Source organism: Lycium ferocissimum, chromosome 9 (genome assembly GCF_029784015.1).
Source record: "Lycium ferocissimum isolate CSIRO_LF1 chromosome 9, AGI_CSIRO_Lferr_CH_V1, whole genome shotgun sequence".
Classification (NCBI taxonomy): Eukaryota; Viridiplantae; Streptophyta; class Magnoliopsida; order Solanales; family Solanaceae; genus Lycium; species Lycium ferocissimum.
The window spans coordinates 41,167,874-41,239,962 of NC_081350.1; the positions used below are offsets into that span (position 1 = coordinate 41,167,874).

The 72,089-nt window shown below is 32.2% G+C and overlaps 6 protein-coding genes across 9 annotated transcripts in view; 2 read left to right on the top strand and 4 right to left on the bottom strand.

The window, feature by feature from the left end:
• The window catches only part of LOC132030826 (CBL-interacting serine/threonine-protein kinase 24-like), an 11,715-nt gene extending 6,029 nt beyond the window's left edge, over positions 1–5,686 (bottom strand). Inside the window, exons 1-8 of the mRNA XM_059420587.1 lie at positions 5,546–5,686; positions 4,034–4,263; positions 2,958–3,020; positions 2,802–2,873; positions 1,720–1,827; positions 1,571–1,645; positions 1,413–1,466; positions 1–55 (exon numbers count right to left, since the gene is read on the bottom strand). The exon at positions 1–55 is cut by the window's left edge and continues 71 nt beyond it. Coding sequence (XP_059276570.1) covers positions 1–55; positions 1,413–1,466; positions 1,571–1,645; positions 1,720–1,827; positions 2,802–2,873; positions 2,958–3,020; positions 4,034–4,198 — 592 coding nt within the window. The 5' untranslated portion in view covers positions 4,199–4,263; positions 5,546–5,686. The remainder of the gene's footprint in view (positions 56–1,412; positions 1,467–1,570; positions 1,646–1,719; positions 1,828–2,801; positions 2,874–2,957; positions 3,021–4,033; positions 4,264–5,545) is intronic.
• A 10,420-nt stretch (positions 5,687–16,106) lies between these two features.
• LOC132030828 (axial regulator YABBY 5-like) lies at positions 16,107–22,474 on the bottom strand. Its single transcript, XM_059420588.1, has 7 exons — positions 22,317–22,474; positions 20,608–20,739; positions 19,099–19,231; positions 18,274–18,322; positions 18,131–18,206; positions 17,914–17,991; positions 16,107–16,395 (listed from the first exon to the last, which is right to left on the bottom strand). Exons 1-7 carry the CDS (start codon positions 22,392–22,394, stop codon positions 16,333–16,335), a joined length of 609 nt encoding a protein of 202 aa, XP_059276571.1. The 5' UTR covers positions 22,395–22,474; the 3' UTR covers positions 16,107–16,332.
• A 10,245-nt stretch (positions 22,475–32,719) lies between these two features.
• On the top strand, positions 32,720–39,981 carry LOC132030829 (methyl-CpG-binding domain-containing protein 11-like). The gene is made up of 2 exons (XM_059420589.1): positions 32,720–32,969; positions 38,325–39,981. The coding sequence occupies exons 1-2, from the start codon at positions 32,892–32,894 to the stop codon at positions 39,633–39,635; spliced, it is 1,389 nt and encodes a 462-aa protein (XP_059276572.1). The 5' UTR covers positions 32,720–32,891; the 3' UTR covers positions 39,636–39,981.
• An 872-nt stretch (positions 39,982–40,853) lies between these two features.
• On the bottom strand, positions 40,854–43,364 carry LOC132030830 (thylakoid lumenal 16.5 kDa protein, chloroplastic). Its single transcript, XM_059420590.1, has 4 exons — positions 42,951–43,364; positions 41,681–41,820; positions 41,498–41,570; positions 40,854–40,977 (listed from the first exon to the last, which is right to left on the bottom strand). Exons 1-4 carry the CDS (start codon positions 43,303–43,305, stop codon positions 40,868–40,870), a joined length of 678 nt encoding a protein of 225 aa, XP_059276573.1. The 5' UTR covers positions 43,306–43,364; the 3' UTR covers positions 40,854–40,867.
• A 1,046-nt stretch (positions 43,365–44,410) lies between these two features.
• Positions 44,411–57,109, bottom strand: LOC132030831 (uncharacterized). 2 transcript variants are annotated; one of them, XM_059420592.1, is made up of 16 exons: positions 56,928–57,109; positions 53,211–53,384; positions 52,161–52,212; positions 51,947–52,054; positions 51,316–51,400; positions 50,623–50,677; positions 50,364–50,509; positions 50,117–50,288; positions 48,880–48,939; positions 48,512–48,610; positions 48,324–48,434; positions 47,575–47,646; positions 47,258–47,374; positions 46,268–46,417; positions 45,240–45,340; positions 44,411–44,889 (listed from the first exon to the last, which is right to left on the bottom strand). In XM_059420592.1, the coding sequence occupies exons 1-16, from the start codon at positions 56,988–56,990 to the stop codon at positions 44,559–44,561; spliced, it is 1,896 nt and encodes a 631-aa protein (XP_059276575.1). In that variant the 5' UTR covers positions 56,991–57,109; the 3' UTR covers positions 44,411–44,558. The 2 variants fall into 2 exon arrangements, with proteins under 2 accessions (XP_059276575.1, XP_059276574.1); XM_059420591.1 differs by having other exon boundaries at positions 50,117–50,509.
• Positions 57,110–71,970: 14,861 nt separating this feature from the next.
• Positions 71,971–72,089, top strand: part of LOC132030832 (uncharacterized) — a 7,562-nt gene continuing 7,443 nt past the window's right edge. The window contains exon 1 of one of the 3 annotated variants that reach the window (XM_059420594.1): positions 71,971–72,089. This exon is cut by the window's right edge and continues 287 nt beyond it. The gene's annotated coding sequence lies outside the window, so the exon portion shown is untranslated. The other 2 variants (XM_059420595.1, XM_059420593.1) reach the window with 2 other exon arrangements.

Sequence of the window (72,089 nt, forward strand, 5' to 3'; positions counted from 1 at the left end):
TACCACATGACCACACATCAGCAGCGGCACCATCATAGCCTCGGTTACCTAACACCTGAAGGATTAACTAAGAGTAATAAGCCAGCTACTATAAGAAACCATCTTAAGCAAATTAAGATATGTTCAGCAATTGACATTGTTCAGACAAATTCAACTTGCTGCAAACCTCTCATATTAAACAACTGAGCACAAGGTTATGATGTTACCCAAAGAAAGGTAACTGACGCTGACTGCAACGATTTGAAGGTACATTACTACAGGGCTCGTGGAAGGGAAATAAATCCTGATTCAATCTTGTTTGATGACTAATCAAAATCTAATTGATCATGCTAGGTAAAAGGGTTGGTAATGAATTAAAATGAAGACAACCAACCCTCTTCTTAGCTTCTTTCTGATTCAAGCTCCTCGCAGATAAAACAAATACAGATGGTACTTATTAATGTTGACTTCATTGAAGATGCATAAGACATGGGAACATAGCTAAGAGGACCTAATTTTCTAATCTATCAACCTGAAAACCTTTAGGAACTTCATTTTCTTATTCAGCAAAAAAAACTTCATTTTCTTACAAGATATTGGGAAATCATAGTTCGACAAGGCAAAACTGATTCCAGAGCTGAGTTGTAGCATGGTTTTGGAACTTCTAGCATTTGCAAAGAACCAAATCTTGCTAAGTCCAGAAATTCCTCAAAGCCGATTCTCATATAAACCCTCTTTTTTTATTCCTTAAATATCTTACAACTGTAGCATTTAGGAAGAATGAAGTGCGATAAGCATTTCAGGAAAGCAGCAATGTCATGGAGAAGCTGTAACCGGCATGTGGTAACAAACTCACAACCCTTCAGTAAAGACCAAAGAGAATGTGGAACTGACAAGTATTAAAACTAACAAACTACTCATTTTTTTTAATTTTTTTTTTGCACAAGAGAAGTCACCACTTGTAAACTTTAGCATAGTGTTGTCAAAGCCTCGCTTTGGCAGCTAAACGCTGGAGCTAGGTGCAATACCGTCTAAGCGCTTTGCCTCGCTTAGGCAGCAGTCAGTACAGAACCATGACGTGAAGGTGCATTCCTCATCGCCCATATGACTTTATTTAGGTGGAACCAAGCAATAAATATAGCTGGCACAAGTGATATATCAATGCATAAGAAAATGTCATGAATGAAAATGCTACTAACTAAGAAAAAACGATTCCTTGTAACAGAACTAATTACTAAACCAGGACTAGAAACATAAAAGTACATCTTTGCCTCTTAGTTCACAATTCAAGGTATAGAAGTATAGATAAGAAAAGGGTTCTTAGCAGGCCAATCAAATGGAGAATGAGGGGTTGCATGTGCAAAACAAGAAGCAAACACTCATAAGAACTGTTAAGAAATAACTGAATGATTCAAACTACATATGGGTCATACCTCAGGTGCAACATAATTTGGAGTACCACAAATGGTATGGAGGAGCTCGACTCCCTGTTAGAGATTTGAGTAAGTGCCCTTTTAGACGCTCAAATTAACAAGGAAAGAAACAAAAATAGATACCCCATCTAATGCAACTAACATTAGATGCTGCTTACTTGTTGAGGCAATGCACTAAGCCCAAAGTCAGAAACTTTTAAGTTCCCTTGGAAATCAAGAAGCAAATTTTCAGGCTGTAGAACAACATTAGTTAAGAGATTAGAATAGATAATATTCACAACAGATTTCCCAATCAGCAATTGCCAACCTTCAGATCTCGGTGGTAAACACCCTTACTGTGACAGTGATCAATTGCATCTATGAGTTGTTGAAAGTACCGCCTTGCTTCATCCTCAGGAAGCCTACCTAGATGAACCTATAAATTGAGTGACAATATTATTGAAGGGGCAGATGCATCACCAAATCTTGAAAATCACAAATTAATAGTTCATTAAGGAAGAAGGACAAAGTAAACCACAATGGTCAAAGTTCCATGAGCTTAAGTAAATTAGTAAAGATGGAAGTGCCTAATTGGAAACTGGAACAAAGATTAGATCCAGTAGGTCTCCTGTCCATCCTTTGTGGACAGAAGTTCAGAATGCATTCAGTACCAACTATTCAGGGATAATGAAAGAAAACATCAAAAGTTCAATAAGCTAAGAGAATCCTTCTGGTTAGAGTCCTTCCTGACTGAGCAAAATTTATTTGAAGCTAAATTGTAGAATTTCCAATAATTATCCCGTGCTTAAAATAAGACTGGTAAGACCTAGCTAGTGGAACATCTTGACAAGATGGAATTTTGACTTACTAGAAGGCAATTCAACACACTCTTAAACTACTTTCAGCGTGAAGAAACGGATATCCAAGATCTTCACATAAAAGCGTGGCCTGGAACTACTATTTATGGGAATACAGAAGTTCCTTTTTTCTGATATGTCATATGCCTCTATTTTCCAGATAAAGAGGAGAGATATCTCAGTTATGCCTCTATATCTCATTGTACAGATTACTCTGCCAGTCTACTGCTGGGTGAATATTCAATACGATGCACCAACGATATCAGCTGATCACTCCATTATCTACTTACAGATTCTCCATAATGGATCGTGACTCGAACTACAACTTATCCTAATAAATGAAGATTATCAATCATAGAAACTTGTCATAAGCACGTTCCATAGTTGCAATAGTGTCTCAGTCGTGCCTCTATTCTCATTTACAGATTACCCCTCCAGTCATTATCAGATAGAAAGCTATCAACTTATTATCACATGAAAGGAACAGCAAGTCTGCAAGAGTTATTGATTTAAAGAAGGAAAAACCTTATTGAAAATTCTGAAGGAATCTTACAATTTTATCAAAAAGCTCTCCTCCTGTGACAAACTCCTGAATGATATATATTTTTGTCTGGCTAGCTAAAACCTACAAGGAAAGACACAAAATCAATAAGCCAAACTCAAAGTAGTACTCCTAAAATGCATACATGTGTTCTTTTTTTCTTTTTACCTCGTGAAGCCGAACTATGCAAGGATGTCTGACAATTTTCATGATAGATATCTCTTTTTTGATCTGGAAACCGTCTCAAATAAGTCAGAATATTGACCAGCCAAAAATGCCGGAGATGAAGAAGAACAAGGACAGTAACAATAATCACATACAGACCCCAGAATGTGCTCTCTTAACACAAAATCATTTCCAAGTGCAAATAGATAATCAAAATGCAATATCATTAAAGATCATTATTTTACACAACTAAGCTGTTTCCAGCCATCGTACAAAAACTTAAAAAATCCGTCAACTTACTGAAATTTGACTGTTGACTCAACAATGGAATAACATGTTGAGGTTCACTAATTGGATTCAGCTCAGAAACCAAGAACATTCCCATAGTTCAATTTTGAGAACAGATCTCACTGCCACGACTACAATGTTTAATGTGAGCTTAATAGTCCAACCATGAAAAATGTCATGGTTACACTCTTGCTGCATACCAGATCAGAAAAGCCTACTGAAGTTCGACAAAAGAGATCTGTGAACTCAGACCTACTTTTAACAATAATCCCTTACCAATTTGAAATAACATCTCTAATTTATCCAGCTCCAAAATTTAAATGTAGATCAAAAATGCCTATTGGAGTTCGACAGAAGAGATCTGTGAACTCAGACCTAGTTTTGACTATAATCACTTACCGATTTGAATAACTTTTCTAATTTTTTTTTTTTATGACATGGGAACCCGCAGCTACCCTTCGGGTGCGCACAGGGTAAACCCAGCTCCTGTGCAATAGCTCGCAAATCACATAGAAGAGGTAACCCGCACTAGGCAAGTCCCGTGCGACGAGCTCGACCTAGAAGGCAAATCCCCCTTTGTCGTGGCGGGGGTTTCGAACCTGAGACCTCCATTATGAAAGCCCCATGCTCAACCAACTGAGCCACTCTTGCGGGTAAATAACTTTTCTAATATCAAGCTCCAACCTTTAAATGTAGGATATATGAACACCAATGTTCATCAAAACAAAAAGAATACAGGACAAATGACGCATAAACTTCAAGAGTTTTGAAATAAGGAAGTACATTAGTACCTGTTCAACCATTTTGTGCTTAAGAATGGTGCTTTTCGCCAAGACTTTAATGGCAACATTCTCTCCAGTCTCGGTGTTTCGTGCAAACTTAACTTTGGCAAAAGTCCCTTCACCAATAGTTCTACCAAGTTCATACTTCCCGAGCTTTCTCTTCACTTTCTTCATTTTTCAACAATCATTTCCCACAGATTCACCAAGTAAAGCAACCTATGACTCAGCTCAACACAAACCTGTCAATCAAATAATAATAAAAGCTAAATCAACAATCTAGATCAAGTCAAGTCAATCATGTGTATCACATGTTTAAATGCACACACATAATAAAAAAGCAATTTTTCACAGGTAAAAGAAACTTAACAACCAATACATACTCATATAATTGAACAAACTCTATATATGACCGATAAGAGAAAAATTCTGCCATTACAACTGGTAAATTATAATTTGAACTGATCTTAAACTTGAAAATGTACTATCCAAAAAAACATCGCAAAGCAACCAATAATAACTTAACTCAACACAAACCTGTCAATTGAATCATAATAAAAGCTACTCAATAATCTAAATCAAGTCAAGTCAATCATGTATTACATATTTAAATGCACACACATAATAAAAAAACAATTTTTCACAGGCTTTAAAAAAAAAAAAAAAAAAAAAAAAAAAAAAAAAAAAAAAAAAACTTAATAACCAATACATACTCATATGATTGAACAAACTCTATATATGGACCGATAAAATAAAAATTCTGCCATTACAACTAGAAAATTTAATATTTTGAACTGATCATAAACTCGAAAATTTGCTATTATACAATTTAGTGTTTACAAAAAAAAAAAAAAAATTGGCGAAAATTTATGAACTATAAACAGATAAAAAGCAAACTTTCACAAATTCAGCTTTGATTCAAAAAATTATATTTTGAACTGGTCATAAACTTGAAAATGTACTATTATAAAAACTATTGCAAATGTACAGTATTGTTTACAAATCTAGCCACAGAAATTTTCCTTTTTCTTTTTTTTTTTTCTGTGAAAAATTTATTAACTCAGAAAAAAGATTAAAAAAAAAAAACAGAATTTTACAATAGATCATAAACTTGCAAATGTGCTATTATAAAAAAAAATACTTCAAATGTACAGTATTGTTTACAAACCTAGCCATAAAAACCCTTTTTTTTTTCTTTTTTGGCGAAAATTTATTAAGTATAAAATAGATAAAAAAACAGAATTTCACAACAAATTGCTCTATATTTTGAAAAAATTATATTTTGAAAACTGATCATAATCTTGCAACTGTAATATTACAAAATTATCACAAATGTACAGTATTGTTTACAAATCTAGCCACATAAATTGTTCCTTTTTTTTTTTTTTAGCGAAAATTTTATGAAGTAGAAAAAAGAGAAGAAATAAGTTGATCAAATTAAATTTGATTTCAAATCAATACTTCTTCTTTTTTTTTTTGGAAAAAATAATAACAAAAAGAGTAATTTTCCGATGGGGTTATTACCGTAAAAATGGAAGAGTTCCGGTAGGAAAATGGCCAGAGCTAATGAGGTAATTTTATATTTTTGGAGAATGAAAGAATAATTTGGTTAATTTTTAACCATTCAAAATTTCTATTTATAGATTGGTTACCTTTTAAAGTGGTAACTCTTTATAATAGCTTTTATAACTTTATTGGTTGTTTGATTGGTGAATAATAAGGATAATAATTCCGGATAAAATGTGGGATTATTTTATCTAAAGTTTGACTATGAGTATTGGTCAAGCTTATTTTTGTCTCGAAAGTACTTATTTTTTAAATAAGTGCTTAATTTAAAAAAGAAGGTATTTGGCCAAGATTTTAGAAAAAAATAAGTGCTTTTGAAAGTAGTAGAAGTAATTTTTAGAAGCTAAAAAAAATTGCTTAAAAATATAATTAGAAGCACTTTTTAAAAGCTTGGTCAAATATTAATTATTCTTTCAAAAAATTTTTTTAAATTAATTGGTAAACATGGTTTTTTTCGAAAGTACTTTTTTTAAAAATGCTTTTGAGAAAAATCACTTTTTAAAATAAGCCGATTCTAGAAGCTTGGCCAAACAGACTATTAATTAGTCCCACATTTATTTTATCCACTATTTGTATTAAAATGATTGGATTAACTATTTCATATAGAAGGTGCAAATAAAATAATTCTATAATATATTCCTATTTGAATATTCTTATCTATCCCATCACGTGTACCACAAACGATCCGTAGCATGTATACATGTTTGGTTTCTAATATTTCTCTAAAATATTTTTTTTAAAACAGCCTTATGAACTTTAAGAACCAAGTTTAAATATCAACAAAAAAATATATATATATATTAGGTCATGCTATTCCGTGTATATAAGTTATTATATATATTGTTGAAGATATATTAGATAATATATCTTTGTAGAATTAGTCGAAATGTCCGTAAACTCAAAACCCGAGGGATCAGATTGATTAGGAAACTGAGGTAACCTGATTGGAAAATGAAGGGACTGATTGGTTATTTTTAACCGCTCAAAATTTCTATTTATTAGATGGGTTACCTCATAAAGTTTCAATCCCTTTACAACGTAACTTCACGTGTTTCATGCAGAAGTATAAAATGTTTGAGGTCATTTGGCAAGTGGGATAGAGTGGCACATTATTTATTATTAAATGAAAGATAAAGATATAAATATACTTCTTAACGTTACGATTTAGAGCAAATATATTTATTATTATAAAAGTATGTATATATATATACCTCTACCGTTATAAAATGGTGCAAATATACCCGTGTCATTACAAATGATGCAAATATACCCTTTTTGCTGATGAGATTTTTAAAAAAATTATTTAGGTTATTTTATAATTAAAAAAATGTTACGTGACTTTGAAAAAAAGTCTACCTATTTAAATATACTGTGATGATATCATGGAGGAAGGGGTTTGGGCAAGGGGTACCTCGGAAAAATATTTTTGGCTGGCTGGATTAAAAGTGAAATTACTTTAGGAGGGGCATGGAGCGTGTAAATATTTTATAATTAGGTATTTAATGTTGTTTTCCCAAAATAATCAGTATTTGGAGTTTACCTAAGCCAAAGGATATTTGATATTTCTCTTTCATACACATATTTATTATTTAATCACAGTTAAGTAATCTGTATTTTCACTTTAATTTTTAACTGTCAGGCTAAATTATTTGATATGAGATATATACTGAGTGCGGTTAGATTTAAGAGATTCGTAGCAGTGAGCAATGTCTTCACCTTCCTTCCATCACTTTTTTACACAACTAAGTAATATTATTTTGGAAGTGAGGAGAGATTGTGTTGGGAATCAATTGATCCCCAATTAATTGACTTAATAATAGTCTTATTGGACTTTATTCATAAACCTTAGAGTGTTGTAAAGTAAACTTCTTTTATGAAAAGACTATTAACTTAATTTTTAAGACTTCGTTCAATAAAGAATTTTCTTATCTATTAACAAGACGCCATTAGGTGAGACATGACAAGAAATCGTAGAAAAGATCATCGAAACTTTGTTTTCGTTATAATTGAGTATAGTCTCAAATTATGTGAATTTTTTTTTTTTCTTTTCACCATATTTTGGTTTCGTAAAACTTTTAAACCAACTTAAATTGAGTACAAAACTAAACAGTTTAATTCTCTAGAAACATTGTAATTGATCTAATCATTATTGTCCTTCAATTTGAATTATTTACAACAAATTTCATTCGATTTAAAAGGATCAAATCATATACGTTTAGAATTTGACCTCAATAAAAATGTGCATATCCAAATTATGGACAAAATGGGCATCATAATTCATATATATGTTACTCATCTTATTGTTTTATAGCCCACAGTACTTATTTGATAAAAAGATAGATCTAATAATAGATGACACGTAATCATGACTAATCTTAGACCTTTTTTTTTTCAATATAAGGTAGAGAACAAATTCAGCTAAAATAATAGTCTCGGACTAATATCACTTTAGATATTCTCTTGTCAACCTTCCTAGAAACATCTGTCCCACTTCTCTTTTTTGTCTTTGAGAAAAAAATTGCTCTTTTAGAATATATTATATTTGTTTCTATTCACTTTTCAAAAAGCTAGATAAAATTATAGTCATCTTAAGAATTGTTGTTCTTTTAATATTCTTTTTTCAGAAATAAAAGCTTCTAAAAATAGCTTTTTCGTGGTGAAAAACTTACTACTTTTACAAGATGATGATGAGCTTTTTTTCATTAAAAATAAAAAGTAGTGATACGACTAAATATTATGCTAAACAATGTAATGGCACCTAACAAGTAAAAGCTCATCGGCAAATTCTTATAATCAGTCTTTTTCTTAATCTTTTCTTATACGAAATCATCAACTAAAAAGAATGATAAAACACTATTAAAAAAAATGGAAAATTACGACGGATATTTTCGTAGAAAATTCTTAATGGTAAAATGTGAAGTTTCTCAAATACGTTGGTTACGTAAAACGTAAGTCAATTTTGTTACGTAAAACGTAAGTCAATATAGAAATATATTATATCCATGAAAATATAATTTTCATGAAAGCTAAAATTGGAGGAAATATTTATTTTCCCTCGTCTTTCCTTTTCATGGTCTTCTCTCTCTCTCTCTCTATTTATTTTCAATAAAATAACTAGAAATATACCGAAAATAGCCTTTCTACCTCCTAAGATAGAGGTAAGGTCTGTGAACATTCTACCCTATCCAGACCCCATTATGTGGGATTTCAATGGGTATGTTATTGTCGTGATAAAATAACTAGAGATATAATGTTACGTATCACGTATTTATTTTTTATTACATTTTTTCCTCTTTTTTTTATATATATTTTTGTTGTTGCTTTAGTCAGCGTCATCGTGCGTATATTTTATTATTAGTTTCCGTCAAGCAGTTGCTACTAGCTTTAACTTTTAGTTAATTTGTTATTAAGTTGGTAATATGAGTACATCACATCAAAAGTATATGCTATACATACACATAAAACTATAAAACAACTTGATGATATATTATATATAGTTGTATTGTCAACTGGTGATTAATTAATTAACTCTAGCTAAGCGACGTAGCACATGATACATTAGCACATGCTAGAAAAATGTAAGATATATATATATATATATTTTTTTAAAACAACTATGGAAACAAGGATCCACAAACTCAATATGCATTATTGACTACAGGAGTTTTTTTAAAAATAAATAAAAAGAACTATTACGTGAGGTATCTAAACTTCCAAAGGAGGAAAAAACTTGCTTAATGTGTTAATAAAAAATTTGAAGGGTTAATTACATTTTTTATCCTTAATTTCTGCCAAATTTAATTTTAGTCCTCTTGATAGTGGATAAGCTCGTTTAATCTTCAACTAATTGAAATGTCCACTTCCCCTTGCTCGTGAATATTCTCAAATTTATCATAATTATTAATCATTCCACCACTAAATTACTCATGTGTTATCATGATTAAAGTACAATTACTTTTATATAACGCAATGTAGTTTTAAGAATAATTAAAATATAGCATATCTCTCCTACCATAAAGGGACCAAAACACACATTTTAATTATTAAATGTTAAACATACCGAGTCATATATTACAAGCAACAAAATTAGAAATTATCAATAATTGAGGGACCAATAGTGTTATTCTCCTAATATATATTTTTTTTGTCCTTAAAAAGAATTATCCCAATATTGAAAGGTTTAATTAGTATACCAGCAATATCCAGATAATCCTTAATATATTTTCTTTTTAAATTGTTTCTCTACTTCTAGGAAATAGATAAATTGCTTCTTCATTTTTAATGGACCTTTTATGTGATGGAATTTTGAATGAGAATATACAATTTGGCAAATGAGATTAGCGAAGTAATTGCACGGTTTGACCTTCAAATGGACTGGTCGTTAATTTTTGGCCTTTAAATATGCTGGTGTTTAATTTTTGGCCTTTAAATATGCTGGTGTTTAATTTTTGTCCCTTCCAAGAGATAAAATATAAAAAAATTGAACTTATACCTATAGTTTATAAAACAAAGTATAATTTTATATATATTTTTAGTTATTTTTAAGACATAATTCAGAAAGACTTTGGCGAAGGCTTAATAAAAGTTTGCCCATTAAAAGGCGATCAAGATAAACTTAAACATGGATATTATGGTGCGTAACTTACGTAATTCCTTAACAACGCGGCACTTGTAGCCTTGCATAAGTTTTTTTTTAAAAACGAGGTTTTGAAGTAAAAATTAAAGACCAAAATTTAAAGCACAAAATTGGGTAAAAGTGCAAATGACCCCGTGTTCATTTTTTAAAGTTTTGCACGTCTACTTCTTCCAAATAATTTAAATATACGGTGTTTAAAGTTAGATTTATTTGATCATGCACATTTGAAATTATTTCGAAATAGGTAGGCTTATAATATTTTACCAATTGCAGTATGGCTTAAACGGTGGTTCCAAAATTGATTACTTGTGCACTTCGACTATCCATATTAGTTGAGCCAGTAAAGATGATTAAACAAAAAATAATAATTTTCCTTCTTCACCTCTCTCTCTTTTTGTTTTTCAAATATTAAATTCATGGCAACAAATTTATTTGATAAAATACAACCTTCGCTTTCGGTTTCTTTAGTGGGTGTCTGTTTGAGAAAATTAGGATATGATAGGAAAATGACAGATGCAAGGAACCAAACATTAGAGAACATTTTAGAAAGAAATATTTACAATAATATTTTATTGATCAACTATTACGGGAATCTTGGTTGATCTTATCAACTTTTGCAAGTTTGACATTTAGGCTTTAGCCAATTATGTAATCGGTGGGCCTAAATTAGGCTAACATCCAAATTTCAAAACATCTTAGATAAGGAGAGAAAGTGATATAATAAGAATTGAAAGTGTTACAATAAGTTATGTAATTAGTTTAACTAAAATACGAGACATTTTCAATAGTTGTTTCTTTTGGATAGTTGTTTAGTAAATAACTTTCTTATTTTAGTTTGTTGCAATTTATGAACCTTTTAGATCAGGGGCTACAAAAATCCTCTTTGAACGATTAACTGAATTTTTTATAAAAAAATGTTAGATCACGGTCTAAAATTTGTAAGTTATTGAAACATTAGATGAGAATCTAATGTGTTCAATATAAGGTTAAGAAATATATTAGCAAATATTAGACCCCAATCTAACGTGATCTGAAAGTATAATTCCATAACAGACTTATTTGTGTAACTTTTTAAATCCAAAGTTTAAATGGAGGCCCAAGAAAGGGGCATTTGTATAAATCAGCCCTTATATATTCCGGTAGTCCTATAGCATAAAGAAAATTTACATTTTTCAAGTCATCTTTTACCTGTTGTATATAGTCGATAGAATAACCAACTTCGTTTTAAGATACAAATTCCATTTTCTTCGAAGAAATAGTAAATATTTTTTTAATGAACTGATAGTGAAAGGACTATTTATGTTTTCGGTAATATATAGATAATAATACTCTTTCTAATTTGTGGTGTGTGTTGCACTCAAACTCAACATTTTTAATATAAGCTTTTGTTGTCAGGTTAGAATATTTTATTGCAAAATAAAATAGATGTCAACACTGAAAAGGAAAGGAACTTGATTAAGACAAAACATTGGTTGTAAGAAGAAGATCCAACCACCAATCTTTTCAATTGGATTTTGACAAATATTTGAGTATGTCATTTTCGCTTAAAATAATGATAAGAAAACGTGTTTATCCTTAGAGTCAATCGTTTGAGTTAAGCAATGTAAAATGAGTATTCCTCTGTCTCAATTTATGTAGCACAATTAAAATTTTAAAATTCAATTTCTTAATTTTAACTGTAGATTGATTACATAGAAGCTTTAAGTGTTTTGAAATAAAATTTATATATTTGAAAACTACATAAAAAATATCACAATAATTCTTGTTTATTTAAAAATCATATAAAAAAATCTCGATAAAAATAAAAATTTGGTTGACTCTCGAAATCTGAAAGGTGTCACATAAATTGGGCGGAGAGAATAATTAACCTTTTGAATTTGCGGTTAGTTGGTGGATGGCATTGCAATAATTAATTGCAACATAAAAAGTCGCATAATATAGTGTTTAATTGGCCATATAAAACGAAACGATGATGTTTAACTAATGGAGCATTTGATTGTCTGTATTATATAAGAATATACTAAATTATGAGGGAATTTATATTTTATTTTATAGGAATAAAATTACTAAAAAATAGTTGGAATTAGCTACGAGACATTTATGTTGCTAAACTACCTAATTTCGTTGCTAATCGTCTAATATCAGGGTTATTCCACCACTAATATCTCCATAGCTAAAATCCTCTGTTGCAAAGTCTGACACTAAAAGCAATTTTATTTGTAGTGAATAGGAAATAAGAATACACATACGAGCAATACATGGATCAAATATTTAAAGATAATACCCCTTTAAAGTAAGTAATTCATGCATCACATTTTTCTCATACACCACAAAATAATTTTCCAATTATTAATCACTTCATAATGATCTTTTCCTATATTATAATTCACATATAAAGAGTATGTGAACCAAAAGGACCCTAGGCATAGGTGGAGCTAGCTAGGCCGGGTCGAATCTGAACCCTCTTCTCTATAAAATTACATTGCGTATCTAAGGTTATTTTTTATGTATATACATTAAATATTGAATTTCAATTATATGTATATATATATATATATATATATACACACACATACATACATATATATACACACACACTTAATTGACCTTCTCCAGAATTTACACTTTGCATATAAGGTTAATTTCTCATACACAACACAACTCAAACCTTTGGAAAAAAAAAAAAAGGAATTTTCTATGATATGGACGTAAAAACCACACTATTTTATCGTTTAATGAACTTCCATCCCTATAGTTACACGAATTAACCAAAGAATCAAAGAAAAATAATAAGTTATTTACACTAGATTTGTATAGGTGGAAAGACGTATTAAACATGCTCAACGTTCTTTTATTTGAAATAAAACTATGACTTTTATAATAATAGGATTGAGTGTCTCTTTACCATTCAAATTAAGTGTCCTTGAAGAACAACAAATTCTTGAGAATTATATCGTGTATATAGATCAAATCAGGGACGAATTTTGAGATTTGGTTACGGTCTCACATGAATTTAATAGTTTTTGTTCAAACCATATATACATATATATTGAGAAACTTACTAAATATTTTGTAGCTATTTGATTGTGATTTGTGAAACTAGTTATTATATATTGTAATACTCCATTAATTTAAGATTTCTATAGGAACCCACAAACTTCAAATCGTGAATCTGCCTCTGAATCAAGTATTACTTTTTTTTAATAAATATATTATTACTTGAATACCCTTGGACATATTTAATAAAATTTCTGATTTCACTACTAACATACCCTGCAAAAATTTCAAGTAAAATTGTTTTGCGGTGTTATCTAGTCAATATTTATACTCAAGAGGCCGATTTTTTTTTTTCTTCAAAAAATAAGACAAGAAAGGAAGCAAGGAATAGAATAAACAAATGAATGAATGAATTTCTATTTGTGGGATAGCTTGCGCATTATAAACTACTCTATATTATCAATTACGTATGGAATCTTATCATATTACAAATTACTAATTAAAGTACCATTGGTTAAAATAATAGCCTTTGAAATTTGAACGAAGTAAATGAGCATGGTTGGGTTCTGAGGAATCTGTTAATTACTAGCTAGCAGATTCAGATTTCAACACAATTTTATAAATCACATGTACAGACTTCATAGTTTGCTAAACTTCTAATTTGGTGTAATATATTCTATTCACTATCTCTAGTCACAATAAATAAATCGTACCAAAAAATAATATGTCCATTTACTTTTGAAATGCATATTATTAGTGAACTTTTGTTAACGAACTTGTCCGCTCGAATTCATTGATAAATTTGATTTTTATTTTAAGAAAAGATAAGATGCTTCTGACTTGACACTAACTATGAACCTTTCTAATTTCTCTTATTGGGCCTTTTTATTCATTTTTTTGTGCGGATTGACCTTCAAAAGCACTGGTCTTTAATTTTTGGCCTTCAAATTGGTAGTATTTAATTTTATCCTTCGTCTAATAACCCGAGGTCCTGGATTCGAATCCCAACTCAGTTAAAAAAAAAAAAAAAAGAAAGGAATTTCGGCAGGTAGAGTTTGCATTCAAAATTCTGCCTGAGGCCTAACTCTGGCCCGAATAGTCCTAATTTTGCCACAAATTTCTGCCTTGCGATTTTCTTTTTTCTTTTTACTGAGCCTCGGTTCGAATCCCAAACCTCATGGTATTAACCGAAGGTCAAAAGTTAAAGACCACTAATTTGAGGGCCAAAAGTTAAAGACCACCAATTTGAGGGCCAAAAATTAAAGACCAGTGCCTTTGAAGGATAGTTGTGCAAATGACCCCTTTTTATTTGGCCCAAAAATAATCCAAACCATAATTTCTTCTTTAAAAGGTCAAATAAACTTTTATTTGAGTAAGTTTCAAAAGTTTTTGAGTTGTTTTAATGTTTGACAAATACAAAAAATACTTTTGAGTAAAGTACTTTGAAACCAAAGTAAGTACAAAAAACTTTGTTTTTTTTAATCCCCCCACTTTATTATGGAGATGGGGCTAAGAAGAATTTAATCATATACGATAATAGTGTAAAATTATATAATTCAGATAGTTTCATATTTATTATATTTATATTTTCCAGTGGAGGAAATGTTAATCAGACGGGGATATAAAGCTAATTTGAGTTTTGAAACTCGATTGTATTTCAATTACTTCGAGTATGTAAGACTCATGTGATCCATCAAATAAATATAAGGGTACTTATATTTAGTTGATCGTCTGCATGGTTATTGTTCGAGGTCTGTAACTTTTATAGTAAGTTGATGGACTGTTTAGCTTAATTATATCTAATGTTTTCTTGCCAAAAAAAATGTGATAGACTCTAGCATGGTTTATTCTCTGGACTAGTATCATGTTGGAAAAAGTGTTTCTTGCTGGCTAATAATTTTATTCTTTCACATAAAAAGAAATTGGAACTCCAAGTCCCAACCCTCAACTCATCTTAGAGAATATGATTCCCTCAATAAATACACCAACAGAAAAGAATCAGGCACTTTTCCAAATATGCACTACGAAGGAATGCAAGCAAAGGGGATACGTAAATTATTGGGAAAACAACACAAAATATCCATAAAAGGCAAAATATTTACCCGGTCACGCCCCTTCATATATTAATTTCGCTTCTATCCAGTGCAGCCGAAAATATTTACCCTCGCACCCCTCGCACAAAACTCTTTCTCCAGTATACCGTCTCAGTATATATATTTATATACCATGATGGTATCATAGAGGACTGAGGACTATCTCATTGAAGGACCGAAATAGTCCTCTATGATACAACCTCAGTATATGTATATAATATGATGGTATGATTGAGGTTTTTTTTTTACGAAAATGTGTTTTTTGAATAAATAAACATGATCCTTTATAATACCCTATCAATATATATATACCATATGAGTTTCATAGGCTGATGATTATTTTTGAAGAAATGAAAGAAGTCTTTTGTGATATCATCATGGTATATAAGAGATATGACGATACCATATGGTATCATAGTTTTGGAGGGATGAAAGTAAGGGGACATCTTCCGGTGATTATTTTGCCTGCAGTGGGCATTTGTGTTCTTTGTCGAAGTTTCGAATTTTAGTTGAAGAAACAAACAACTTTTTAATAGAGTGTTTTTTTTTCTTTTTCTAGTGGGACTTATGTAGCGCAAATGTGAATTAACTTACATGTTAGACGTAACTGAGTTTTTAATAGATAGCGTTTCCTCTTTAAAAAGTGCTAATAAGCTAGTTTGACCAGCTTATAAGCAAAAGATAAGAAAAATCATGAACCTGAGGGAGCTGATAGACTCTAACAATCTTGGTTTTTGCCATATGAAACTGGAGATCAATTAGCTCCTTCATATTAAAGAGCAATCAAGAAAACAGTAGTTTAAAGACTTTGAAATTTCTCATTAGGTAAAGACAACTGATTGAGGTAGACATTAATTAGGGGAACTTGGTTTCCAAATTGCAGAATATCTATAAGTAACAAATAGAACAAATAAATTATAAACTAAGGGTCTCATATTTGATGCTTACACTGAATCGAACACACTGAGCTTTTCACTTGCCTTCAATAATTCAACATACATAACTTGTAGAAATTACTCTCAGAAGGTGAAGGTCTTTATTTTTGGCAATGCAGCTCGATGCATTATATGCTTTTCTGTGTTCTGCAGATAATTGGAATGAAAGCAAATTAATCCCCTTGACAAAGTTACTGCAAGTTAATAAAAGGAAATATATATAGAATATTACTTTATTTGTTTCTTCCCAGTTTATGTGTCTTACTTAATTATTTTTTAGTCTGTTTAAAATAGAATGTCACTTTCTATATTAGTAAGTTTTTAATTCCAAACATCTCACATGTCATGTTTGACCACAAGATTCAAAAGTTTTTTGTTATATTATATATATCATTAGTTTAAAACCATAAGATTCAAAAGCTTTTTAGTACATTATATACATCTTTAGTTTAAAACCACAAGAGTCAAAAGTCTTTTTTACTTTAAGTTATCTGTTCAATCAAACTGAAACACATAAATTAAATCGGAGGGAATGAATTTTATCGTCGGCAGATATATCCATTAATGTGAATGTGCGCATGGTCACATGTCAATTATAAATTATTTTATATATCAATCAAGATTGTAAGTGCTCTTAACTTGATAATAGTACAAAAATGGATTTACGCCATTAGTGCATCGAAGGCAAACTCATTTTTAAATCAGCCATGCATATTTATGTAAATCCTTTCCCCACACCTTTGGAAGTTTTCTTCCGTTACATCTATAATCACAAAGGTTTCTTCATATTCTATGTTAATTCTATTATGCCTCTTTTGATATTTGAAGTTTCAATGACAATAAATGCTACAACCATATAAGCTAAACTGGATCATTGACGAGGTTCAACATCTGAAGTAACTTATTAATGTCAAGGAGTCAAGGTAGAACACTATTTTAGAGAAGCCAATAAGGTTGCAGACCATCTTACTAAACTAGCCATGAACAGTCAGAATAAGTCCTTCTATGTCTCCTATCAGTAAATTTCTGTGGGGGCTAAGGGTCCATTCCAACCGGACAAAAGCCAAATGCCTTCTATAAGGTTCAAATATGACAAAACAAACTTTTTTTTGAGTTAGCTTTAAAAGCCAAATGCCTTCTATAAGGCTCAAATATGACAAAACAAACTTTTTTTTGAGTTAGCTTTATAGTAATCCTTTTTTGCGAGGGTTGGAATGTCTATGTTAGCTTCCCCTTCGATCTTTTTGTGAAAGATAAAAGTTTTATTCTGATGTTGTATTCAGAGGTAAGGCCAAGCCTACCTCTTGTAATTGTCTTTTGATATATCACACCCCAGACATGGGAATGTCTTATATAAAAAAAATTGAAGTTTCATAATTCTATCTTTAGAGTGTTGGACGTCTACTTTGCTCGAACTCTTTCAACATATTGTCGGTTATGCGTCAAATTCTCCAAAGCTATGTTTTTTGGAGGATCCAACACATGTGGTAGCATTTTAGATTGTTGGAGAGAAATGGGATCCCTAAGATTACTACTCCCTCCGGTTCTTTTTAAGTAATTTTTAAGGATTTGTCACACCCTTTAAGAAAGTCAATTATTAACATTAATTATGTGAATTATTTTTCTAAAAGGCCATGTATTTCTCATCAAAGACTTCTTAGTTACCTCATGAGCAGCACCAAGTTTGGCTTGATTGTTAGCCTCCAGCGTGAGCCCAAAGTGAATGTGAGGGAAATGTGCCCACTAAACCAAACATAGCTAATTAGTTAGTAAGTTTGTAATCACAAAAGGCAGCCCAAAAAAAAAAAAAAAAAAAAAAAAAAAGGAGAGGAAACTAAAATCTAATAGAATGTAAAGTATCTAATAAGGATGTGCCACTTACATTTTTAGCAGCAGTACTAAATGCTTCCCTATGAGTAATATCTGGATTATTAGCCTTGATCCTCTGAATCTCCTCTCTGCATATATTTATATATGTATATAAAAGATATTTGGAACTAATTAAAAACACATGAGCTGACTTACTTTATGAACTGGTTATATGCTGAAGGTACTCGCTGCCTCTTCTCGGGGGCTGAAAAATACATAAAAAGTACTCTTAGAAAATAAATAAATTCAACTGAGTTCAAGTTCAATGCTGTAAATTAAATCACTTACGAAGTAATTACAAGTGAGTATCTTTGATAAGCTTTAGATACCAACTTATGGTAATTGGTACCATAGTCATTTAACTCTATTTTATCTTCCAAAAGACATTCAACTTTTCCCAGTTAGCTTCCATGATCATTTTAGTTGAAAATACAATTTCCGATACCTATTTAATCATATGGCATCTGTAGAATCTCAGGAAAAAGTATTTAAAAAATTAAAATAAGTATTTAAATTTATTTAGGATCGAACCCACCCTAAACCCGACCTAATTCTTGACACAACTCACTTAGGGTGTGTTGGGTCATGTTTAGGGTGTGTTGGGGGTTCTAAATAATTTTAAATATTTATTTCTTCTTAAAAATATTTTTCCTAAACATTTACAGCTCCACGTTAAATAGGTATCGAAAATTATATTTCCGGCTAAATTGACAATAGAAGCTAACTAGGCAAAGTTGAATAACTTTTGAAAGAAAAACAAAATTGAGTTACTATGACGGACAATTACCATAAGTTGAGTGACCATCCACTCATCCAGGCCACTAACTTCTTTTGATGCTATCATACGCTAAGTTATACTAATCGTCTAAAGTTTTCTACACTTTTGGTGTATATAACTTAAGCTCAATTATTACTAGCTAAAATACTTTAAAGTTCTAGTAAATAAAATGGGAAAAGGTAAAGAAAAGTAAACTAACTTACGTCGATTTACAATCCTCTCCTCACGAGGAGAATTGTTTGTGATAGATGGTCGGGCTGCCATCCTAGTGTTGCATTTGGATGATGAAGCAAAATCTATCTTGTATTCATGAGGAGAATTAGTGTAGTTTGCTACCTGAAAATAAAATTATGATAATCAGCCAAAACCATATATATATATATATATATATATATATATATATATATATATGCAAGAGGTTCCTCTATCCTTCTTTTTATAGCTGAAACTGCACTTCCGTCTATTAATAAACAAAACCAAAGCTGAATTGTGCAAAGATGATTCCTATACAGAAGGGGAGAAAGAAAGATGATGGCAAAAACACCTAGGTATTCCTCTCATAGAGGTTCCGCTATCTTATTTTGCATGATCTGAACTTTTTATTTATATTTTTAATCAAATATTTTACCTTCACAGAAATCTCTATGACTTATTAGTAGACTTTTTTTTTTTTAATCCTTTATTAAATTTTGTATCCAGTTAAATACCTTCCTGAACAAAAGAGACATCCATAGAACTAAAGAAAGTATCTTTTACAAAAAAGATAGAAATGATGTTTCATAAGAAAGATCAGAGGTAACATAACAACATTAAAGTGACTGAATAATTTAGTACGGAGTAAAATTAAAGACTTATAAGAGAGCATCTAAGGAACCAAACATGCTAGTTTTTTGACCTTTTGGGCAGCGTTTCCAAAATAGAGTACAAAAAAAACTAATGGAAAAGAAATTATTATCATATATAAAACCTCAAAAATGCTCCATAACAATCAAATCAATTAAAAAGCACCCCTCAAGTAGGGGTGGAGATAAAGTATTAGGTAGCGAAATCAATAATTTTTACTTAAAATTTATATTTTTATCCGAAAATCATTTTATATATGTATATATATACACATATTTAATTAATAACCCGATAATAAAAAAAAACCTTAACTTCAGTAATAATTCAGAACTCATAAGCTTTAAATTATACTCCCTCCGTTCACTTTTACTTATCACGTTTTGATTTTTCACACTATTTAAGAAATAATGATTAAGATAGGTGTTTTACTACAACACCCCTATTAAATGATGTATAGTTGTATTGGAATTGGAAAAATGATTTGAAATGAGTAATAAATGCTAAGGGTGAAATAAAAACTTTTTTATCTTATCTTGATATGTGAAAATTGATAAGTAAAAATAAAAATATATAAAGGGAATAGAGAATAAGTAAAAGTGAACGGAGGGAGTAATATAGGTAAGAAAAAAGGTTAAGAAAAGAGTACAAACACATATAGGTTTTGGTTATGGCGGCTGTTAGATTCTCAAGAGATTTGACCAAAAAATTTGGTTTGATAATTCAATCAGATCAGAGTATTAATATCTTATATTTATTTCCTTGAAAGAAGCAAAACCTAGCTAGAAACCCTAGCTATAAATTAATACTAGTAAAACAGAACGCCCACAATTTGAGCTGCAAAAAATAAAATGTTTGTTTTTGGTTTTGACCTGATGAAGGTGATGATGACTTTGATAAGAAGAGGACTGAAATGCAGCAGCCATATTAACAGTCCACATATTTGTGCAGTGTCCACATCGAACTGTCACTGTATCAAACAAGTTGCTGCATGGAACACTCACCTGCAATTATCAAAGCACCCCATTAATAATGAAAACATAACAATTAATCGATACGAGTTGTGGTGGAGTGATAAATTTTTCTTCATTTTTTACTATAAAAAAATGGATAGTTTGTGGAGGTTGAAAGTTGCTCCGAACTTTCAACCTCCACAAATTATCCTTTAATTTTTATTTTTTGGTAGTGTTTAATCAGAGGTTTCAGGTTCGAGCTCTGGGTATGTACTATATATGTAGTCGAATACAAATTTAGTCAGATCCCAATACGAATATTGGATACCAAGTATTATGATTATATATATAGCTCAGCAATTTCAGACTTAATCTTGAAGATCTAATCACGAGTGAGGGTTGAGCTTAACATATGCAGATCCAATATTTAATCAGTGCATGAAAAATGAATGTAATATTATTATATTTATATGTATCTTAATTAATTTTTTGATTTGTATCTAGATAATTTTTGCAGAAAACAATGAGTTCAATTGAACTCGCGGAACCCTCAACGGGGATGGAAAGGGGAGATCTAAATCTTGAGGTCATATTTTTTCACAATTGCTGAAATAATAGAAGTGCTAGAAGATCATCTTTTTCCACAATTGCTCAAATAAATAGAATGCTAGAAGTTCATGTTCTTCAGATTCGACTGTAAACTAGATAGTGCGGATAAGAAAAAGCATAACAAGTTTCATTGGTTCAGTTGAAATCACACAACTATGTACATCCGCCTCGAGGGATTAGGAAGAAGCCAAGCAAGGTGTAAGGGGGAAGGTGTAAATCTTGAGATCATCTTTTTCCCACAATTGCACCAAGAAGAGGAATGCTAGAAGTTCATGTTCTTTGAATTCGACTATATATAAACTAGCTAGTATAGTAAGGACGATGGGGAAAAAAACATAAGCTACTAGATCTAAGACATGAACAAACATTTTTTTGAAAAAAAAAAATAGTCAAAACATCTATGTCTACCATATTTCAAAGCTTAGTGAAATTCTGAAGAAACCATAAAGCAAAAAAATTTGGATTCCTTCAAGGGGTTGGACTTCCAAGAAGATGGTCAACAATTGAGAATTTAATCATATGAATGAACCCATGAGCAAAGAAAAGCCTTTGTTTTTTGATAGCATGCTGATCAAAATTACTTTAATTTGCAAGCTCATGCCTGTTAGTGCATTTTTTTCAGTAAAGAGAGAAAGCTACACACAAATATAATACAATTAAATCCAATTAAAGAGTGGAAAAGACAGTTCTAAAAATGCTTGTTAGATAAATCATCAGAAAGCTTATCACTTTCTTTGACTGCAAAAGATGAAGAATGGAAAAAAAAAAAAAATATGGATGGAGACTTGACTTAGCAAAGCCAAAAAAAAGCCATTGAGAAATTAAAGAGTTTTCTTTATAATACCACCAAAATAAACCAATCTCTGAATCACATATCAGCTTTATTCAGCTTGTAGAAAAAAAGCAACTTCACACTCACACACAAACACAAAAATGATATAGAAGAGGACATGCACATATATATATATATATATATATATATATATATATATAAAACACTAGAAAGATAGGATATATACCGCAAGAACAATATTGCAAAAGTTGCAAGGGATATAGCAAAGTTGCTCAGGATTAGTGGTATCAATGCAGCTTGACATGTTTATATGGAGGAATTGAAAGTGTAATAAAAGAGGAAGAAGAAAGAAGCAAATATATAGAGCTCAAAACATATAAGAGAGGAAAGTCTCTCTTATAAGAAAAAATGCCTTTATTCTCTCTCTAATCTATTGTTTTCGAAAGGCGCTATGTGCACAAAAATAATTAAAATGAGTGTATATAAAAACACATGCTCCCTTCCTATAGGTTCCTTCTTCTTGTTGTTCTTCTTTTTCTTCTTCTTCTTCTTTTTTTTTTTCTTTTTTTTTAAAAAAAAAAAAAAATTAAAGAAGAGAAGGGTTTAGATACAAGGAATTAATTAAATTAAAGGTACCAAAACCAAAGTGATTTTTCTATATATATATATGAGAGTAGGATAGAGACGATGAATAATGTTGAAGTGTGTGATTATTTTATTGAAAAATTTAAGTAATTAAAAAGGGCAACATTTTTAATTATTTAATTATACGCCCTAATGTGTGGGCTTAATTTTTTTTTTTTCACGAGCCAAACACGTGGATATTCCTTTAGATAATAGATGGTGTGGTGAGACTCGAACCGAGGACCTTCTTACTAGAACTAATACCACGTTGAAGTGCATAAAATCATCTCATCTAAAAGCTTATAGGCTGTTAGAAAGAGCACACTTTTATTTAATTAATGTCTTCAACACTTGTTATAAGTACAGGCTTGGAAAGATGAATATTGTTAAAGTGTGTGATCATCTCATTAAAAACTTTGGATCTTTATCTCGCTTCCGATATTACGTTAAAGTATATGATCATCTCATCTAAAAGTTTGCCTATTAAAGATAGCACACTTTTATTCACTTAATTATATATTCCATATTAAATATATATGAAAATAAGAATGAATTTGCTTTTATTGACAACCGCAACAACTTCTTAACTTCAAATAAATTGGATCGGTTATATAAATTATTACTATCCATGTCATATAGTTTAAGCTTTCCAATCCCAACCTATTCTTTATTATGACGATTCATCATGAAAAAGAGAGTGTTATTTTTTGTAATTTTCTTGTCCATACAAAAAATAATTAGGCTAGCTCATATCAGTATTCAGTAGTGCCCACGGCAATAAGTGGTGAATCGGGAAGAGCAAAAAGTGACTGCAAGAATACTGCTAGCTGTTACTCCTATATATATAGAGGACTAATTCATAATCTCAGATAATATCCGGTTCATAGAAAACCGGTTTGAGAAATTAATGTGGGCTCTCTTCAGACATGTCAGATAATGTCCAAACAAGGGTTAGGGTTTTGTTGGAAGATGAGTAAGAGAATGTTTTGGCTGTATTATGCTAGTAGTACACAATAGAGTAAGTCAAACAAGAAGAAAAATATATTTTTAGTGAGTTAAAGTTGAGACTAATAATTTTAACATATTTCATATTCTAAGGAGTTTATTTAAAAATGTTGTTATATATAAGAGCTCAGCGTGAGGGGTAATCTAAAAGTCCACCCTTGAAAATATAGTAATTCTAGTAATTACTACAAACACTTTATAATTAGTTTTCCTAAGACGAGGATTTATTAGAAACAACCTGTCTATATGCATAAGATAGGGGTAAGATTTGAGTATACATTACCCTTTTCAGACTCCACTTACGAAATTTCACTAAGTATGTTATTGTTGTTGTTGATGGTGCTTATATAATTAGTTTCTCCTATATAGTATGCATACAACATACAACTTAATTAAATTAAGACACTTGAGACAAAATTATTAAGACACTTGAGACAAAATTATTAAGACACTTGAGACAAAATTTCTTTCTACACTTTCTCTTTACTGGGGTTTAGTCTGTGATATAAGTGAGTGCTTCTGTGTGACGTTATATAACTGCCACCGAGCAACGATTTCAGCTGCAATCTGTTCTGGTTTTTCGCTTTTGCTGCGTATCGAGCTGCAGATTCATGTAAGTTCGTCCTTTATGATTCTACGCTATCTATTCAATACATATTTACATGTTCCTTCAGATATTATTTGGATGACCTAATACAATCATACCTCTCTGTAACAACACTTCGCTATGACAACTAATTAAGCTTTTCTCGGAACCAATTCTTTATGTTATAATTTACCTCTCTATAATAACTTTTTATCTATAGCAAACCATCTTTATAACAGTACGCTCATTGTAAAATTACTACTCCATAACATCTATCTTCTTTTTTGGTAATCAAATATTAATCATCTTTATGGAAATAGAATATATGCGATTATCAATATAATAGGTCTAGAGATTTTGACCAAATATTTTGATACTGTAATACTCTATTTATAATACAACAACAACAACAACAATATACAGGAGCGGAGCCAAGTGTAACCAAGGGGGTTCCCCCTCGGAAAAAAATTACAGTGTATATTGAAGGTTAAAATTATTTTTTATATATATATGGTACATGTTGAACGTCCCCCTTGGCTTCTTCGTATGTTTACTTCTTCATATTTTTGACCCCTCTTATTGAAAATCCTAGCTCCGCCACTGACAATATACCTAGTGAAATCCCACAAAGTGGGTCTGGGGAGGATAGAATATACGCAGACCTTACCTTTACCTTGGGAGGTAGAGAGGTTGTTTCCGGTTTTAATACACTATTTATTGACAAAGAATATGATATGAAAGCATTTCCATCGTTAAAAGATTTCTCTTCTTAATATAAAGTGCGATTAAGCTTATGATTTGACATTTTTTTTGCTTATAATACCCAAATATTAATTTATATGTCAAATGTTGTTATGTGTATAACAATCGGTTGCTATAACAATCAAAAGATCTTGGAACCAACAATGTTATTATAGGGAGATTTGATTGTAGTATATAAAATTCTTTATACTGACGATGTATATAACTTCAACCAATCGTTTAATTTTTGCACAATCGTTGGCACTTACAAAAATTTGAAAAGAATTCTTCTATATTTATTTATTATGGTGGGGTGAGGGCTAGGGGGTAGGGGTGTTGAGCCATGTTTGTTTGTTTGTTGCAATTAAAGATGAATGTGTTGATGAAGAAGATAATGGTGAGGCTATGCCCTTTCCTTATCAATTTCTCTGCAACACCACAGCGGACGAGGGGGGCGAAATTTCACAGTGATTTGTATTTGTCACATTTTTATAGTAATAAATTATTTCTTCTTCTCGTATGCATTTATTCTTTTTATAAACGTGTGTATTCATGGATTTCATCCATTATGTACTTACACAATTAAGTCATATATATCAAATGTAAATATGTAATTGCATATAACTCTAGAATCTAGATAAGTATAAATTTAAGTCATAAACACTCACTAGCTACTAAAAAACTGCTAAAAACCAACTTCAGAATACTGAACTTCAGAGAAAGTCGGGAAAACCGACCTTCGCAAAAAGATTTTTTTTTTTTTTTAAAGAATTAAACCAACCTCCGGAGATTAGCTTTTTTTAGCGTCAAAAATCAGAAAAGTGAAAGCCAATTCCTATGGTCGGGTTTCTTAGCGCCAGCCTTTCTTAAAATAATAACAACATACCTAGTGTCGTAATCCCACAAGTGGGATCTAGGGAGGGTAGAATAAGCGTGGACCTTACCCGGACCCTATATTGGGAGGTAGAGAGATTGTTTCCGATACACCCTCGGCTCAGAATGCCAGTTTTTCTTAAAATAAAATAAAAAATAAAAAAACCGACCTCAGGTCAAAACTTAATCTATTATAATAAGTTATTGTAGTATTTTCTAAATTACCATGTTAAGCTTGAAAGGGAGAATTACCAACCTGCCGTTGTAGTAAATTTTTAAGTGTCAAAAATCTGTGACATTTCAGTGCTTCAAATATCAATTCAATAATCATCGACGGATGATTTAATAATTAAAATAAATGGTAAATAATTTTTTATAGCATGTAAATATTAGTATCTGGCTTACGACTCCATATTAACTTAAATCCATATTCATGTAACATGTACGACATATAACAGTGTGCTACTTTTGCCTCTGCCATAGAGCACTCCAGTAATATATAGATTTTGATAGTGCTTTATTCCTAGAGCATCTTTCTTCCCTTTTTTTCCCTTTTTGGTGAACCTTTTTAATCATAACAAGTCTCATATTTAATGGCCACACACACACAAAGGTAAAAAATATATATATATGTAGGCATTGTAAAGGATCTGTGATGTTGTTGAAGCATACTTGTAAATGTTTTAACTACTCATTTTCCTAGCATGTATTCTTTTGTTTCATTTTATGTGTTTTAGTTTGATTGATCATCGAATTTAAGAAGGGAGAAATGATTTTTTAATCCACCACATTTTTTTTAGTTTTATGATCCTTTTACAAGATATTTTCATTTTTTTCACACAAGAGATTTGAAAAAAACACATAAGAGATCTAAAAAATTCATTTTCTTCTATTCAAATTGTAAGAAGATAAGATATATCATTTTCTCATTTAAGAAAATAATAAGAAAATGAAATTTGTAGTCTTGACTTAAAGATATGTATAATATTTCAAAAAATAACGTCTAAATCTTGTGGTCTTAAACATGTCAGCTAACTAGGAAAAACAATATTTTTTAACTAACAGATAAAAAAAGAAAGTAATACACATAAATGAAAATACACGGAGCGTATAATATAGGTCAAACTCATTTTCAACACGCTTGCTAATGACCCAATTCGTTTTTGACACACATGCATGGAGTAGAGACAAGTTGAATTCTGATCCATTTTTGTTCAATAAGATTAAATTTGATCCTTAATTTGAGATTTTGGAATTGAGTACTAAAAATGGAAGCATTCCGATAAAGAATGTTTTACCCTTTTAGTATAGACCCATGTACCCTATACGAATTTGAATTAATCGGGATGAAAAAGATTTGATGCTTAAATTAAACTAAAAATAGAAGAAGAGGCCAAATGTATAAAGATAGCTATATTTGTCGGAAAAGCCAAACTTGTGAATGTGGTGGATGTACCTTGTTAGAGTAGAGTCGTTTTCAATGTCTTAAACATAATAAATAGCCCTTCAAGTATAGACATATGACATATCACACATTTTCATGCATGTATCCCTTTGCTATATCTCTTTCACCATTAATGTGCCCATTTGGGCAAACTTGTGTATAGCTTTATAACTTCCTTCACACATGTATACAAACCCCCCAACCTCCACCCCCTCCAATTATTGACTTGATTTTGCATAATTAAATTAGAGAAATTATGCCTTTAATTTTCTTATCATTTAGATAATACTGTTTTGGTCCAACATAATTCGTCTTTTATGATTTTTGTTCTCCTCTTAAGGAAGATATTTGATAGTCTTAATAATAAGATCGATCATATTATTTAAGCTTTGACCGACTAGATAACCAATCCACAAATGGTAAGAAAGTCTACAAAAGCTTGTTTGCTTAACAACATAACATATATAGTGTGTGTAGTATATTAGAAAATAACTACTTTTTGATGAATAATTCGTCGAAAACGTTATTGATGAGCCAAATTTCGATAGGTTCCGTACATTTATCATAAACATAAATTTTTACAAATTTATGATTACAATATGAGCTTCAAAGTTGATCAATTTTTTTGTAATGAATGATAATCATTTTAATAGCTAAATAGCATCATAAGAAAAACCATTGCTACGACGGATCAAATGATCATGCGAGTCAGAGTCATGCCTACATTACTTTTACAAGCTGATATTGTTCTAACAAAAGTAATTCATAACATATCTAATATAACAATGCGGTTAGCAAATACAGGATGAACTACCAAAAGGTCAAAAAGTTATTCCTTAGCTCCTTGTTTAATTTCACTAGCTCGTAAATCTGCCACTTTGTTTTGCTCCCGATAGCTATGCGATTGAGCAGTAATGATCAAACTTTTGCAAACTGAGGATACTTTCGCAGTGCACAACAAAATAAAGATTTTTACTTGCATTAATTATTCCGTATATAAAACTTCGATTGGGTAGAATTTCCAGAAAAAATGGGAATAATAGAGGGAATATATTTGAACCCTTTTGGTCAGCTAATAACCACGATTCAGCTACTACAGGCACCAACATGCATGTTACTATGTTAGTGTAGGCCTTCTAATGCGATGACATCTAGTTTATTCTTAGTCTTAGTTGATTCTCATAAAAAAAATTTCCACTCATTCGGTATCTAAAATTTATTAGCACGCCTAATTCAGATACCTGATGCAAATGTCTGTTGCATGTTCATGGAGATTTGAAAAATCAAACATCTCAAAGATAGATAGAGAGGAACCGCGCTCCTTCGTCTGCGTCAGGAGTCCATTGATGAAACCCTATTCTAGCCTGAGCCGGTATGGAATGAACCCATAATCATAGAATTGACTCGATTATCGGATTATGAGTTCATAATTAACCCTAGCCCATTCAGATTTTGGGCGGAACAAATTTACTAATTTTTTTATTCCAGTTAGTAAGAGGGATCGTGAACAAGGGAATAGACCTTAGAAGCTTAAAAAAAAAAAAAAAGGCTATCTCGAGTAATTGCAAATTGTTCTCTACTATGAGCTTGTTCATTCCCAAATCTCAAACTTGAAACTTCTGATTAAAGATTGAGAGATCCCATATATATCCCACCACACTACACAGTGGTAGATTGTCATAGGTTTCTAATTAGCGACTTCGCGTCTAATGAACGAGTTCTTCATGTAGAAATAATGCCCACAGGCCAATTTTAGGCACTATATTTGAAAATAATCAATATTTTGTACATGGCTATTTTTCAACCACAATGACTAACAACAACAACAACAATAAAATACCCAGCGAAATTCATAAAGTGAGGTCTCAAAAACTACAATGACTGAAAAATAGCTATTTGTAAAATTTACTTTCTTTTCTTGATATAAAATCTATGGGCTTTGTCATCTAGAATCGCGCAATTTGCATGACTGCCCTTATTCAGGGGTGGTCTTTAATTCTTACCCATCAAATTGGTAGTCTTTAATTTTTGCACTTTGCTAAAACTTCCTTGGTTCCACGTTCAAAGCCCCGCTCAGTCAAAAATTAAAAAAATAAATCGCAAGGTAGAGTTTGGATTTGCAAGACAGAGTTTTGTAGGCAAAACTCTACCTTCAGGCAAAGTTTCAAACTCTACCGCATAAGGCAAATCTACCTTAAGGCAGAGTTTTGCCTTCAGGCATAAACGTATACCTTAAGGTAGAGGTTTGCCTTAAGGCCAATTTTTTTTTTTTTTTTTTTTTTTAGCTGGAATTTTGCGAATCTCTGCCTTAAGGCTTAACTTTTGTCCGAATAGGCCTAATTTTGCTACAAATCTCTGCCTTGTGATTTTTTTTTTTTTACTGAGCCGGGATTTGAACCTAGAGCTTCGGAGTATTAGCCGAAGGACAAAAGTTAAAGACTACAAATTTGAGGGACAAAAATTAAAGACCAGTACCTTTGAAGAACAATCTGTGCGAAAAAATGTCTAGAATCACAGAGTAAGTTCGTTGCAACCAACTTAACATTTTAACGGCCCAATGTATAGGCTACCCATGAAACTACTCATTAACTTTCGGGGTGGTCTTTAAATTTTGCCCATTTGAAATATAGTAGTTCGAACCCCCGTAGTTGATTTTACCCATATTTTTGATTTTTAAGTTAGAACTTATAACTGTCCAAGATAACTTTGCATAAAAGTTTGCCCATTAAAAATATGAAAACTTTGATCATAACTTTGTGAGGAACACAATGTCTTTGCTTGGTTAGTCACCATGTATCTTTCCGTATCTCTGTTGAATGTTATAATCTTTCATACCATCGGCTCCTCCGGGTCTTCTCCAAGGGTAGAACATATTGTGACCGTGATTAAAAAAAAAAAAATGGTGGGATTGATTCATATAGAAAGGTTCATCTGCTTTGAACGACATTGAGATGGACAAACTTGATGTTTTAAACCGTGACTTTGGACCAACTTGAAAACCCTTTATAATTACCAAAGTTAAAAGTATTTTTTTAGGAATTATACTTTTCAAGCACAGGATAAAATTTGTAATTCCTTAACAAAAAAATACGCGACTCAAACCTTGTCTTGATTTTTTTTTTAATTTTTGTTTGGTCGAACTCGAACCCGCGCGCGAAAGCTCAAAATCGAAGGGCAAAAAATTAAAGAGCAGGGCATAATTTAAAGACCACAAATATGAAGGGCAAAATTTAAAGACCACCCCAAAAGAAGGGCACTCCGCGCAAAAAATTAAGCAAGCTTTTTATATAAAAGTTGATTTTAGTGATTTTTAATAGAAATAACTGTGTAGCTATTTTGAAAGTTCTGAACAATTAATTATGGAGATTCTTACTCCTCCGGATAAAAAAAAAAAAAAGTCTACTTATAACCTGTTTGGTCAAACTTTTAAAATTAGCTTATTTTAAAAGTATTTTTTTAAAGTACTTTTCAAGCACTTTTGGCAAAAAATAGTTTGTGTTTGGTCAATTAATTTAAAAAGCACTTTTGAACAGCAATTAGTATTTCGCCAAGCTTTTAAAAAGTGTTTCTATTAGTATTTTTCTCAAAATTACTTTTTAAAAAAAGTGCTTTTTTTTTTTTTTCAAAATTAAACTCACTTATTTTCTCTTGCTTGGCCAAACAACTCATTTTTTTTCAAATAAGCACTTATTGAAAACATAAGTACTTTTGGGGAAAAAATAAACTTGGCCAAACAGGCTATTAGTCATTTGCACACCCATAATAAAATACTATTTCCTAGATAAAAATAGGTAATTTGACTAAATTGTCTCTAATTAAATAGGCATAAATGATCATATAACACTTAATAGGAACAAATTTGAAAAAATAATGTTAATTCTTTCTTGATTTAATAAGTGAACAGCTTTTTTGATCAAAAAAAAAAAAAGACTAAATGAACACTTTTTTTAATCCGGAGAGATTAAAAGAGAATAGAATGAAATATTGGGAATACACCCTTTATGAAACTCCTACTTAACAATTTCATGAAACATGATCCTTAAATATTATTCTTAATATTCAACTCATTTTTATTAGTTGGAAATAATTGAAATTTAGATTCACATTTCATCACACTTGATTAAGTGTTCAAATATCAAATATTTCTCAATTGCAATTGATCAAGAAATCTTGAAAAATTGTACTAGTATATTTGCTCAGCTTCGTAAAGAAAATTCATTTTGTATCTGTAAATTACTTACGAGCTTGTATAGTACTCATCTCTAGCTAAGAGAAACCTTGTTCGTTGAATTCAAAAATATAAGTTGATAAAATATTACTCTCTCTGTCTCAATTTATGTTATACACTTTTATTTTTAATTTACTAAAAAAAATCGATACATTTCTATTTGTAAAAAAAAAATTAACTTAAAATTTTCCTTTTTACCGTTAATGAAATGATTTATAACCATACAAATATCTATTGACTTATTTTATACCACAAGTTTAAAAAATCTTCTTGTTTTATACCACAAGTTTAAAAAAAAATTATTTCTTAAACTTCATGCCTAACAAATCTTATTTCTATTTCTAGAAGTAATAACATAACAACTTTCTTTTCCTTTTTGTTTCTTTGTCTTAATTCAGATACTTATAAATAGAAAGTTCTCCATTTTATGCGCTGCATCATAGGCCGCAACCAAAAAGGTGAATAAAACCAATCAACTGCTAGTTTTACACTGCTATGAAAGGGAAAAAAGAGTCAAATATGCCGTCAAAATATAAAAAATAATCTATTTCTGCCATTCGTCAATAGTTTGCTCGTTTATGTCATCATCGTTATCAAAATAGTTCATCCATGTCATTTCTTATTAACGCTACTTTTACAATACCAGATATAACACGTGACCTCTAATTAGAGGTCCATATCGTTTAATTAAACCAGCTCATTTTAAATCTCAAATTAATAAATAATCCAACCCGACCCACCAATTGTAAAACCAACGTTAATAAAAAAATACATGAATGAGTCATTTTGATAATGACAATGGCATAAATAAGCTAAACTATTAAACAGTAGCATAAATGAGCCATTTCAGATAGTTCCATGACATATTTTGAGTTTTCCTTATGAAAATAATCAAATAGGGTAAGAAAAATGAAGATAAAAATAAAATAAAAAATATCAAACATAATCCAAACAATGAAGAAAAGATAAAAAAGTAAGTAGTTCCAAAATTGACACGTGTCTCCGTCAGGTGCAAAGACAAGTGATCAGAGCCCTTGAATCTATCAGCAACAGTAAGCATTAAACAATCTTAGCTAAGTTTAGGGGTTTGTACTTTTAAACTAGATTTTGCATATCCAAAACTCCACCAAAAAGGTAAAGTTAAAAAAAAAAAAAAAAAAAAAAAAAAAAAGTACCCCAAAATAAAAAAGGAAAAAAGATATATTTAAAGAATTTTTAGTTCCAATTTTATAGGAGAAGAAATTGTGTACTCATTTTACAGTTTAGTTGGTTTGCTTTGTATTTTTTTTATTTTTGGGAAATGGCAAATTCAGTGGAGAAAAATGAAATTGTGTCAATTGAACTTCCAGCTCCTAATGGTTGGAACATCTTTTTAAAAGTTTTTAAGCTTATATAATCTTTTTCTTGAATTTTTTGGAAAGCTAAGTTTTTAAGTTTCTTTATATATTTAGTTCATTTTGTGGTTGTTGTTTAATTCAGTTCTTAGGTTTAATTTTTGGTTTTGGTGAGTTTTGCTTAGCTATGTTCAGTTCTTGGAAAGTTCCAACTTTTTGTTGGATTTATGTAAAGTTTGTTTCTTTAGCTTTGTTATTTGTAAATTTGCTACTATGGGTTTTGTGGTTGTTGTTTAATTTTGTTTATTTTTGTGGTTCTTAGGTTTAATTTTTGGTTTTGGTGAGTTTTGCTTAGCTATGTTCAGTTCTTGAACTTCTAATAAAGTTCCAATTTTTTGCTGAGTTTATGTGAAGTTTGTTGCTTTAGCTTTGGTATTTGTAAATTTGCTACAATGGGTTTTGTGGGTATGTTTAATTTTGTGGTTCTTAGGTTGAATTTTTGGTTTTGGTGATATAGGGTTTTACTTAGTTTTTAAGGTTATATTAGCTCATGTTAAGTTCTTGAATTTCTCTGAAAAGTTCCAATTTTTTTTTAGTAGAGTTTGTTTCTTTAGCTTTGGTATTTGCAATGGTTGTTGAATTTTTGGTTTTCAGGATTTATATTAGCTTATGTTAAGTTCTTGAAGTTCTCTAAAGTTCCAATTTTTTGCTGAATTTATGTAAATTTTGTTTCTTTAGCTTTGGTATTTGTAAATTTTCTACTATGGGTTTTGTGGTTGTTGTTTAATTTTGTGTATTTTTGTGGTTCTTAGGTTGAATTTTTGGTTGTGATGATATAGGGTTTTACTCAGTTTTTAAGCTTATATTAGCCCATGTTCAGTTCTTGAAGTTTTAATAAAGTTCCAATTTTTTTGTTGGATTTATGTAAAGTTTGCTTCTTTAGTTTTGTTATTTGTAAATTTGCTACAATGGGTTTTGTGGGTATTGTTTAATATTTGCATTTTATTTTTTGTTTCTAAAAATGTTGAATTTTTTTGGTTTTGTAATATAGGTTGTTTCTTTAGGCTTTATATTTTTTATTTTTTATGGGTTTTGGAATTAGAATTTTCAATTTTTTTTTTTAAAGTTTGTTTATTTAGCTTTGGTATTTGCAATTTTACTACACTGGTTGGTGAATTTTTGGTTTTTCAGGATTTATATTAGCTTATGTTAAGCTCTTGAAGTTCTCCTGAAAATTTACATTTTTTTGCCTGATTTATGTAAAGTTTGTTTCTTTAGTTTTGGTATTTGCAATTTTTCTACAATGGGTATTGTTTATTTTTGCTTATTTTTATGTTTCTGATGTTGAATTTTTGGTTTTGATGACTAAAGGGTTGTAGATGTAGGGTTTTCTTCAGCTACTAATTTCTTTTAAATGTTATAATTTTTATTGATTGATGTAAAGTTTGATTCTTTAGCTTTGGTATTTGCAATTTTTGTACAATGGGTTTTGTGGTATTGTTTAATTTTGCTTATTTTTGTTGGTTCTCAGGTTGATTTTTTGATTTTGATGAGCAAAGGGTCGTTTAGGTTTTGCTCAGCTTCTAGTTTCTTAAAAACGTTGCAGTTTTTATTGATTCCATGTAAAGTTTGATTCTTTTAATATTGGAACTTGCAGTTTTTCTTATGCGTTTTATGGGTATTGTTGAATTTTGTGTAGTTATGTGGTTCAGATGTTGAATTTTTGGTTTGGAAAAATTAAGGATAGTTTAAGAGATAGATTTTTTTTTTTTTTTGGGGTAAGGTTTATTGATGAACAAAAAGCACGAAGAAAGTACTGCAGAGGTTTAAGAGGAAGGGTTTTGCTCAGATTTTACATTTTCCCATGTTAATTCTCATGTTATCTTGAAAAGTTCCATCTTTTAGTTATTAAAGTTTTGTTTCTTAGCTCTGTTTTTGCTATTTTTCTAAAATGGGGTTTTTTGGTATTGTTTAATTTTGTATAGTTTTTCCTGGTTCTGAGGTTGATTTTTTGGTTTGAAGAGTAAGGGTACTTTAGGAGATAGGGTCTGTGAGCGTTTAGTAGAATATCTTTTTTTTTTTTTTTTTTTTTTTTTTTTTTTTGATTTTCTGCTCCAATAATTTTCAATCGGTGGTGTATCTGGTTGTTCTTTGATATTGTGATTTTTCTGCTTCTATGAGTGCGCGTTTTACGCAGTTGAGGCTAGAGTTAGAGGCATTTCTTCTTGTTCTGAACTTTGTAATTCACAGAAGTACTTGGTTCTGCGTATTGTTTTTGTTTATCATAGTTAAAAGCTTCATGTTTTGATGACATAAAACATTTGAAGCTCTAAACAAGGATAAAATAAAATGTTTTTAGCTAAGTAAGATTAGGTTAGGTGCGTTTTGTCAAATTTTCAAGACATCTTATAAGGGAGGAAGACGGATCAGAAAAAACGGGCATAGGATTGGCAGAAAAATGGAATTTAGAATAAGTTGCAAATATTACTCTTACATATCATTGGAAACTGTGATTTTGAACCACTTTGTTGCTAGTTTAAGATATTATTGGAGCAAAGAGCTAAACTAAAACTTCTGATTGGTGCAAGAATTAGAAATGATGAGTGTGAAAAGTGTATTTCATCTGCATGTTATTTAGCTTATAGGCGCCTGGACGTTGGTTCCTTTAGATCTGAGACACGTTGACAAGTATTTCTCCCTAAATTGGAAGAGTAGAATAGGTTGTACTGATTTGAGTATTTAAAGACTTCTTGCTCATCTGGCCTTTTAAGATGTCTTGCAGCCATTCTATGGTTCTTTACTTCTTTTGGTATCTGGGATTATTAAAGAAAAGGTTGCTGATTTTTCGTTGAGAGAAAAATATGCTATGTGAAAATAGCCTCGTCTCTTAATTGTCAGCTGACCTTTAGAAATAGAAACTTCTCTTAACTGTTTATTTCTAGAGTTGTTTTTGTCTTTAGATTTTGCTTCGAATTTATAGGGAGCTTGAGTTGTAACCGTTGAACCTTTGTTGTGTCTTTGAATGTTGTTGATTATTCCTGAGTAACTAACCTCTCCTTGCTTGACTTCAATAAGAGCTTCTTTTGTGTAATACAAGGGAGTTTAAATTAATGGTTCATCTCTTAAATGTCGGTCGGCCTTTTCTATATAGAGACTTCTCTTAATTGTTGATTTCTGGGATTTCTTCCTTTTGGGCTCCAGAATCTGATTTCTAAGCTATTCCTCTTTTGGGCTTCAGAACATATTCGTTTGTTCGCTTTGTATTCATACAATCAGTTTCGGGCCTTTTGTTCAATCATGTATTTAGCCAAGCTTCTTCAGATCCATCTTGCCTTGGGCCATTCTCTTCATCTTTTCTGATTCTTCTAGAATGCTTCCTTCTCAATCTTGATTTGTGCTTTTCACATTTCTTTTGGCTTTTCTCCTTTCTAGTCCTTAGTCGACTGACTCCTTGCTGTATTATTCATTGAGGACTCCTTCTCATTGTTCCGGTCACAAAGTAGACATAGAGATTAGTCGAGCTGCATAACCTATTCATTGCCATCATTAAAACCTAACCTAATAACGTGAGAATTGTTTTCTATGCATTTCTAGAAAGTTTTTACAGTTGACAAATTGTGACATCATTTCTATGTGTGCAATCTCTCTGTATTTTATTTGTTTTGCAATCTTCTTCCTTTTGACTTCAAAAGTTACGTCTGGACACTAGAGGAGTCTTTGAGTCTCATATTTTGTATGCGTCAATTAATGAGCTGTTAATACGGTGATGAATGATGGAATTGTGACAACATTGGTTCAGTTTTGTGCCTAGTGCCTACTTGAGGTTGAAGGGTAGAAAATTATTGGGTACAAATTTTTTGATGATGGGCTGATGCCTTACTGATTTTAGCTTGAAGAGCTGCACGGATAGAATGACAGGAATTGTTTTAAGGCTCGCCAAAAGCTCCGTCCCAATTTACTCGAAGGTGTTTGACTGGGCTACAGAGTTTAAGAGAAAAAATAAGACTTTTGAAAGTTGTGGTCTAAAATAATTCGTAGAAATTTATGTGGCTTAAATCATTTCATTAAAGGTATAATGGAAAGTTTGAAGTTAAATTGTTACTAAATATGGAAAGATGTCATTCTTTGTGGGACTGACTAAAAAGGAAAAAGTGTCGCATAAATTGGGATGAAGGGAGTAATTTTCACATTTACATCAACTCAAAAGGAGGCCTAATTGCTAGGGAGCTCTGCGATATTGGTTGAACTATAGGTACTCAACTAGAACAGTAGGATGATATGTATAGTCCTAAATTTTCCTAGCAGAATGGATGTCGAAAATTCATATAGCCAACCCCAAGACCCCAACTAATTTCAAATTGAGAAGCAGATGATTGATTTAAAACCATTTTATTGTCCAAAAAGAATCTGAACTCGATTGCTTCTACTTCTTCCAGGATGACCCTAAATTTTGTCATTTTTCTTTACCTAATATTCTTGTCTTTTGCCGCTTCAATCAAGATATTCCGAGAGTTTACCTGCCTCACATTCTCCATTTTCTTTCTTACATTGCTTGTTTTTGGCTCCAAGTCGCCCATACAGTACTCGGTTTATTATACCTTTCAACCCTCTAACCAGAAAATGTACTAAGGGGTCGTTTAGTTGTAGTTATGCAAGGATTAAAATGTAGGGATCACTATGCAGTAAATAATAATGTAAGGATTGTTATGTGTTGAATGATATGCATGGTTTGTCACAAATATTGTTACTCATAAGAAGCACTTTAACTCTTATTTTGATTTTCTACTGAAATTGCTGCTGAAATGCAGCTTATAAACTTTGTGCTTACATATTTGGATCTTCATGGATATTACTTAAGCAGGAGAGTTGAGCCTTTATTGCTCATCATCTTTATATAATGACGGTTTTGTATTTCGAAGACTCCTAGATTACTTACAACTCTTTTGAGCCCCCTTTTATTTCCTTTTTCATCTCTGAAGCAGCTTCCTATCTTTCGGAACTTCCGTAACTTGTTAATTCTCCTTTTTAGCACTCACCCGAACCAAGAACATTTTAATTAACTTAAAGAGAGATTGGAGAATTTTTCTTTTCAAGTAAGCGTTTGGCCATAGATTCCAAATATTTTCACTTTGTTTGGAATTTATGAAGTTGGAGTTGTGTTTGGTTATACTTTTTACAAAGGAGAGGAGAGCACTTCATTTGGAATTTATGAAGATGGTGTTGGAAAACAGGTTTGGAGTACTTTTCCAAATTTGGAATCCAACTCCAAATTAGATTTGGAAATTTTATAACTATACACTGATTTTGAAATAAAGTGAAAAAATTATTCCTGAAATAAAGTGAATAATTCTCATGGCCAAACAGCTCCTAAACTTTTGACTCTTTCTGTTCTTTTGCAGTTTTTGCCTAAAAAAGGAGGTACTCCAAAGAAGAATGAAATCATATTTACTGCACCAACAGGGGAGGAGATCACCACAAGAAAACAGTTGGAACAGTACCTGAAGTCGCACCCTGGTGGTCCGCCAGTAGCAGAGTTTGATTGGGGAACTGGTGAAACTCCAAGAAGATCCGCAAGAATCACTGAAAAGGTAAAGGCAACTCAATCTCCAGCAGGAAGTGAGCCTGCAAAGAAACGAAGCCGAAAGTCCTCAGCTTCAAAGAAGGATTCCAAAGAAGTTACTGAAGAAATTGACGCAGCAAAGGATGATGACATCGAAGAAACTGAAAAGCACGAGAAGGATACTGCAGCGATGGAAGCTGAAAAGGATGTCGAACAAAAACAAGATGGAAAGAGTGAAGAGGAGAAGAAAGAGGAAGCTGAAGCTACTGAGAAGGATGTACAGAAGAAAAATGAAAGCGAAAATGCCGATGGCAAAGTAGAAGATGCTCCTTCTGAAGAAGCTCAGGTTGAGAAAGATGTTGAGATGGCTGATAACGTCGGACATACGGACGATGTTGAAAAGGCCCCTGCTGATAAAGCAGCTGACGGTCCTGTAGCTACTAAAAATAACGACGAGGAAATAGACATAAACGTTCAAGAAGTAGAAAACACAGCTAAATCTACTGAAGAAGCTCAGATTGAGAAAGATGTTAAAATGACTGATAACATTGGACATCCCGACGATGTTGAGGAAGCCCCTGCTGATAAAGCAGCGGATGGTCCTGAAGCAACTAAAAATAATGAGGAGGAAAAGAATGTACAGGTTCAAGAAGTAGAAAACATACCTACTGAAGAAGCTCAAGTTGAGAAAGATGTCAAAATGGCTGATAACGATGTTGAAGCGGCCCCTGCTGATAAAGCAGCTGATGGTTCTGAAGCTACTAAAAATAACGAGGAGGAAAAGGCCGTACCGGTTCAAGTAGTAGAAAAGATACCTACTGAAGAAACTCATGTTGAGAAAGATGTCAAAATGGCTGATAACGTCAGACATCCCAACGACGTTGAAGATGCTCCTGCTGATAAAGCAGCGGAGGAAAAGGATGTACAGGTTCAAGGAGTAGAAAACATACCTACTGAAGCTGAAAGATTAGATTCTAGCGTTGCTGAGGAAAAGAAGCATCAAGGGGAAGGAGAACAGAAAGATGAACAGAAAACTAGTGCTGCAGCAAAGAGTACTGAAGATCAAGTTAATTTGAAGAACATTGAAATAAGTAAGGTGGAGGGAGAAGTAACTGAGAACGGAAGCAAGGCTAATGAGGCCAAGCCTTGAGCAGCCGCTGAGTTGGCTCTCTAAATCTAACCTTTTGCTCTTTTTGCTTCATTTGGATGACTGTAGTGTTGTTGTTAATTGTACACTCTGATTGTTCACGAGAAACTTCTGTATGCAAAATCATAGATTTAGGTCCTAAATATTTGCTCTCGTAGGATTTATCGCCTACAGAGATCTTTGTACCATTATTACTCTTTTGTCATAGAATTAGACCGTCAGCAGAGACACTAGTTATGCTGAGGTGATGTGTAGTTGTCCAGATCTGCAGAGCTTGTCTAGAACTCTGTCATGTAAGCTTATAAAAAGCCTTTGTGTTTGGCGAATACGAGTTACTGCAGTTTCTCCAGGTGTTAGTGTGTTCTTACCTTTCATTATCTCAATCCATAACTAGTTTGATGATTGCTTTCTTTCCTTAGTCTGAGGATTACTATTCTGGTCTACCTGCTGTGGCCTATGTTACCTTATTTCTTTCTTTTTCCCTCGTTTTTTCTCCGGTTCTTGGCTTGATGCAAATTGTCAATCTTACCATGCTGCAATGCTGAAATATCCTAGGCCGAGCTACGATTTTTAGTTTGTATTTTGGATGACAATTTCTTTTGCCCACTAGGTTCTGAATAGATTATTTGTAATTTTTTCACCAGCAAAACAGGGGTTGAGCCAAAGCTAATAGTTCTCCCGAACTCGTAACCACCGTGGATATGCCCCTGGGGATATCATGGCTGATTAGTTTGCTCACTTAGAAATGCAATAAAATATTCATATTATGCATTGCAGGCTTGGAGCTACAATATTAGGTGCGAGTTCCCATGAACCGAATAGCTAGACCTTGTATTTGTATTAGAAAATTCATTAAATGATATATGAACATTTAATTATGAATCCAGTAACTTAAACGAGCTATGTGCTTGGTAGCAAGTTCAGAAACTATGAACTTCACATCTTGGCTTCCGCCTCTGTTGTATTGGTAACTGTTTCAAGTTCACTAAAAACAAAAGGAAGAAGGTAAAGCTGATAAAAGAAGTCAGTCATTTTGCTCAGAGATTCAGCTACAACATGAACTCAAATACATCGTATATAACTCAAATGGTACATTTGACAGAGGAAAAAATTATTACTTTCAGGGGACTTGAACAATAAAAGTAATGCCTATGGTGAATTTTTTTGGGCATAGACTAGCTTCTCATATAATAGGTATCAAATACAAGATGAAATGCTAAATTATTTTTTTTGCTTCAAAGCCCTTTTAGCTCTTCAATCAACCCTGTTAATGTTGACCATTTCTCAAATGCACTGGCTGATGCCACAAAAGCTGTTTTTGATCCTTCAATGTCATTTTTAGTAACTGCATAATACAGAACAAGCAGGAAAAAATGGTTAATTTACTTTGACAAACCAAGTTAAGTAAAGACTCGCTACCTAATAATTTACGGCCACCACTCGATCTAACCTAATGAATTTGATATTCGTGCCTTTTTCCCTATCTTGTATCTTAGTACTTTGTATACTTTCCTAATCTTGAATCTTGAAAGTATATCTTATTTGAACTCTTCAAAGATGTCGACGGGTGCGTATCCGATCCTCCAAAAGTTAGTGCATCTTTTGAGGATCTGACACGGGTGAGGCACATTTTTGGAGAGCCCGAGTGACATAGTTGAAAGTTGAGTTTCTTTTTAAATCAAATGGCATACCTTTAGGCATATCTTGAAACCTAACCCAAGTTCTTGTTTACTTTATCTTAAAAAAATTCTAGTTTGAGAATTGAAGGTGGCCAAATATGAGATTAAGTTGCAGCCATAATCATCACTAGAGTCTCAAGGAAAAACCTCCATAATCATCACTAGAGTCTCAAGGAAAAACCTTACCTGATGAAACTAGAGAAGAAAGCGAAGAATTGAAGGAATCGATCTCTGTTTTCTCCTCATCGCTACCACTAAACTGTGAAATTTTGAGGAAAATAATATTCAGTACACAAGAACATCATTTGCAAAATAGACAATATGAAGAAATATGTGGTTGAAAGGGAAAGATCAAGAAAAAAAGTGAACCTTGTTGAATGCTGAATTAACTTTCTGGACCCAATCTGCATCAGTGCTTTGGCCAAGAACTGAACTTGCAACTGATAAATCATTGTTCTCTATGGCTTGACCTACTTTGCTGAGCTTGTATACCAAATCTTGCAAGTATCCTTCACCATTGTATTTAACAAATGAAAGTTAAACAATCTATAACTAGGAACAGCTATATTTCAGTACTTTCAGATAAATTAAAACATGGATTAACATAAAACGAGTTTAGTCATCTGTAAGGTAATTCTGGTAACAATCCATATTAAGTGATATTTGTAACCTAAAAAACAAGGCAAGTAACCTGCAACAAGAAGTGAAATTGCAGTGATAGTGTAATTTTTATTCCCTATTGGTATGTATAAGTTAAATCCAATCCAGTGATAAGGGTGGTTTGTCATATTTGGTATCATGATACTAGGATTAAGAAAATGAATAGCTAATACAAGAATGATAGGCTAATTACTTTGCCACATACACTAGTATTACACATCCAAGCCTTCATGGTTAAAATAATACAGACAAGTCAATGAACAATATAGTTCTTTTTAATTTGGTAATCAAATGTTCAACTATAATACAAAGCTTAATAAGGTAACTGTCAAATATGGGATTAACATTTCAAAACCAGCCCACCCTCTTATATTACAAACTGCAATGCAATGGGTGAAAATTTGGAAATAACAGTACCCAGGGCCGGAGATAGAGGGGCAGAAGGGTTCATCCAAACCTCTTGGCCTGAAAATCATACTGTATGTATAAGATCTAAATTTTTCTTTTTATATAGATAGTAGATGATGAATCACCTTAGAGAATCTTGTTACCTAATACTTATTCACTAAATTAGGTAGTATTTTGCAGGCATATTGTACAAGTCCACAAATAAATACTTAACCACACAATAAGAGGTGCTTCACTTAGATTTATCACATAACAATTCATGGGATTTTAGTCAAGAACAAGGATGAAATAAAGGCAACCCATAATCCAGTTTCACTCCCATTAACATATAGTTGATTACTTTGTGGCGGAGTGAACAATATTCTTTTATTCTTGACCAGAGGTCTCGGTTCAAGCTCGGAACATGTAGTTGCGTTTGTTAGAAAGCGCTGTACCCAAATGTTGGAATTCCTGGCCCGAGTGCAATTACCGGACACCGAATGGAAAACTAAAGAACAAAACATATATTTGTTCTTTTCTTGATTTCACCACTAGGGAAATTTATCAAGAAACAAGAAAATGATTTTGTTACCTTTCTCCTTAGAGGAGGAACCAATAATGCCTTGTCTTTCAATCCTTTTCTTTCTGTCTCTTTTCACTTTTTCCATCAACTCATCATCCTCATCAGCTTCTAAAATTGCGGCATTTGCATTAAAAAATCCATTACCAGTTAAAGAAAGCAACAAACTTGATGCAACACTAATTGAGAGACTTCTCTTGCTAATAGTTGGACTAAAAGTAGGTACATTATTCTCTCCTTTGCACACAATTATTTGCTTTCTAACAGTTGTTTTTGGAACAACTGAAGTGGAAAATGAAGAAGAAGAAGAAGAAGAAGAAGAAGATGGAATTAAGGATTTAGGATTTGAGAGGCACACACTTGCCATTTTCTTTTCCTTCCTTTTTTTCCCTTCTGTTTTTTCTGTTAATAGGGTGGCATTGTGACAAGTTGGACTATAGAGGATAAGATTACAAGATTTCCCTCATATCAGAACCATTCTCATGTCACTAAAATGTTGAGGGTATTAAGGTCATTTCATCAAACCAACAGAGAAAAGTAGTAGTATTATACATTTTATGTTCCCCACACAGATTACAAGAATTCTTTTAAATTTTAAGCTTCTTATTCAGCTTTTTGTCTTCATCCAGCCTCCCTGTCCGTCAAAAGGTACGGCAGTAAAATGCACATGATCTTTCTGATCCCCACATCCGGTGGAAATTTACTCGGTATGTTATTATTGTTGTTGTTCAGCTTTTTGTTCAATGGAGATCAAGATTGACTAATAATAAAACTTTGAAGGTCGTAGTATGTGTGAAATGCTGAAATTAAAACAATTCCTAAGTAGCGCCAGAGCCCGGATTCTGATAAAGGAATTTAATAGAACTTGAACCTGTGCTGTGCGTTTAACTCGGACATCATGTCATATGCTCTTACAACTAGACCAAAGCCTGAGGCGAATTTCACCTAATACTTCAGAGCTTCATTCTTATTTTGTTGGTGTTAAGTTTCCTAAAGTTTTCACTTTTCATATATAGTGTTATTTTAGTCATGTTGATTTCTTATAGTTCTTCTTCCTCCTATATGATTGAAGGGAACTAGGAAGGTCAGCTTACCAGTCAACATTTATTTTAAATCACAAACTTGTTCAAAATCTTTTTAGAACAAAATATAAAACACTCTCTGATCCACTTTGTGTGAGCATATTTCCTTTCTACATTCGAAAACAATTTGATTTAAACTTCTCATTTAGTCTTAATGACAAGTTTCCGTAGCCACACAAGTGTTATATCATGCCACATTCCAAAGGTCCATTTCTTTCTAAGCTTCATGTCCAGCTAAACAGATACACATAAAATGAAGCGAACGTTATCAATTATATTCTTCAACCGTCATTATATACTCTCCCAGCTCTCATTATTGCTTCATCTGAACCTTGGGACGAAAATTTAAAGAATAAAAGTCGAAGCACTGCAAGACGAGGACCAAAGCCATGGTCTAAAAACTGACGTGATAGAAGATTGCTGGCAAAAGAAATCTATTTCATTCTCTTTACATGAATTCAGTATATGCACGAGAAAAGATATCGTTAACTATGAAGGTCATTCATCGAACTAAAAGAATTTACACCAAAACAAGTAATTATAGTACATCATCGTCATCCTGTTGATAGTACATTGAAGCATCATCAATTGGTAATGAAGGTGGAGTTCCGGGAGGAATGCAAGATTCACCATTCTCACCGGCACATATACACAGAGCCTCTGCATCCCTGAGGATAGCATCAAGGTCGATATGACCGCTCAGCTCATTGATAAACTTCAGTAGTGTGTCGAAATCCATCTCCTCTCCCATTATTTTGCTGAGATATCTTTTCAGAATTGCGACACAGACATACAGATGAAGGTGCTCACTCCCATAATGCGTCCATAATACCTCCCACAATCGCATAGTCTTTTCAAATTCAAACTCCCTACAAAAGACAAGATATGAATAAATAAACAAAAAAACTACAAAGCAAATACGGGAAAATGAATTAAAGCAGCAAACTGGACCAGCGAATTGATGCATATATCTAGTAACAACCCAAGGCTGATGGTAGAGAAAGTAGTACAGGATTTGAGAAAAGAGAACTGCACTCAGACACCAGAGGAACCAAAACAGTAACTCAATGATAGTGTCTCCCAGCACAGTTTACTATGGTGGGTAAGCAAGAAAGAGAATTTACATAATTCATATTTTCTCTCTTTCTTATATAACGAAGTACATCATATATCGGATGGCTGACAAGATATGAAACATTTTAGGATTACTACTGCTTGCCTTTTGAATTGAATAAGAACCCATCGGAAGCAGAAGAAATAATTCAAGCAATCCTTCTGTTTGAAGTAATTATGCAGAGGGCTGTCCAACAACTCCACCAACTGCAAAAACACAGTAAGAACGTTATTTTTCGTAGGACAGCAAACATTTACCAGCCCGAAAGGTATAATTAACAAAACAAGTACTCCCTCTATCCCCCACTTTCCTTTTAATTTGTCCCATAAAGAATGTCACCATTCTCTATTTAGAAATAATTTAACTTTACAATTCTCATTTTACCCTTAATGAGATGATTTTATAGACCCACAAATGTCTAAGGCTCATTTTACACCACAAGTTTCAAACGTCTTTCTTTATTTTTTAAACTCCGTGCCTAGTCAAATGGTGCCTCATAAATTGGGACGGAGGGAGTATAAAATATAACTGCAGAGCATTGGAAAGAATGGAAACAAGGAAGAACGGGTGACGGCATGGAACTATTCACTCGCTGAACAACCATTTGCTACAATATCTAGATAAACAGGTGCATTAGATATCATAAATACAATGAATGTGTATCAACAGTGGTGAGATTCTAATCCTCCATTTGACCCCCAAAACTCAATAATCTTTTATTGGAATAAAACTCAATTTCTAAAGGCACTTGCTATTTTACAGCTAAGACATACTCAACGTGGAGGGATAACACCAAATAGACAGACCTCAATCAAATCCTATTACCTAGGACTTATCAGCACTTTATTTTACTCTATGGCGTTCTTGGACATGTTTGGGAAATAAACACATGCCAACTCCTGTACGGGTACTATTATTCCGGAGACACAGAAAGCAAGAACAATACAGTCATACGTGGTTATGACATAAAAGTTCGGAATTTGTGCAGGCAGAACACTCTCTTCAATCCCCTTAGATCTCTGGTCATGTGAACTATCTGTTTTGAGGTTCACTGGGAGACCTTCAGGAACTGGCAACAAGAGAGCGTGGGGGGAGAGAGATAAAAAATAGAAAGAGCGAGAGAGGAACAGAACCTTTGATAGTGCAAAAAGCTGAGAGTGCATTCCATTTTGGTCACGGTTAAAGTTTGGTCCTAGTCGTTCCATCAACGCCACAAAGCACCAAAAAGATTCTGATTCATCTCCCATGACATACAATATTGGTGAAAGGAGATCACTCATACCCTGCAACTCGAGAGAATAGAATGTTTTGTTTATCAATCAGTGAGAAACCGTGAAAGAAAAGGAAGAGGTATTAAGTTGCACACAGAACATTTGAGCAAAAAGGGCTTCCACTGTCCCACAATAGGATAGAGATTGGTACCATGGTCAATATCACACCAGCAAACTGATTTTTGGAAAGATGAGAAATCAAATGACAATCAATAAGATAGGCTTGGTAATATGAGATAGGACATGTACCATAAATTACATAGAATCTGAACACTGTGTCTTCCAATAATAGATAAAATAGTTGCAAAGAAGGTCAAGTATCATGACATTTGACAGTGGTAAGTAATAGACATGCAAAAATGACATAATTCTTGCCGCTCCATTATTGCCAAAACCCTAGAAGTGTTAAAGCAATCTTAAGGAGAACATATTTAATTCGAAAATCTTCCGATTAAGAGAAAACAATCTCCAGCTTAATGCAGAATTCTCAGAGTTAGAATTGAATAGAAAAAGAAATTAGAACTCTCTAGTTTAGTTTTTTTTTTTCATTTTTTTCACAGTTATTCTCCCAGAGATCTACTGATGATGTCTGGACAGAATTAACATCAATCTTGGACTGAGTGCAACCGTCCAATAGTCAAATGATCAAGCTCAAGTCATCCTATCTTGGCCACAAAGAGAAAACGAAAAAGAAGAAACAAATGGGTAGCAACAGACGAGAAGAATAAGAATGCAGAAATTCAAAAACATGTATGTAGCAGGGATGTCACATGTGATCAAATTGTTTGTATTACATTGTGAACATATTGATCAGCAAAGAGGGACACAGTTAAGCTTATAGGAAGAAGTTACCTGACAGTAACCCAAATCAAAATTGTAGAACGAGTATGTCAGCAGTATATCACGCAGACATTTAATGTTTGGGCTGTCATCCCCATCATAGAATGAAATTGACCGATCAGTCCTCACCTTATATATCAAATAAGAAAGAACAAGGGAAGAAGAACAAAAAATATCAGCTTTTCTGCCTTGTAATAAAAATATTAATACCTAATAGTAGTGGATTTAGTAGTATCACTGGTTGTGAATTGCAAGGATGTAAACATGCATTTTGGTTCTCAAACAGCATCATTTATAGGCCAGCGAAAATGGACAAATTTGAGACATACCACATCTTTGTCAATAAGGCCTTTCCTCTCTCGGAATTTGGTGAATCTTTTCGCCTGCTCCTTAGAGATGCTCTGCAGAGAGAAGTCAGTAAACATTAGATTTAAAACTACATTTTTAACGAAAAATATCTCAGAGACATCTTCTTGTCATAGGAGCCTTTTGGACAATAGGAAAACATAGAGATACACTTTCCAAATGAAATATCAAATCCAAAAAATAAATTACTCAATTCTTTGATCCTTTACATGAAACTAATATCTCATACTAGCGAACAAACTACAGGAACAAAGGTCCAGAAAATCAATTTTTTCCAAGCTCCTCAACGATCTGTTTAAGGTCTCCAAGAATACTTATAACCTTGTTTTTTCAAATTAGGTTAACTATGATCAATCAATATATATATATATATATATTAGTAAATCAGGTTATTGCAGCATCAGCATCAACATGAAAATCAGTAGAAGTATTAAAGCAAGCCAGTCTTTGTATTAGAGGAAGGACAAACCCCCAGATATCAAATAGACAACTGCAGAGACATCAAAATTACAAGAGGATCAAAACAAAAGTAATAATAAAAGAATTTTATAGCACCTAAAGTGATCTAAAATATAAACTACCGCCTACTCATTTGTTTCAAGTGATAGCATTTTACTAATTGATGGAAAACTCCTAGAAAAATTGAGTATTTAAGGAATCACAACCATTTTACTTTTCAATCGCCCATGCCAGAGGTAAGAATATGACAAACCTTCCACTGGTTTTTTATTGTTTCGTATTCCGACTTTTTGACAGACACAAGGTACTCCCTCTCTGCATAAGTTGAATCATATGAATGGTATCCCAATAGAAATCGCCACACCTGCCATAAGGTCATATATGTCTATTCATGCTCAGAGAAACGGATGTGGGGTGGGGTGGATCTTTACAAAGACAAACCTCTTTACGTAGACCTTGTTCAACTCCTCCGTAAAATATCCTCTTTCTTACTACTTCCGAGTCTGTGACTCTCCCTTCGGAGTCCAGGAAAGAAGACCACTGCATAAGGAGCAAAACATGAGGAACTTAGTTGTGAATGCAATCACAACAATAGGCTTAAATAGCAAAACCCACAATTTGTTAAAATTCATGCAAAAAATTACAAATATAAACTTCAAGGCACATGCACAAGTGACTATGGCAATTAGAACAAAATGAGATAAGACATGAAATGAATGTTGAAAGTTTTTCTTGGGCCTACTAGCAGTTGTACTAGTAGCATTTTACAGGTGCAAATTGAAAATTAGACAAAAAAGATAGCTCTCTACCTCTTCTGTGCCCAAGGGAGGCTGCCGTGGCTTTCCCCAAACTAGTGACAATTTGTCAAACTGCAGAAAAAAACTGGCATAGATTAAAAAAAAAAAAAAGGCAGACAGAGGACTAAATGCAATTATAACTTGTTGAACTACTAAAATAAAAAAGGAGAACAGGAATCTTGAAACAACTCAGGCTGCCCTTGCTAAGATTTTTTTTTTTTTTTTTTTATTACATAGGGGTGAATGGGAGGGGGACATGCGGGAGCCGGGAAGGGATTAATCTTATGGGGAAACGAACCCCCACCTACATGATGAGGGTTTGGACTCCGGACAGCACACAAGGTGAGCTACTTTGAATCACCACCCTTGCTAGAATCTAGATATATTCATAATGTCGGTAGCTTAGGCAATAAACTATTATTTTTATTTTTTTACAAGGAGCTTAGGCAATAAACTATAATTTGAAAAACAATTCTCAAGCTTAATGGAGTAGTTGTTTATGACTAGGGCATGCCGCTGAAGGAAGCAAACCTTATATATTTTTTACCAATAAAAGAACATATCAAATACTTCATCCTTCTCTAGTTCTCTATCTGACCTGGAGTTGGGCTAAACAAACATTCCAAAACATCAAGAAAGGAGATTGAATTCGTCACTGTGGATGGGCTAGGAAAAAAGTTATAGTCAATTTTGAAGGACGTTATATCACTCAAGGAAAACATGAAAGTCAAAGGACTTAAATTGAACTCTTTTTTCTGATAAATAAGGAGTGAAGTATAATTAATTACGTTTCATCTTCCCATACCACTGATGTCTAATTATTTCTGGACAGTACATTTAAAAGTCTTGTCAACTCATACTATAAGGCAAACTGATTTTCCAATAATTAGTTCTTGAGTATGACCAGCTTTACCATTTTGATAAAAAGGATAACCTTTTAGGAAAATCAACAAAAACACCAACACTAAGAATACACTAAGCCACATGCCAGACTAATTGGCCGACGGCCATATGAATCCTCCTTGCTCATTATGCTCCATATGGCCCTGTTTCATTACAATACTAAGAAATTTAAATTAACGTACATAGGAGTTCTAAGGTTCTCTAAGTCCCACAATTATCACTACACTGACATACACATCTATAAAAATGAAAAAGGCTTTTGGCAAAACCCCGGACTAATAATGTAAGTGTACAACCATCTGATATAAATGCAGAAACAAAGGTTAATTATATGTAAGTTACTCACCTCCAAGGGATCTTCAGGCACTGGAACTTCCTCAGGCAGCTTCTGACCATCATTCGATTCGGCAATGCGAGGATAATCATGTGTTTTTTCGTCATGCTTCCTCCTGTCATTAGGGATGAAACCATCACCCTGAGCTTCACGAAAAAGTTGTGATGTTGTTTCACGAGCAAATCTGGTCACAAGAGAAAATTTCTCTAGTACTTGAATTGACAAATCACGAGCAGGATCATTATGTTTTTGTCTTTGCCTGGTATTTTGTTGAGCAACTGCAGAATTTCTATCAAAAGTTTCCCCATCCGTCCAGCTAGATGGGGATCCACTAGGTGCAGCAGCTGAAGATGGACTGTTAGTTACAGATACAGCTCTAGGAAGCTCCAAGGAGGAGAGAGTTCTCTGTAAGAAGCAAATCAAATATAAGCAGAAGTGAGGATTCATGAATCATGATGAAGCTCCTCACAAAAGCAGTTACACTGGTTAAATGAATGACTGATCAACACTGGTCACACCTGGAGTGGATCTTGAAAGTCGTTGACAAGAAATACATTAGCATCATCAGCTGACCTGGAAAAATACAACTCACCAGTAAGAACGGAAAGGCCTTCATCTAGAAAATCAAGTTTATCTCTCCCACTACTAGTTCAATGCAAAAAGAAATATTGGAATGAGAACACACTGAGATCCCAAATTTATAGTAGTATGAAAAAATATACTTTTTGAGGCTAGCAATTAGCATCAGTTAAACCTGGAAAGAACTGGTAGTTGGTCTACCTGTAGTTCAGCTACTTTAAAAAGTTGAAAAGAATTCATAATTGGTGTACCTGCAATTCAGCTGGATTACCATTGAATGTCTACCTAGAGGTAACACCACACACTAGCACCTGGAAATGACCTTACCCTTCCATCTATCATATCCTTATATTGTTTTTGTTTTCCCAAAAGTCTCTTTCATCAACCAAAAGAAAGAAGCAACTTATTAGATCTTCATACGACATGGATTTTAATTTATTTATTACTGTTATCGGTATCTTAAATTTATCATCAAGCATCAACTCATTCGTGGATATCTAGTTTTACCTTCTACTCTCAGTTTATGAACTCTGACCAAAAAATCAAAAAGGAAGAGATGAATTTGGTTTATTAGAGAATTGCTTAGTCATGAAAATGACAAAGACAATGTATAAAAGTACACATAAGTCCACCTCACAAGATAAGCATGCTGCTTAATTGTTGCAAGAAACTCCCGGACACCACCATTGTAGAAATAAAGCGGAGGAAATGCTAGTCCTGCAAGTGATGGATGTAGGAAATAAACTCAAGATGCAATAACAACATTCAACAAAACGACAATATGATGATAACAAAATTATAAAGAATCTACTAAAAAGCTATGGGGAAATATCATAAGGTAGATAGCATACAAGAATCTATCCATCAAGAAAAATATATATGCCTTGTAAGATTCTAAGAAGAATTGACTTCAATCATCATGATTTCCTCGGGGAAATGTTGGGTAGTAGAATATGTCTAACTACACAATGCGGATTGGGAAAGAAACAGGAATCATGATGATATCATAGCATTTCTCTGAAACAGGACGAACCACCAATTAAGCTATTCTTAGTGATGACTAAAGAGGGTTGTCAAAGAAAGTAAAATATATTCAGAAACAACAGAGAATCATTAAAAAGAACGAGCTTAATTCAAATAGATATTTCATACATGCCAACCACTAAAAAGAATTTGTTGTGTGCACCACTTTCTATAAAAACAGCATTTCTAATTTACTAGGACGAAACAGAATCACTAGTGAAATACAGCCCAGTAAGATACCTGATGACAAAACTACAATAACATATTGCCACCCCAGGGTGGGAGTGTGTCGGCGAATTGATCTAACATCGGAGAATGGAACTGCTCGTATAGTGTAAAGACTCTTATCTGCACCAAGATATATAAAGAACAACCATTAAACAACAGCCAATGGAAAAATCGCTGCACAAAGCTGCTCTTTCCTCTGGGTTACATTAAAGATAATTAACCCAACCTTTTTCAGACAACCTCGCACTCGAGCTTTGCCCTTTATATGGAATCCAAGTCTGTCACACAAAAACCAATTTAATTTCAAAATAGCAGTGTAAAGCCAAAGATTTAATACGTGCTGCAAATGTTAGTAACACTGCACCCCCACCCCCTCTCCTTCTCCTTGTTTTATGTGACAGCAACGCTGGAAACCTCTTCTTACTTTATGCACATTTTGCTATGTAACCACATCAATATTTAAATAACCCAACTCTTTACATCCTTTACATACTTCCACAACAATGGAATGTGACCATTTACTGTCTCAATTCCATCTCCATAAAAGCAAAGCACATGTGTGTGCAACATACTTCCACAACAATGGAATGTGACCATTTAAGAACTGTCTCAATTCCATCTCCATATTATTATTTAGGATTGAATCTTTTGTTTATTCCTTTGTTTTCCTGTGTTTGGCCCTCGACTTTTCAGTTTGTGGAACATTGAATCACCTACCTCATAACTTGAACATAACCTCCTATGGTTATGCACCAAAAATGAAACATTGTTTCTCTTTCCAAACTATCAAGTATCGACCAGTACGTTCACCTAAAATGAGAGTTGAGCCAGTTGTGAACCTACTCTCCCTCAAAAGCACCACATGTTGGACCATAAAAACCTTTGCCATAAAGAAATTCTAACCAGACTAGAGAAAAAATTCCAGAAGGAAAATAAAGGCAAAAAAAAAAAAAAAAAAGGCAGTGTTGAAATAGGGTATATTTGTCACTTTATCGAAACTTTTGATAGTTCGGAAGTAGAAAGGAAATAGTTTCACCTTAGTCCAGATATATCACAAAACAATGTACTTGAGAGGATAATCCACATTTAACACTAATATTTATCCATGTTCTGTCCCTAGACCAAATTATTTTCTGAAACTTCAAAAAAGCTTGAAACCTTTGCAATAGGAAAACTTCAGATTGCTCATAATAGAAAAAGGAAAATGATCCTCATTGTCTGTAATCAAAGATTTGAGATTTTAGTGCAGATTATTAGCATAAGAGTTGATGTATACCATAAGCAGAGAGCCTCCTTGTTTGATCAGCTTTAGTCGACCACTGATCCTCTCTGAAGCATACTGAGTCGGATGAATTGCCACGTTATCTTTCAAAAACACTATTTCAGCACCTTCTTGTTCACCTGATGAACTCTGCTTACTGCTTTCACTCCTATTCATGCTCGCCGAACCCTAATGCATATCCCCACAGACAAGAAACCAAATCAATACGTCATTTCATAGTAAAAGAAAAATTAGCATCATCTCATATTAATAACTAATATATCAAACAAAAAACGTGCTTCCCCTCCACATTCGTCATGTGATCATGCTAGTGACATAAAATAGTCATGCATAATCAAATTATGAGATTCTTCCAATAAGCTGAGTTATTTGTTCTCTTTCATTTCTTAATTTAAAAAGTAAATGGAAAATAAATCAGCAAGTACAAAAATAACTATAACCACCACTAGAGGCTGGCAAGATTCAATTCAATATTTAGTTTGTTCAAGTATTATTGTTTCAGAGCTCTATAATTACGTTTACGCTGGATGAACTGCATTGTTGATATCGATCTAAAAAAAGATGGTAGGTACAGCTCGCACAATATAAAATGGGATAGACTCCATCGACAGTCATTAGGGCCTCACCAATCTATTGAAAATTATAATTGTCCCCAAGGATCCAAATGCCCAGTTACTAATAGAACTGGTTGGCTCTTTTGGCTAAGGGCTTCTGAACACATGGAAGCTAAACCTATCCTTACAAATAACCAAATTGCATGGGCGAAGGAAGGTATAGTAATGCTATGAACGTCTGCTTAATTGGGTCCTGACAAGTAGCTAAACCACAACGACTAAGGAAGGTATAGTAATGCTAATAACGGCCTGCTTAATTGGTGCTAATATATAATCAAACCGTAATAACAAAGCGAAAGTAATACTACATATGGCCTGCTTAATTGTCATCATAATATTAGGCAACTTACAAAGCATACGCACAAATTCAACTTCTCCGAATATACAGTAATAATCACCAGTTAACCACAGTTCACCTCAAGTAATAAGGATGGTATAGTAACGCTAAGGACGCCTGCTTAATTGCTTCTGACAAATAATTGAACCGCAATGACTAAGGGATCTTAATACTATAGATGGCCTACTTAATTATAACAACAACTTACCCAGTGAAATCCCACAAAGTAGGGCATGGGGAGGGTAGAGTGTATGCAGACCTTACCCCTACCTTGGGAGGTAGAGAGGCTGTTTCCGGTAGACCCTCGGCATAATAACAAGCAATTCAAAGCAGTATAAAGCAATAGCAAATTCCTATAAAAGCATGATAAAGCTGACTGAAAAAAGGAGCCATAACTACCACAAAGTAATACGATAATCAAAGTACAAGAAACAACAGATAGTAGACAGGAACTACAAGAATAATACTATGACGACTAGCATGAAAGTACAAGATGGCCTGCTTAATTTTCATAATAAAATTAGGAAAATTACACAGCATATGCACAAATAAAACTTTTCTGAAGTTTTAATCCTGTTCAGCAGTTAAACACAGTTCACCTCAAGTCCTCAATAATCAAGTTTAACCTCAAAATAATCACAAAAAACTGTAGGGATCTAGTAGCTCAGTTGGTTGGCTACTTGAACTTTCGCCCGGTGAGGATTCGAATCCCCACGTTGTAATCCCCTCCCCCATTTCCCCTTCCCTTACCCCATGTAATTAAAAAAAAAAAAAATCACAAAAACTCGGCATCTAATCCTAAAAAGCTCAACATAAGATTCAATCATTGTATAAATGCGTAATTAAACATTGTATAGTACTAATTTACAATTTGAATGTACCGATAAGATATACATACACACTAGTAATCAGCAAGTCCTCAACAATCAAGTTTAATTTAACCTCAAAATAATCACAAAAAGTTCAACAATTAATCAAAAGATGCTCAACATAAAATCAATCAATGCACACAAACGTAATTGACCATTGTAAAGTACGTATTTACAATTTGAATATAACGATATAGTAGTAATAGTCGATTTCAACCTCAAAATAATCACAAAAAATTTGGCAACTAATCGAAAAATTGCTTAACAAAAGATTCAATCATCATACAAGTACGTAAATAAACACGTAAAGTGCTAATTAACGAATTGAATACAGCAATGAGATAAACATGATTTCACGAATTGTGAATTGTAATTGCTTACTTGCTGAACACAGTTCATCAAGTTTAACCTCAAAATAATCACAAAAAGTTCAGCAACTAATCAAAAAACTGCTCAATATAAGATTCAATCAATGCACACAAACATAAATAAACATTGCAAAATACTAATTTTACTATTTAAATGTAACCATGAGATAAACATACACAGTTCACTTCAAGTCCTCAACAATCAAGTTCAATTTAACCTCAAAATAACCACAAAATCAGCAATTAACCGAAAAAGACTCTCAGAATATTAATCAATCAATGTACTAATACGTAATTAAACATTGAGAAAGTACTAATAAGTTACAATTTGAACATAACGATGAGACAAACATCCACAGTAATAATCACAAAAAATTCAGCAATAAATCAAAAAAAGCTCAACATAAGATTTTCAATCAATGTACAAATACGTAATTAAACATTATATAGTACTAATTAACGATTTTGAATATAACGATGAGATAAACATACACAGTAATAAAAACAGCAGTTAAACACAGTTCATCAAGTTTAACCTCAAAACAATCACAAAAAATTCAGCAATTAATCAAAAAACTACTCAATATGAGATTCAATAAATGTACACAAACCTAAATAAACATTGACAAGTACTAATTTACGAATTGAAAATATCGATGAGATAAACATACACAGTAATAATCACAAAACATTCGGCAATAAATCAAAAAACTGCTCAACATAAGATTCAATAAATGCTCACAAACATAATTAAACATTGTATAGTACTAATTTACAATTTGAATATAACGATGAGATAATCAGCTGTTAAACCCACTTCACCTCAAGTCCTCAACGATTAAATTTAACCTCAAAATAATCACAAAAAAATGCTCAACATAAAATCAACGGAAAAGGCTCAAATATGCCATCGAACAATAGTTTGGCTCATTTATGCCATCGTTGTTACCAAAATGGCTCATTCATGCCATTTTTCATTAATTTGGGTCAATTTTTTTTATTGATTTGGGATTTAAAATTAGGCTGGTTTAATTAAACAACGTAGACCTCTAATTTGAGGCCACGTGTCATATCTAGTATTATCAAACCAGTATTAGCGAAAAATGGCATGAATGAGCCATTTTGGTAACGACGATAGCATAAATGAGCCAAAATATTGACTAGTGACATAAATGAGTCATTTCCGATAGTTCAATGGCATATTTGAGCCTTTTCTGTAAAATCAATCAATGTGCAAATACGTAATTAAACATTGCAAAGTACTAATTAACGATTTTAATATAGCGACAAGAGAAACATGATTTCGCTAATTGCTTAGTTGCAGTTAAGCACAGTTCCCTCAAAATAATAATAAAAAAAAAAAAATCGGCAATTAATTAATCAATCAATGAATGTACAAATACGTAATTAAACATAGTAAATTAATAATTTACGATTGAGATAATAAACACATGATTTTGCGAATTAATAAATGAATGTACAAATACGTAATTAAACATTGTAAATTACTAATTGCTGCTTACTTGCTGAAGAGAGGCAGCGTAATCAGCGTCATCGGAGAGATCGTGAACGTCTATTTCATGCATCGCCGATGAAATCAACGGTGGTTATTTGATTGGGGTTGGGTGGGGTAGAGGGTGGGGGGGTGGGGTGAAGTAGAAAGGTTTCTTTCTTCTCTTAGAGACGAAGGAAAAGAAGTGAGAATGACGTGTGTGAAACAAAAATAAATTTATTATTATTATATATATATGTTTTTTATCGGAAAAAATAATTTAAAGTTGTGGGAAATCAAAATTAATTTGGATTATTAAGTAGTTTAATGAGTTAGGATTTATGATCAAATTTATATATAGGAATAGACTTTCAAGTTTATACGAAGACGGATATAGGAGCATTTAGTGGGAACTGATCCCTATTTCTTGGGTTAAATAATTCAGCTTAGGATTAAAGTTGCGAGAAATTAAAATTAGTTAGGATTTTGGAAGTTTAAGGTGCCGTTTGGCCATAAATATTAAAAATAAATTCACTTTTTTTGGAATTTTTGAAGTTGGAGTTGTGTTTGGCCATAATTTTTGAAATTGTAGTTTTTTGTGAAATGTAGTGTAAAAAAGTGAAAAAATTTTGAAAAAATAAGTTTTTTCTTGTTTTGGAGATTCGAATACAACTCCGGAGTTGTATTCCGAATATTTATGGCCAAACGCCTAAAAGTAAAAAAAGTGAAAAAAAATTCCAGAAACAAGTGAATAATTTTTATGGCCAAACGGCTACTAATTTGGTAGGATTTATGATCAAATTTATATAGGAATAGATTGATATACAAGTATTTAGTGGGAACTGATTCATATTTCTTGGGTTAAATAATTCAACTAAGTCCATCATTCTATATTATCGTAGTATAGCGTGTCACTAGATAATATTACATCAAATCTACAAATATATACTCCATGCGTTGTTTCAGTTTATGTGAACCTATTTGACTAGATACGATATTTAAAAAAGAACAGGAGACTTTTAAATTTGTGATATTAAATGAGTCACGTATATTTTGTGTGGTTAGTAAATTATTTTTAAATATAGAAAGAGATCATTGTTTTCAGCATAGACTAATAAGAAAATAGGTTTACATAAATTAAAGCGGATGGAGTACAATATCTAGTTTTGCGAAACGAGCATGGATTCACGTGAAGCGTAACTGAGGTTTAAATCTGTTCCTGAATTTATAGTCAAGTCGATTTCATACAATTATAATAAATAGGATTCTTGCTAGCTAATTTTATATAGGAAAAAAATGGAGACAATTCAAAGATATACTCCCTCTCGTTTCAATATGCGAACCTATTTCGACATTTAAGAAAGCTAATTTTATATGAAAAATCAATGGAATTTGTTTCCAAATTGGAAAGAGAGACGATTCAAAGATATATTAGTTTTGAACAAATTATTTTTCCTTCATTTTTAATTTTGATAAAGAAAAGAAAATTGGGATAAAATGTGTTTGAAGTAGAAAGCTTGTCTTAGAGACGAAGGAAGAGGTGAGAATGAGAAGGTCACGGTTTTCGTTTTTCCGCGTGTGACTTGTGTGTGAAAAAAAAAAAAAAAATCTTAATTCATTATATATTTTTCTTTCTAGAAAAAAGGAAATTCAGATCAAAAAATAAATTTTGAAATTCAGATCAAAAAATAAGTTTTGAAGGAAAATATGTATTTAGAATATCATAAATCTTTGAATTGAATGATCTCTACAATCTCTACACTGATTTCCCCGCGATATAAAAATCGGAAAAGGGTAAATTATGCCCTTAAACTATGCGAAATTGAACAAAAATGTTCTCTGTTCATAGTTTGGTCCAAAAATGTAGTTAAACTACGTGAACTTAAACAAAATGCCCCTATTGTTACTTATTTTTTCCAACAAATTGAAAAATGACTTTTATCATTCTGATATAAAATTATCGAATTTAAAACTAAATGAGTGGCATGTCATCATAAATTTAATACTATTTTAATTTAGGAGAAGGGATTTAAAAAAAAAAAAACACCCATCTATTTTTCCTCATCATAAAAGAAAAGATGGATATTCTTTTCTCCTTTTTCCTATATACAAATCACTCCCTCCGTTCATTTTTACTTGTCCGGTATTCTAAAAATAAATTTTCACTTTTACTTGTCATTTATAGCACATCAAGAAAAAATAATTTCTTTTTTCCTGTTATACCCATAGTATTAATTGTCACTTCAAATCATTTGTCAAATTCAATAAAAATATGCACCAATTAATATGACTATATTGGTAAATTATGCACTCTATTTATATTTCTTAAGGGGTGTGTAAAGTTAAAAGTGGACAAATAAAAATTAACGGAGGGAGTATATATCTTAAATTTACCATCATTTATACTCATCGTTTCACAAATTATCTTATATTTATTATAGTTATTAAATAGTAGTTAGCAATTGAGAATTCAAAGTTTTTATAGTTCTTTAAATTGGAATGGCGTCTACTTGAATTTTAATCGTAGCATTTCAACTTTTTATTATTGGATAGCGAAATTTCTCAAATTTTGAAATGCAAGAAACTCATGATGCTTAATGATTAAGTTATGTCTTTATTAATTCGATGTTTTGATGGTGACTTTGCTCAAAAAGTGCTATTCAAAGTTAGAACTGTTCATATTGGTGACAAGTTTGTTGAGAAGCTCTCTGTTACATGCTTTTTGAAGATGATCAATAACATTTAAGATTTTAAATTTATGAATCCAGTGAAGACATCTTCTGTCGAAAATATAAAGTAAGGTTTCATATAATAGACTAGTCTGACCCTTTTCTCCCGCGCATGCATAACTGAAGCTTAATGTGCACTGGTTGTCCTTTCTAACCAAAGGATTTTTTTTTTTTTTTTTTACTTTTCATTCAAAGTTGGTCCAGATCCGTACGAGCTTAATTAATTAAATTCATGCCGCATGAAGTCCATTTACGGGAAAGCGCTTCCTAACAAGATGTTTTCTACGCCGTAATTCAAACTCGAAATTTCTAATTAAGGCTGGATGGATCCTACCTTATCCCACGACAACGTTTGGTGCATGCATTTCTTAGTTTTAGCACTTACGATATTTTAATGTCAACATTGCCAAAATGAAATTTTCATTAAAGGCAATCTCAAAATTCCTTCATCCATTATTTAAATAAATAAATTAAAAAAAAGACTTCCAGCTTGCCTCTAATTTAATGAACTTCTAGTCCTTCCCCTTCTGATGGAAGATTTCTTAGTTGGCATTAATTATTAGTTCCAAACTTTCCAGCTCGGAGATCATTTGAGAAGTGATAATTAACTCTGAAGGACTTACATTCGTTTTGAGAGTTAAAAGAATCAACTTTTTTTTTTCTATTCCATATCCATTTTCGAACCCGACTAATTCGTCGTAGTAAAAAATCCCATGAGGATAAATAGGAAATGTTGTACCTTTTTAGTAAATGCAAGGTTATGCTACACCTATGATCCGTAATGTCTTTCTTTTTAATATTTTTGCACATCTCCTAAGAAAAATATTTAATAGTAGCTTAATTATAAGAATATTTGTTTAATTTATCATCATCTCTCTTTAATGTTTAAGCATCTTACTTAATTAACACAATGAAAGTAGATTTTGAAGGGGAAAACGTAACATATGTGATATGTGTTAAATTTAGCCATGGTGGAGGACCCATGTGGGAATATGTCAAATTATATTTAGGTTTCATGCTAAAATTTGTGTTATTTTCTTTTCATTAGCTAATTAATCTGTAATAGCAGTCTGGAACCCCTTTTCTATTTTCCTTTTGCTTTTTTGGTTACGAAAGTTGATGAACATTAATCCTTTATTTGATCAATAGAAAGCCTAGTTTGTTTACATATGACTTCTTATTTTTCTAAAAAGTCAAATATATTTTTAAGCTGTTTAGTTTTGGAGTCTTTTTAGAAAGTGAAACCTCTCTAGAGTTACGATATTTTGTGCTATTCAAGGAGGTAAACAAGCCTATGTGTCTGGAGAAATTGAAATAATTGCAAATTATTGTTGAGAGAAGGGACGAGGTTGAAGCAACTCGAGTTTGTAGGGAAAAAAAATGTCTTTCTTGTCTTCACAAGTTGACAAAGTGACTTTGGCCTAGTTGTCATTCAAGATTGAAACATACTCATCAACCACAAAATCCTCAACTTCAAATTTCCACTCCTTTGACTCATTAATTTACATGTTTTAAAAATTGTAACATCAAACGTTTCTAGGAATTGAGAATGTTGACTTCCCATTCAAAGAATATTAGTTTTGTCTACGTATGTAAGATGGCTAATAAGGCATTATTAAGAATTCTAAACAATTGAATCCAAGGCCTTATTTGTTTTCATTTCATTGAGGTTTGAATATTAATCATTCAACTATCAGCCAGTAAATGTGTTTGGTATTTAAATATGATCAATTTGAGTTATTCATATCACAATTATTGAATACATTTTTTTTTTCCATTTACAATCACCTAATGATCTAAATAATTAAGAGTTATAAGAAAGTTTTAGTAAGATGCGTCCTATCAATTCAAAGATGTTTGCAGAGAAGACATCTGACCTTCCATCCAATTTCATCGCTGCTCATTGGCGACCATCGCTATCAACTACACAATCGCTATCCTCAAGGACCTCAACCATAAACACCATCACTGTCAATCACTATAGTCTGCCTTGACCATCATTATTTGCCACCATTTACAATCATCACCACCAATTCCCATTACAACAACCATCAACAGCCGTCGCGCCGAACACAACTATCAGTCGGCACGACCATTAGTTATTATCATCATTCACCGCAGTTATTTATCGTTGTCATCAACTAACACTAGCTATTAACCACTATTGTCAGCTACCAACATCACTAGCTACTCCCCGCAGTCACCACATTAGCCACAAGCACCACCAACCAACATCTGCAGTCACCACCTACAACTACCACGGTTATAGATCACCATCACCAACCACCTTATAAATTTATTTTTGCTAGGATTTGTTGATATAATATTAAGATTTTAATTAGTATTTTGAATTTGTGAGTGTTCTAAGAAGCTAATATATCAAAATACTCTCCAACCAACTCCACTTAATACATCACAATTATATAAATTAAAAGAGAAACCATAATGCATACACCTCCACGAGTGAACGTAACCAACTCGTACGAATCCAACATATACATATGAAGGTCACCTTCCAGTTCGGCCATAATTTTTAGGTGTCGTTTGGCCATAAAAATTATTCACTTTTTTCCTGATTTTTTTTTTTTCACTTTTTTCACTTTTGAGCGTTTGGTCATAAATATTCCGAATACAACTTGAAGTTGTATTTCGGAATACCAAAAACTCAAAAAACTTGTTTTTTCAAAAAAAATTCACTTTTTTACAACTACATTTCACCAAAAACTATAATTTCAAAAACTATGGCCAAACACAACTTCAACTCCAACTCCAACTTCAAAAATTCCAAAAAAAGTGAATTTATTTTTGATATCTATGACCAAACGCCTACTTAATGTCAACTCTCAATGTGACAAAATCGAAAAGGGTGATCAAAGATGTGCTATATCTTTCTCAGACTCCTAAAAAGAGTAGGTATAGTTATTAAGAGCTGTAGCAAGAGAATGACAAAGCATGGGAGTAAAGGAAATTTGTATGGTCAACACAATTATTCTTTTGTAAAGTAATCAATTGATTTGTTTGACCCAAGCTTTATAAGTTAGTAAAGTATGTTTTGCTTCTGCTCCTATTTCAATGGAAAATGCCAACCCCACCATGCCAATTATACCAGAAACATGTAAATATGTAAAGAGTAACATCACACACTAATCGATTCTGAATCAAGATTTGAAATTTATAAATTCGAGATTGCAGTTCTTTAAAATTATTGAATTCTAAATTTGTACTCTTCTTACACGATGCATTCAAGGGTGAAAATTACATAAAATTATAATTCAAACTCTAGCAAAGGAAAAAGTGATTTAGTAATTAATTTTTTTGTTCATTTAAATTTTGATAGACAAAGTTATCCGATATTATAAGGTTGGAAGTATAAAACTATAAAAAATTCTCAACAGCGGGGCAAACTTCTGATTTTTTTTCATTATTTATTTCCTCCTAGTTCCTCTCCTCAAGAAAATAGTAGTATAATAAATAAATAGAGTGTCCTAGGATCTGATGTTCAAAGTGAAAATTAAACTAATTAAATTGCATTTTAAGGCGTGGGGCTGTCTGTTTGGTTAGTGGCACGCCTTCATAATCTCCCCAAATCATGAAAGAAAAGGGAGGTGATGTGGGTGGTTGTCTTTTAATTTGAGACTATCATAGAATTTTACTTGTAAATTATTTTATAAGTAATTTATTTCAGTAAATATAAGTCCTGTGTTAGCTCAGCGGTAGAGCCCATGGCTTTTAACCACGAGGTCATGGGTTTGATCTCGATTTCCATAGACGGCGAATTTTAGTTTCCAGACTCTACCTATGGAATTACCTTACTTTTTAGACAACATTGTTGTTGCTTAAGCATAAAAAAATTGTGTCAAAATAATTATTACTTCAAGAATGAAGTTGACAATTGTTTCCAATTACTAAAGAAGTTTTTTTTTGTGTTTGATAATGTTCAATTCTCCAAAAAAAAAAAAAAAACATCTAATAAATAGGGTAAACTTAATCAACTATACTTTGTATTTATTATTTTTCTTAATGGGCACAAAAAGAGATAAAGCTGCAGGTAAATCGGGATGGAGGAGTAAATATTTATAAAAATTTGATTGTAAATTCAATTATAATTGTGTATTAACTTGAGCAGAGGCGGAGTTAGAATTTAGACTATATGAGTTCAATCTTTAAGGTCCTTTGCATTAAACTCGTTGTATTTTTAAGGTTATGGTTCGGACCTATTATTTATTGTAATTTTAGTAAATTTTTGCATATAAGTTTATACTCTATGTCGAAAGTGCTGGGTTCAAATGAACCCAGTGCCAACATGTTGCATCCGCCCTAAAACTTGAGATCATCATAAAAATTCATAAATTTCAAATTCTGAATCGTGCCTTAAGTAGGAGCAGGAGTGGATATGGTATGGTAGATATCGATTACCATACCGAAACCGAAACTTTTGCTACCTCGATTTCAGTATTATGGTATTTGATATGCATTTTTAAAAATTTTATTATTTGGTATGGTGTTCGGTATTTATATATAAAAAAAAACATAACGAATAATGTACTGAAGTATATAGTTACATCTATAATTCATATATTTTAGTGATCTTTTAATATTAAAAAATTTATAAATTAGTATTAGTACAAAACTAATTGTTTAGACATTCGATTTCTTGTACTTTCTTTTTACATGTGCAAGGTGTTGGTATGATATAACTGATTGAAATACTCTTTTTGTGTTCCGAAGTATCTTGATTGAAATGTCATTTTTGTATAATTGATTAACGAAAGGAATTGCTTGTACTTTATTTTAAAAATGTTTACATGTATAAGATGTTGCTATGATATAATTAAGATGTTTCTTGAATAGCCGAAGTCATAATTCTCAATTATATGAGTATATGTAAGTCGAACTTGAACAAATTATGGTTAATGATCACCGTGCCGCAAAATACCGAAATCGAACTTAAAAATACCGAACCATGCCGAATTAATTTGATATGATGGAGTAGTATTTTAAAAAAGTCAAAAATCGTAATTACAGAATCGAAATTTCAAATACCGTAACATACTCACTCCTACTTTGGAGAAGAGATTAGAGGGGTCCATGACCATGAGGGTGCATAAAAGGGGTAACAAAACCAAGGGGAGTGTCTCCTAACAAAGGCTCAAGGCAAGGCACATTTGGCGCCGGTGTCTCCGCTCTGTGTATGTGTTAAATTATGTTTGCTTCATGAGCCTTATGCTTGCTTTTATTGTGTGTGAAATTAACTAGTGTAATTAGTGTGTCTTTCTTTGTGTGAAAAAGGAAGTTTTTGTAAGTACAAAAAATAAACACTTTTTTAGAAACTTCTTTCTAGACACTTTAGCTGACATTCTGCACTCATGTTTCCAAGATTTTTCCTCACCACCCTGAACCTTTAGCTTGCTTGTGTTTCCTTCTACATGGGTTCTCAAATTGTTTAATTTTTTTTTCATATATTGAAAAATAGATAATAATTTCTTGCATAAGTTATAACATAAATCTGTCAGGAGTAAAAATTTGGTGTTCATGTCTGTGATCTTATTTGCTAGAAAATCTTGTATATTGTTTATGACTATTGACTTTTAGCAAGTATTTGCAATCTTTAATAAGGAATAATCCTAAGAGGTGGTACTGTATGTCCTCTTTTTTTTTTTTGTCAGTTTAACAATAGGTAGACAAATTCGTTTCCACTTCTAATTTGCTAAATTCCATTTGCTGATTTTAGTCCTCGTTTGATCATTGATACTTCACCGTTCTATAGTGAGATTTGAAGTAGGTCTCAAATTGTTGCTGATAATATGGAAAAGGTACTAAAATGTCTAAGAGTTTTAACTTATACACGGACATGCAGTATGAGAGGATTTTGCACTATCAAATTACCCAAAAAAATTCTACACTCATCTAAAGGTAATGTAATAGTAGTATAAAAGTTCTTTATAGTGCTACTGTTGATGTACATGAGTTAAACTCACTGCAGCCAATAGCCATTCTTTAAGTGTGCTTTCTCATGTTCAATATCTAATTAAGCTATTTAATTCATAAATGCATGCGTACCTCTCTGCTTGATAAAGAATATACAATTCTATTTTAAAATAGTCCAATAAAAGAAAATGTAAATCAGCTATCTTTTTCTTGGCACAAAATGTAAATCAATTATCATTGTCCTGTTGAGACTATGTTTCTCTTCATCCATCTGAATCACACACTTGTTGTTCCAATGACCAAGAAATAGAGAAGGTTCGGTAGGTTCAGAGTTTGAGTCATGCTGAAGGATAGAAAAAGAGAATGTTTATTGCAAAGATTCACGAGAAGGCTGCTAATAAACATACTTTTATCGACTTAAAGCATAAAGTTGAAGGACAAATTAGTTTAGTCTGACTAATTACATGCATAAAAGGCATTAACTAACTGTTTGCATTTTCAAAGGTTAGATAATCCAACATAACTATTTCTTTCTCTGATCATATGATTAATGACATGCAAGCGTGATCTGAAAGTGTGATTATTAGAAGAACAACAAGGAATTTGGTTTACACTTTACAATAAAAAGGGGTTCCTTTTGGATTTGTTTAATTTGTTAAGAGAATATTTCAAGTGCATGCGCAAGAAGGCCAAAAAAATACCCTTTTCTCTGCGTGTGTGATTTTTGATTTTTAAGTTGTATAAATTGGCCACGTAAAGAATTTTTTTACACTATTGGTCGCCTAAAGGATATTCATAATTAAGCCTCCTTATAATGCGAGATTCGTAATTTTAAAAATAAGATATGTTACCTAATACGAAAGGTACAAGTGATTTGATAGTGTAAAAAATACTTACAACGACGAACTAAAGTATATAACTCAAATTCGTGATTTTTTTTGTGTACTCCTTTATTATTCATTTTATGTGATATTTCTTCTCTTTTTAGCCTGTCCAATAAAATATGTCACATTTTTATATAGATGAACACAACTAAACTTTAAACTTCCTACTTATTATCAGAGATTATTTATAGTCATATAAATATTTAATTTATGGCTTGTTTTATATTACAAACTTCAAAAAGTTTATTTTTCTATTGAACTTATGTCCGGTCAAATCAACATGACATAAATTACTTAAATAAGCATGAAGAATCCTAAAGCAAGTTGCTACCTAATTGACATCATTCCCTCACATTCTTCTCCTTAATTCTCATCCCAAGGCAACTGCCAAAACCCTACACTTTATACATCCCTAATAACTTGCCATCATTTCTTTCTTTTTCCAACAACCCCCGCAAAACTTTTTCTACCCCATAGTCATCCATCTTTATAAATATGGACTTGAAGTTTTATTGGTAATCCATAAGTTTTAGAACTCAACAGTCATGCATGTTACTGAGTTTCCTCCTATCAATTCATTTCTATCCTTTCAAAAACCTTATATTTTTGAGTTCTTCTTTCCTATGGAGTCAGTCATATTGATTCTTTTTTCTTCTTATTAAACAGCCATATGTAGAAACTGAACCCCTTACTGATTTTCTATCCATCTTTTATTCACTATTTTTTCCACTGATTAAATTATGAACCCTAGCTAGATCTATTAAATTTGTGATCTTAGTTCTGCTTTATTTTGATAAAATTCAGACAAAGTTTTATATTGTCGTCTTTACTGTAATTTGGATTTTCAATAGCTAGTGTTTCATATTCGTTTTGGGGTCTGATTAATCCCAATTCTCGCTGCATATATAAGCATTTCTTATCAAGATTTTTTTCATTCCCAATACTTAAACCACGAGACCTCAAATCAAGGATACTCGAGGATCTATCCATCCCACTACAATTCTGGTTGGTGCGCATGACCTATTAGTTAGTACTTCAGTACGTAGTCAAACATTAGCAACAAAAAATGGATAAGTTTGACTAAAGAAAAAGAGAGGAAAAAATGGACCTTTGACAATCCCACTCATAATGTGTGTTTTCAAAGTCCTATCCTACAAACTAAATTTTAGTTGTTTTCACCAATTATCATATTGTTCTTTTGTGATGTAATAATCCATGTTCTCGTGTAAGTCATTATTTAATTTTCTTTTTGATGCAAATAGCGGTGAAGGCTAAATTTCAACTGATCAATATTTACTATATATACATATATGTCTCTCTAGCTCGATGTGCAAAGGCTTAAGAGTCAAATTCGGAGAATAAACAGAATTAATATATGGCGCGAACGGGGGAAAGAAGAAGAAGAAGCGATGTTGGTGAGGTTCAATCCGAAGACGGGTTTACGTTTTGTAATCGTAAAGAACGATCTCAGATTGAGCCGCGCCAATATCACTTCCTATTTACCATTTGATTGATCCATTTTTCTTGTCCAAGGTAAGTTTTACATTTCTCTTCGTCTTCTCTTTTTTCATTCAATTTTTCTGTTCTAGAAAATTAAAATCATAGTATACACATAAATGCAGTTAGTTTTAAATCCTTTTTTTTTTTTTTTTTAAATCTTCAATTTAAATCGCTATAGTTCATGTTTACCCGATGAGATAGTTAGTATATGATTCATTTTATCCTGCTAGGCTATCCTACATAGTATATGAAATTTTATACATATATCCTATCTCATGTTGTTTTAAAATATCCTATATATTTGTATCATGCATTATATTTTCTATGTCTAGTAATTAACTGCCTTATTGTGACTTTACGATGTTAAGTTAATCGTTTTTTCTTGTGATTATTTTATCTAACGATGTTTAAGTATTTGGCTATATATCTATAGGATTTGGATCACTTATAACTGCTACGTACATCTAGATATTGTAAGTTTCTTGCTGTAATTATGATACTCCACATTTGCATCTATTTTTTTTTATATTTTTTACTAAAGCTGCGTTGTGGTGGCAAGGTTTGGAGTTGGCCCATACCTTGTACATTATGATCTAAAAAGTGAATACATAAATATAAGGAACAAAACCGATCCTTCTCAAAAATTATATGTGAGTTGAATATTGCCCAACTTAATACAATTTTGATGCAAGTGCATGTTGTTGTAGTGTACTAGTGTAGGAACAAAACAAATCCAGCAGTTCTGAGAAGTAAAATTGTTGTATGATGAGATCAGAGATGAGAAATTGTGTAAGCAGTGCAATTGATCCATTTGCATTTACAATTATAACATCTCGCATATAACAACATCTCTCTATAACAATTTAGTTTGTTTGGAACCGGTTACCTATAACAACAACAACTAACTTGATAACAATACGCTCTTTGTAAAATTACCCCTATTTAATAGCTATATTCTCTTTTTGGTAATATAATTATTAATCATTTTATAAAAATAAAATATCTATGATTACCAATAATAAGTATAAAGATTTTGATAAAATGTTTAATTTGATACTTTAATATACTATATATATGACATAATATTACATATGAATATATATTTTGTAATCTAAAAATATCATTATCTTCTACTTTTATTTATAAATAATTTTCAAAGAGGAAAACAAGATCTATATCACCACTCAGAGATTGGAATCTAAGAAACAAACTACAATTATGACTTTGTTCCATCAATCTTGAAAGAATTTAATTTTCAATCAGATTTAAAATGTGTGCCTTAGAGTTTAAAACTTTATACATTCAGTTGTGAATTTATTGACATTGTATTAAATTTCTTCAACATTTAGTTAGTGAAGTATGCATATCTTTGAGATTTAAAATTTAAATAACTTTTTTGTTATTTTCTATAATATTAAAGAATAAAAAAATAGACTTTATGCATCTTTTTTACCTATAACAGCCAACTATATTTGAACACTGAATGTTGTTATAGGTGTATAAAAGTCATTCGCTATAACAGTCAAAAAATTCTGGACCCAACCATGCTGTTATAGAAAAGTTTGACTGTATTAGGTGTAACTTTAATTTTTTGTTATATATATATATATATTAACTAGGGTTATATATACACACCTCAATGTTGCTATTTTTTAAGTGAACAAGAAAAACTCATAACTTTTGCTCAAAGTTAGTCAACTTGTTCAAATAATATTTGATTTTGAACTTTTAATTTTAAAAAAATAATTTTTGTTTTGTTTAAATTAAGTAAGCTATTAGCTCCCTTAAACATTTAAAGGACCCACAACAATAGTCAAATCCGACTAATCCAAAATCAGGTCCAATTATTCCAACCTTGCTTTGCTGGATGTATTTGAAAATTGTGTAATTTATGTCTACCTCTTGAACCACTTGCTGTGTATGGTATTCACAATGTTGTCAAGCTTTAATATTAATTCATTGTATACTTATTCTCATTATCACCATCATTTTCAGCATTAATTGGAGCTAATATTGCCTGCCTAACTTCCATAATATATGCCTCCTTTTCAATATTTCTAATTTGCTTTAAAAGGATCTCTAAACGTAGTGTTCCAACCACCACTAATTCCTCTGCTCAGAGTTGATGGTCACATAATCTATACTTTCATTTCTTGACTGCGTAACGTGCAAGATATCCGTTATGCAAGCCATTTCAAAAAAGGAAGGAATAGACTCAGTGACCAAGAACTCCGGCAGAAACACCTCTAGTAGAGGGAGAAACTAGAAAAGAAGTGCGTACTAGGGGTGTGTTTGGTACGACGGAAAATGCTTTCCTATTTTCTTTTGTTTGGTTGCACTTAAGATATTGAAAAATGTTTTCCTCCAAATAGGAAAAAATATTTTCTTGAAAAACATCTTCAACGGAAAACATTCTCCTTCATACCAAACACACCCTAGATCTTTTTAGAACTAAAGACTTGACTGAAAGGAAAAGGGGGTGGCTCAAGAACATTGAAATGCATGCAATAGCTTGGTATTTATAGATGGAAGGAAAGAGTTAGGGTTAGGGCTTTGAAATTGAATTTTCTGCCTGACTAACTCTATGACAACTGGTTTCTAACTAACTAACTGTCACAGATATACACTGTGAATATACATGATATACAATATACTGTGAATATAAACTGTATACTTGTATTCACATTTTTCAACAGAAATAGGTGGTGAGTTTAAAATGAGTAAATGATGGTTGCTGTTTTTTACACCAAAATTGTAAAGCCAATTCTGCCGTGTAAAAGCAAAAGCAAAATCAAGGAGATGAATGGTGAGAGTTCTGAAAAGGCTCACGCGATAGAGAGAGAGAGAGATTGAGATGGGGATACTTTGGCCAAAATTTGAAAGAGAATCACTTTTACGGGCTAGGGTCGTTATGTGTTTATTGGGCTAGTCTGAAGTGGACTTGTTTGGCTGATTTGGGCTGATTTTGAGGCGTATTTGGGCTGTTCTGGCTTGGAAGAATGGCCCTTCACTTTTATATTGGATTTAAAATGAGTAACTTACATAAAGAACTATAGTTTGGAAACTTCTAACAAGCCACAGCAAAGGTTTAGTTGATTATAGTTCGTAGCTATTATTTCCTTGTCATATGTGTATTCCGTCGTATTCAATTTTATTGTATTCAATTCGACTGTATTCATTTGTAATTATTTTTAAATTGTATTCAATTCTGTTGTATTCAAACAACAAAAACTTAAAAAATACAGGGAAAAATTCAAAAAATCTCCTTTGAAATACAAAATGCAGGAGAAAATATAAAAGATACACTTTTTTTACACTAAAAATGACGAATATACTCAAATCTGACCAAATCTGAGAAATACAAAAAATAAATACACTCAGATCTGAGAAAAATTCGATCAGTTGGCCATGGGTTCCAGTCAGATATGACGACAGCGGTGGAAAGAGATGATGACGACACTAGAACTCAAGTTTCCGGCAATGAGCGCCCATCGAAATTTCCATAATTTCGTAGAGACTAGAGCCGGAGAAACGGATACTGTCAAGCAAATACTATCAAATATATCGTTTAAATGTACCTATCATTTGAGTCTCGATCCAAACATACCCCTCCAGTTATATTTTCGGTTCAAATATATACTCTTCTCATTCGGAATGCCAACAAACGTATATTATATTAAATTTATCCAATAGTTCCCATTTTGGGAATGTTCAGTGCTAAAGTCACTGAATGGGTAAGTCGCCAATCCCTGAACTATGTAATGTACTTTATCTGCAACTAGTTCATGAATAAAATGTGATCAATTAACTAACCAACAAAACCACTTGTTACAAATAAAATCTTGTTGTTACATCAAAAAAAAAAAAAATTCCTTTTTCCCCAATTCATATCCCGGTATCGCCTGATATTAAAAAAAAAAAATAAAAAAAAATCTCTTCTTCTCTCTTCTGTCATAAAACTTTTTTTTTTTTTTTTTAAACGAATATCTTTAATCATTTTTATTATCAAAAAATAGGCTTTTTCATTCGTGTACTTTACTTACCTTTGGCTCTGACACAAATTTACCCTCCTTAATTTAAAGGAAGACACGTAACAAGTTCAGAACCAAATTTCCCATCCAAGTACACGTACTTTTGTCATCATCTTATTCT

Excerpts from the sequence above, each read along its gene's own strand:
- LOC132030830 (XM_059420590.1), bottom strand. The coding sequence starts at position 43,305 with ATGGCAAGTGTGTGCCTCTCAAATCCTAAATCCTTAATTCCATCTTCT. Across the intron at positions 41,821-42,950 it reads TTCCTCCTCTAAGGAGAAAG|GATACTTGCAAGATTTGGTA; the intron begins GTAACAAAATCA and ends ACAATGGTGAAG. Across the intron at positions 41,571-41,680 it reads TTAATTCAGCATTCAACAAG|TTTAGTGGTAGCGATGAGGA; the intron begins GTTCACTTTTTT and ends AAAATTTCACAG.
- LOC132030831 (XM_059420591.1), bottom strand. The coding sequence starts at position 56,990 with ATGCATGAAATAGACGTTCACGATCTCTCCGATGACGCTGATTACGCT. Across the intron at positions 52,055-52,160 it reads TGCGAGGTTGTCTGAAAAAG|ATAAGAGTCTTTACACTATA; the intron begins GTTGGGTTAATT and ends ATCTTGGTGCAG. Across the intron at positions 51,401-51,946 it reads TATTGTAGTTTTGTCATCAG|GACTAGCATTTCCTCCGCTT; the intron begins GTATCTTACTGG and ends CATCACTTGCAG.
- LOC132030829 (XM_059420589.1), top strand. The coding sequence starts at position 32,892 with ATGGCAAATTCAGTGGAGAAAAATGAAATTGTGTCAATTGAACTTCCA. Across the intron at positions 32,970-38,324 it reads GTTGGAACATCTTTTTAAAA|TTTTTGCCTAAAAAAGGAGG; the intron begins GTTTTTAAGCTT and ends GTTCTTTTGCAG.
- LOC132030828 (XM_059420588.1), bottom strand. The coding sequence starts at position 22,394 with ATGTCAAGCTGCATTGATACCACTAATCCTGAGCAACTTTGCTATATC. Across the intron at positions 18,207-18,273 it reads GCATATAACCAGTTCATAAA|AGAGGAGATTCAGAGGATCA; the intron begins GTAAGTCAGCTC and ends AAATATATGCAG. Across the intron at positions 17,992-18,130 it reads TTAGTACTGCTGCTAAAAAT|TGGGCACATTTCCCTCACAT; the intron begins GTAAGTGGCACA and ends TGTTTGGTTTAG.